Source organism: Kryptolebias marmoratus, linkage group LG10, assembly GCF_001649575.2.
Source record: "Kryptolebias marmoratus isolate JLee-2015 linkage group LG10, ASM164957v2, whole genome shotgun sequence".
NCBI lineage: Eukaryota > Metazoa > Chordata > Actinopteri > Cyprinodontiformes > Rivulidae > Kryptolebias > Kryptolebias marmoratus.
In genome coordinates this window covers 15321880-15390543 of record NC_051439.1, presented here as the reverse complement: position 1 = coordinate 15390543, position 68664 = coordinate 15321880, and the positions used below count along the sequence as shown (strand labels likewise).

Below are 68664 nucleotides of genomic sequence, written 5' to 3'. Positions count from 1 at the left end.
TTCGACGACCAAAGTACCTGTGGGAAACAGGTACATTATCTATTACTCAAGTTCTTATATTCAAAAAAGACAAGTCTAAATAGGTTCTAAATACTAAAACACAGAGCAACATTTAACCTTTTGACATACCTGGCCTCTTGGGAGGAGTCTTGTGAAAGTTTAGTGATGGCAGGTAAAATTCTTTCTGAGAGATCTTTGTTACCAGACAGCAGACGTGCAGCGCCAACCTTCTCTACCAGATTAGCCAGATGTTGAGCTGTGCATTTCCTCACCACTGGATTAAGGTGACTGTCAGCAATCCAACAATATGCATCTAAACGTTACAAACAGTTCAAAAGTGGTGAAACAATATTTTTTCCTGTTTGTATTCTAACCTCAGTCCTCCAGTGAGTAAAGCAGCGATGCTACGAGTTGGGGTGCAGTGCTGCACCATGCAGTCCAGTGCTGCATCCACATCCTGCCTGATGAAGGCGTTACTCTCCCCTGCTTTATGCAACAAAGCTTTAACTGTCCCCTCCAGTTCCTGGTCCATAGCCCTCTGCAGATGTGTGTACAGGTCACCAAGTGCACACACTGCCACCCTGGACACACCTGACCGCAGGTTCTTCACCTAAATGAAAGATCGACTTCATTGATTTATGGAAAAACAAAAGTATTTACGCACAAAACAAGAGGATTAATTAGCTTATTGGTTATTATTATTAGTTTTTCTCCAATACATTTATTGCTCAGCAGCTGCTATTATTAGTTTTGTTATTCCTAATTATACTTTTAAATGAATTGTCCGAGCAGTTGTTTTCTTTATCACCTACAGATGGCAGAAAAGCAGCAGCAAACAAGCAGTGAGGTGGTGATAGGGTTGTTTGTAATAGTTGCTAATAGATAATTCAGATTTGACAATATTGTCACTATATGACTTTGTGGTTCTCACCTGAAGGAGTGCTCTGTGTATAAATAGTTACCAACTTTGTGAGCAAGAAGAACTTGTTCAACCAGGGCAAAGCTTTGTTTTGTCAGAATTTGAATTATTCTGATTAGTGCCAACAGGTTACCTTCAGCAAATAAATGTCTGCCAGGGTGTTTGGACTGATGAACACCTCTGCTGACAATCAAACTAACTGAATAGAAAATAATAAAAAAATTAAGTTATTGCCAGCAGAGCAGGGCAGAACAACGTCACCTCTTGGATGAGAGACAGACAAACTTCATGCAGTCGGCCTTGAAGTGTGTCTGAGTGGTTGTAGGCCAGAGAGCGCAGGAACATTAGACCCTCAATCTTCTTTTCCCTGACAAGAAAACAAACATGAAATGAAGGCAAACTTAAAAAATGGCTGGAAAGTATCTGTTTTTTCAATGTGTTTGAACCTTATTCAACTACCAAAGTGGAAAACTTTCTTTCAAATGAATACTTATGTCTTGACAGTATTAAGAAGCCTTAGATGAGGGCTATTAGTGTAATGACTGTAGGGAGATGAAGCGCTTCTCACCAGTCCTCTGAGCTCAGCAGGTTGAAACTCTGAGTCAGCGCCAGGTCAGGCTTTGAAAAGGGGCAAAGGTCTGGAGGCTCTGAGAGATTTTTCTTGCTTCTTAATGTAGCATGGCACAGTTCATCTAAATGTCCGGTCAGACAGGAAATAACACAGAGTCAGAGTCATGTTACATCTCAGTCTGAAAACAAGCAGTGAGTCTAGGCGGCAGCACATTAACAGACATTAACCAGAAACAAATTTATGCTTAAACACTCATTTTCTACTTAATTATCTAACATTTTTTCCTGTTATAATCCTGCTTCATCTATTGATAACATGGCTGGATGTTCCTGAACTGTGACTGTGAACATCATGACATGTCTGACATTTTTGTTTTTTCAATCCCACTGACCTGAACTGTGAGACATTGAAGGTCGAGCTCTGGTGAGGCTAGGCGCCCTTCTAAGACGGGACACATTTTTGGGGTTGGGAGGCACTGTAGGGGGGCTTGGTTGGTGGGGCGGCGTGAAGCACTTCCTTGGACTTTGAGGTCCTGGAGGACTGGCAGGACTGATGGGACTGATGGGGGACTCATCAGAGAGAGGGTCCGCTTTGGTAGAGGTCAGCATGCTGCCATTCAGATGTAGATCTACGAGAGAAAACATCAACCATTAAAGTTTTGTTTGCAAATGCGATTTAAAAAAAATATATTAAGAATCAGAGTATATTAAAAGAGTTGTTGATTTTAAACTAGTAAATATATTGGGTTGTAGGGAATTTCTTTATAATTTTTAAAGAAATAAGAATGATATTTGATTTAAGGTGCTAAAAACATCTTGCCTTTTATGGCTGGCTCTTTGTTTTGTTCTGTCGATGAATCAGAAAGCATCTGTCTGACACGGAGGCGAATCTTCTCTCTTGTTTGGTCCTCTTGGCCCGACTGTCCCTCGGGTTGATCGAGTCGCTGTTGCCTTGATTTATCCCGACCAATCCTCACATTCTTCACCCTCCCCTGCACATTTTGGTAGGGGGGGAAGAAAAAAAAAAGCAAGACTCTGGTCATCTGAACCTTTCAATGAAGTAGTATGAATCAACATTGGTTCACAGAGTGACTAACTTTAGCCTCGTGTGGATGTGGGTTGTTGTCGCCGTCAAGCTGACTGCTGTAAATGCCTGCTGAGGGATCAGTGGAAGGTTTGGCTGCCAAATCACCCTGCTCAAGTGACAAAATGACTCCTGGACGGCTGGAGGAAACTGCAGAGCCAAACATGCCTTAAAAGTATAAGGGAACATTATGGTATCACTTAAAATCATTTTTCTGCATGAATAAAAAGATTCAGACTGCAATGTGAATGAGTAAATAAACAAATAGGACATTTTTAATATCCATAATACTGTCATATGTTGATATTGACTTGTTTATCATTAATTGTTCATGTACAAGGTCTGTAATCTAATATCACCTAATCAAAATGAAGAGACTTGAAGGGAAGATGTAAAGATATAAGAGCTTGTTTTGTTTTGTAAAATAGGACAAAGCGCTGCAGGAATCTAAAGCATAAGAAGAAGCTCTTTTCTTAACATTAAGAGTCTATTCTGGTAGACTTCCTAAAACCTAAACCTTAACTGATCAGCACAAACTAACCTCTTCCTATCACTCCTTCAGGCATGTCGGCGCCAGGTGAAGTCCTACTGCTGTTGTTACTCTGGGATCCTAGAAATCAAAGAGAGGGATGGTGACTCATAGAAAAAGTTCATACAAAGCATATACAGAAAAAAAAGATATATCTATTTTCTGTTTGTTGAGGCAAGCTGACCTTTAGCAAGCTTCAAAGCCCTGACTGACTCACGGACAGCTGGTTTGACCAGTGGAGGGGATGGACCCATTTTCTCTTCCTCAGTTTTGATTGTTCCGTTGCAACAAGTAACCCTCTGCCCAACAATACCCACCTCCGATGTCAGCTCAGTTCTCTGGGACATTACTTGAAAAGGCAGAAAATAAAGTCAGACAGAAAACAAGGCAGCATGGCAGGCAGAACCCGTTTAATTTGATTCATACCTTGAAGGCCACTGAAGTCCATAGACACCGAAGTCCTCAGTTTTGCAGAAGGCACTCTTGCAATGCGAGGTTTCATTACAGAAGAGGCAGAGTTTCTGGGACTGTTGACAGGTAAGAATATACGCAGCCTTGCTCTGTTTGAAATGTCATCAAACCTTTCAGTCTCTTTGTGGTATTTACTATTTCATATAACAAAAACAACCTGGTGTGATGCTCCAGCATAAAGTAAGCTTTATTCAAATTACACATAACCCAGGCAGAGTAACAAGTTATTAAATAATAAATGAAAGGGGCGACAAAATGGGGATCTCTGACCTGGTTTTCATGCCACTGAAGCTAGAGTTGGCAACTGAGTTCAGACTGGAAAGTCCACTCTCACTCGCTGAGCTGGTAAGCACTGGAGAGGTGTGTAATGGTGAGTCCAGACCCAAGTCCAGCCTCACAGCTGAGTCAGGGCTGTCTGGATCTGGACTGTTGTGGCTCACTTTGGCCCTCTTCTTGGCAGCGCTATTCCGCAAGGATCGTAGGGAGTTCAGCATCTGTGAGCAACATACAAATTAGTACAACAATCACTTAGGTTTAACACTCTGAACTATAAACATGCAGGCTTTCTGACCTCCTGCATGTCAAGAGGTTCATCTTCCTGAAGATCTTGCCAGCCCCGGATGCTGTCAGGGTCCATCTGTTGGTTCTGAGGGCTAGCTGAAGCACTGGATCTCTGGCCATTATAAGAATGGCCTTGTTCTGCTGGAGGGAAAACCGGTGAGATGGAGAATGTTGCTCTGGTGTTGCTCAGAGCGCGCCTGAACGATGAGGCAGAAGAGGAGCTCACGAGGGGCGCTCGAAGAGGCCTTGGGGAGCGCCTGCTCGAGAGTTCTTCTAAGAGAGGCGAGAGAGAAACACAGCTAACCCCAAACAAATACAAAATAATTATTTTAAACTCCACAGACAAAACAGCTGCATATGAACAGTTTTTCTGCTGTATTACCGTTAGCTGTGCCTGCTGTCTCGGTCCAGGAGCTAGTGTCTCCCTGATGAGGGCTGTTCTCTTTCTTGTAGGGCCAGGTGTTGGACATAGAGACGGAGGAGTCTGCGTGACGCCGGGACAATGTTGGGGTGAGCATGACCCCTGTGCGTGTAGCCAGAGGGTAGGAGGGCAGAAGGAAGGAGCCGGGCGTGGAAGGGTTTGAGGGGAGGGAAAAAGTTCGCTCAACACTGGTGTTCCTCGAGAGCATACGTCCTTTGGGGGTCACTATGAGATATTGCATTCACAAATCAAACCAAAAAACAACTTGAAATGTATAAAAGATATTAGCATGAAGTGGATTATAACATCTGACTAATCCATTTTACAGCTTTGAGTGATGTCCAGCACAAGTCTGACTGATTCATTAACTTTGCCTATTACTCAGACATTTAAATATATTCAAAACTGGTAGAATTTGGCTCTGGTGGTGGCTGCATTATGCCTGATAGGTACACAACCACATAATACACATCACAGCATTACTGGAGGCACCATACAAGAAGTCAAAGTCAGCTATTTCTGTTCAACAAAGATGCAACGTGGCTATTTATTCTGAATTTTTTCAGAATAAATTTTTTTTTTATTATATTGTATATGTGCCAAACTACTGATATATTTAAACAATTAAATAATTATAACTGGACTCAACTTCTTGGTTGTTTCTTCAAGTTTTCATTTAGACAGGGTTGAAATGATCAATTCTTTTAAATAATGACTCCTTACCAATATCTGTGTCTGTAAAGTTATTGGTTTTAAAAATATCCGTGTCCATGTTAAGGCTTCCGCTTCTTCTGAGATTTGCTGGGACCTCCCTCCTTCTGGACGGCTGGGGCTTCTCCGGCTCAGCAGAACCTAGACAGAAATCGCATTTCTTACTAAAACCAAAACACAGAATGCAAAGCGAGGTGGCAAAGTTACAGTGAGCTTGAATATAAAACGTTACACGACAAAATGAGCAAGTTGAAGTTATGCAAATTTTCTCAAATCTTACTTATCGTTAAAGTGGCATTGAAGGAATGCATATCGCCCAGGGCCTTGAATGCCAGTTTAACTCAAAGATGTCCCAAAATCCATCAGAGCTAGAAAAATGTCTTTAGCTTTAGGGTAGCAGTTTGAGGGTAATATCTGTACCTGGTTAGCGTAGCCTTATTCCTCACTATGCCTCTTCTGTCATGGTAGGAGACTGGTATGACACTAATCTGCCAAGCAGCTTTGAACTTCTCTCATCTCAGAGCTTTTAGTGACATGTGGAATGGTAACTCCTTTGACTCAGTATGCTAATCCAAGTTAAAGCTGCTCTAAATTGAGTCAAGCTAAAGTTGACCATGACGATCAGTCAGCTGCGTCAGTTTCACGCACAGGGGGTTGAAATATTAAGGGAACTCTTGGCACTTACTGAAACTTGGTATGTAGGCTTCTGGCTTCTTGGGTTGAGGTGCGTAATCCTCACTTGTCACCTACAGAGGTGCAGAAATAAAATTATTTTAATAGCAGCAATAACTGGTACAGTTCAAGTAAGTAGCTTAAACAATCCTTAAACATGACAAAGGTTTAAGTGTAATTCCATCCTCTAGACTAAACAAAAGTTTGTAGCAGATGTGTATTTGCAATCTGTGGGTGTCTTTTCCAAGTATCGCCAAGGGATTTCTCTGCTGGCCGTAAAGCCTCAAGCAAACATACATAAGATGCAAAATCACGTCTATGACAGACTCTTACAGTGTTTGAATAAATGTGTAGATTTCAGCCTTTGAAATGAAACAGTATGACTGAACTCCCACTACCTCCAATCAGATCAACACGCACCGCAGAGCACTTGGAGTGAATGCAACCAACGGCAGAACATTAAACAAGCCATATTTTACAAGCATGACCCAGTAATATAACAAATTAGGTTTCACTGCCCCTCCAATAAGTGCCCGGTTTGTTACTGGTGTTGCTGGGAAACAGATATCACTGCAAACAGAAGGTTTTTTCCAAATGAGGCGCGAGCTGGAAAACAGTTACCGAAACTATTTAGGAGAAATACCTAAGCTGAGATGGGGTAAAACTAAGCTACGTGTCACAGCAAATGGATATTTTAAAAATAAAACTGACGGTGGCAGATTCATTCTATTTGTAGGCTCTTATCACAACAGATATTATTTAAACAAATACATGTGAAAAGGCTCACTGAGACAGTCACAAGGCTCATTCTGGAAACAGCTCCTACTCATCTTTGCAGCAAGTGTCGATGTGTGAGAAAATGAGTCATCTCCTGCATTTCCACCAGGTATGGTGTCAGTGATACTGCTGTGCTCCAAAGTGTTTATATCTATCTGTTTATCCTTGATATTGGAGTCAAATATTTTAATGGCACTTTTCTATTACTTTGTGGGAATAAATGATGTGTTTATGAATGCATTACCATGACTCATAGCCACAAACAGAAAATGCACAAAATAAGACACCCTCCCTCGCTGCTGCTGCTCTCGATCCACACTGCATCATGACAAATTGACTATATTTAGATATTTTTCACCCCAAACCGTCTCTTAGGAAAGTGCTACCATTCTTGCTCTTTACACCCTCTTCTAACATTAAAAAATAGGCATTCTGAAAACGTCTAACAGCATTTTCAAGAACCTAAATTTACAACAATGAGCAGATTTGTTACTGAGGCCAACGCAATATGTTGTCTGTGAATTAGAATAGACTAAAAAGAGGCAGCCAACAAGTGATGAGGTAGTTTTTGAAGCTTCTTTAGACAAAAAATAAGCACACCCTTTTAAAATAATAATAGTCTAATTTATGTAATTCACTGATAAATAAAAAGACAGTTTCCAGTCTGCTTAAATTAACCAGCTGCAAATTTTCCACTGCCACATGGATTTTCTTTGTCTGGAAGAGCTGAATAAAATGAATGGGAACAGTTAAAATAATAATATAATTTTTTTTTTAAAGCTTCCACTAATGCACTCAAAAAACCCTCTTTAGCTCACTTGAGTTGATTCTGGTCTGTACCAAAAAATAACTTATAAACTAGCTCTATTATATGAAATTATAGCTCAAATAATCCTCAACAAAATGCTCTTTGGATTTTATTCCTGCAGATGTTTGCTGGGTTTGTTATTTTCCTACAAGAGGTTTTTCCCAGTTAGTAGAATTGTTACTTTTGCTAAATTACCACCAGAAGTAAAATAAGCTGTCACCTTTTGGCCATGCTACCAACCCTAGTTTATTTGTTTCTTTATTAATTAAAAAGTGTCAGATTTGCATTTCTTTTCTGCTGCTTACTTTAGATTTTTTTTCTCTACTATAGGGAAATTTAGCAAATAATATATCAAAACAACACTGACTCTCACAGCTACCAAAAACAAAGTTAACTGAAATGTGTTGTTGCTATGAGAGAAAAGTGAGAATGTGGCGATTAGCTGATGATGACAAAGCTCACCTGCTCAGAGCACTTTCCGTTAGGTGTACTGTACTGTTGCTGCTCGCTGTCAGTAGATGAGAAGCTCGATACCTCCCAAGGAAGTTTGTTCTTCCCTTTGCCTGCACTGACGATCCTTCTTTGAAGTGGTAGGTCATCAGTGAGCGAGCCTAAGCTGCCGTAGCCATACAGTCGGTTACTGTCGGGCTCTGTTCTGTAGCTCCTGGCGCTGCTTATCCGCCCTCCATTTATCACCCAATCCAGATCGGCTCCAGAACCGTGCTGCCCTGTGGACCACTGTCCGGGTTTGGGCACCACCAAGCCATACTCCACAGCCCCCTCGGAGGTTAGTCTTGGAAGGACGCGCCTGGCTCGTCTCGCCTGTACAGCTGCCATCAGACCCTCTGCGTCCTCATTAAGCTCGACCATGTCCACAGCTTTCATTAGCGGCTGCTTTCTCCCTGTGTCGAGGCAATGGTCAAAAACAGCAAACAGCTCCAGGGCAGCGTGGCGAACCTTCCTTTTACTGTCTGCCAAGTATGGCGCAACCTCGAAACAAAGCTTGGGGATGTTGAAGTCTTTCCTAGGGTGAGTGAGCATGGCTGCCATGATGATGTTAAGGACATCTTCCCGGACCCTGGAGTTTTTGTGTTTCAAGTTGCCAATGACGAGGTCTAACACCTGCTGCGGTGTGACAGCCTTCATCAGCTGCTGAAACACATTAAGGTATTCAATCCTGGTGACAGTGCGAGTGTCACCAAGAGCCTTGAGCGCAACTAAAACTATGTGTTTCAAAAATTTGTCCACTCCCGTCTCTAACCTCTGAATTAGTAAGTTTAAAACCTGTAAGGTGCCATACAGCACTTTAAAATTACTGTCGTCTAGAAGTCTTGGAAGAAAATTGATGAACTCCTCAATGCTAGCAGATGGGACCGACTTGATGTCCACTTCTGAGAGGACGTTTTTAAGCTTTTCCACCCCATTTGTGCGATTCTGGTAATTCTTCAGGTCCAGAAGCTGGTCGTGTAGCTCCTGGGAGATCAACCCAGGTATCATTATTGGTGGGTCTTATGGGTGTGTCAAATACAAGAATCCAAGGAGGCAAACAGAATCCACTGAGGACAGAAATGTTCCTCCCCTCTACGCTGAGCTGTCATCTTGAGCAGATGATGATGGAAAACCGTAGTCCTGTTTGTCAAGCTGTATGACTGTAACACACAGATAATAAACTACAGTAAAACCAAATCACCACACACAGCAACAAAACAAAACCAGAAGCAGGAGATAACAGAGATAATGGCAACCACTGACAAGGGTTGATATTTATAAGGTGTTCTTGACTGCGTTAATGTGACTTTGCCCTGAAATTTAAGGATTTTGTTACGTTTCCAGAAAATAATATTTGGCCACGTAAGCACTGAAAAGTGTGTAAACGCAACATTGGTAATAACTCATCTCTCTAAGAGCAAATATGCTAAACATCTTTTGAAATAATTGTTTTAAAATGCAAGAGATTTTTATGTTAAGTAGTTTTTCCTTTAAAAACAGTTGTATAAATAAATGTAAATAGCGCATTGGAGGTCTAAAAGACTCTTAAGCTGGTTGGTTACTTTTATTGTGGGTATTAATTATTTTATTAAAGTTAATTATTTATAGTTTTGACTTTGTATTTATCCCAGAATTGAACGAATGGAGCTCCTCTACCAAACACACTGCAAACTTTAAGCAAGGTACACTAACGAAAACAACAAAACAATGGTTACAGAAATAAATGTAAATGTAGAGTTTTTAAAAAATGCCATATTTACAAAAATTTAGGGCACGTTATTTTATGGAAATGTATACATATATATAGATTAATTGCAGCACTTTCTGTTATTGTTAAGGTTCCTTAGCATCTGATGCTTTAAAAAAATGAAATTATGCTTTGTTGTTGTTGTGTTTTGCTGATCTGGAGCATCAATTAAAGGTCCAATGATATATATTTTGTATTATCTGACAACACATTTTAAGTATTATTGCTCCCTAAAAGCATGTAGGCTGGATCCTGTTAATTAGAGCTGATGGATACAACCACTTGTGGCTCAGACTGGTTGTACATAATGTTACTGTGGTAGTTTAACATTACAAAATGCCTCCAGGAGAACAAAACAGCAGTTTTTGAGCTCAGTAGGATTACAGACAGTCTTTATCCACATTATGGTCCATAAACAGCCTCGTTAGTTGGGGCTGGAACAGCGTGTAGCTACTGACCGTGTTCGGTGCTGCCTATCTGGGCGAGCAAAGTTGGAAAGAAGACGAACCTTGAATTTTTCTCCCCCCTCCCCGGCCCTCCTCGATAACCATGGAAGAAACTATCTGCCGCTCCTCCGCCGTCCAGCGGTCCGCGTCAGGCTGCAGCGGCTTCGGCTCGGTCCAGGAAACGGGCACGTTTCTTCTTCTTTGGCTCTGAAGTGTTGAATGTTCGCTGGAAGCTGTATGGAGGTATTCACCTCGAAAGGAGCGCCCCCCTCCTCCTCCTCCTACACACACACACACATACACACACACACACCGAGGCAGCAAAATGGCGAATGCATGTAGCAAACTGAGCGCTTCCATGGTGACGCGAGTTCCAAGCTCCTCGAGGCGGAAACATCATCATCCTCACCACGGAGCTGCGGCAAGGATGAAGAGCAGTCAGGAAAACAGTAACTGCAAATAAAATAATAATTAAAAAATATATAATAAAAAGTACGTATAGTTGTGTTTTTCTTTGAGCGTTGCACAAAGGGTGATGATTTACAAACTGTTCTTGGTACCTTTCATGCAGTTTGTTTATAATTAGATTTTTTTCCCTCAATCAGATTTGCATGCTATAATTATTAAAGCCAAAACAGTAAGTAATTTATAACAAATTACTTGTTCTTTACATTTGTGTATTTGCTGTCTCTTTTGTCTCATTGTACCATTTGAATAAAACTGAAATGAAGAGAAAAATGTCCAACGTAGGCTTTACCTGATTCATTTTACCTGGCCATGCGCCCCAGTAAAATGTCCTGATCACATTTCAGCAATTTATATGAATATTCACAAAGCAAAATATGTCAATTCCAGCATAAAGATAGCCAAAATTCAGTGCTAGAACGTTTTAACTAAAACAACTAAACTAACTAAAACTAACAACATCATACCTTTATATTTGAAAGCTTTTGGGATGTAGATCCAACATGAGAATAAAAAATAGTGAGTACTTATTGTGGTACATACAAGGGTATATACTGCATAATGACAAAGTACTTAGAGGCTTATGTATACAACTCTTACAAGGTAATTACAGGATACTTATAGGGGTACGTACAGGATACTTATGATAGTATATCAGGGTACTTACAAGGGTACTTACAAGTACCTATGGGAATTGAGCTGTTTTATGAAAAAACTTGTTACCGTGTTCTGTGTCTCGGTATGGCAATATGTCATAATGCCTGGTGTCCAATAATTTTAAATATATCCTTAAAGCTAAAATTAATATTAAAATAATTAAAAAACACATGGTGATCTAAAGTGTGCAACTTTATTCATTTAAAAATATATGACAGCCTTTTAATATGAATAAAAGGCTGATGTACTATTAATTTTCTACAACATAGTATTTATTTCTAATATGCAATGTTGTAACTAATACTGTATGCTTCAATAATAATAATAATAGCAATGATAAATAACTATGTGAAATGGACAAAGGCAACTAAAATCTGATAGACAAAATAAAGGGCTTTATGTTTATTGTCAATAAAATGCCATTTTAGATTAAACATCTTATAATTAAATGTGAATCACAGACATAAACTTCATGTTTACTAATTAATATTGTGATTAATAGCTTTTTATGAATATGGCAATGTATTTTGTGGAATGTGTTGTGAAAAATAAGAAGAAAATTAACAAGATAAAACATAATGTCAGGTCTAAAACTATTTACAGTGGGCTATCTGAAAGTCATCATGTTTTAATAAACAGTGGCGGGGTAATCCATCAAAGGCTTGACACAAGACATGAGAAATTTATCATATTTTATTTGGCTAAGGTAAACAACACAATACAGCTGAGATCGATGTTTTGGTAATTACTAGAGTTTTATTTTGAAAACACCGGAAGTGGGTGTTTTTTTCCTGGTAGCTCGTTATTATCATAGGAGCTCGTCGTTAGCTGTGTGGCTAGGCAGATTGGCAGTCGGTTGTTTTGCTGATAGCCGCCCGGGCTTCTCAGTCGTCGCCGCTGCACAGTCGGTCAATAGTTTGGCGCATCTGACGGACCACAAATTACAGGTTTGGTTTCCTTACTTTGCCGATATGTTAGTTTGCAGAAAGCTAGCTAAAACGTCACGTTTTGTACCTGTCAGCCATGTTACTGTATATCAATCAGTGATGCAGCTTAGCGCAAGAGCCGTGTTTATTTTTAGCGGCTAACCCTGCAGTGAATGCAACGATGTAAAGATAAAACCTCGTGTGTTTTGCTGCTCTCGGAAATGAGTCGGAGCAAATTAGCATGTCCGCTAAAACTAAAGCGAGGCTGCTGCTGCTGGAGGGGGGTTTTCAGGTTTTCACTGTGTTAGCTGGGTCTGCTCAGGATTAAAGCTAGCATATTCTGATCTGACCCGGTCCTCCGGTCAAAAATCAACCCGGGCCCTTATTATTACCGCGTAAGTTTTTATTGTGACATTAGCGAAGGTTAAAATACGCATTTTAACACGTCCGGACTTAGTTGTGCAGTATTTGCCCTTTCTAGCCCATACGTTTGGCTGACTTTAAGCAGCTTTAGCATTGGATTTAAAGGATAAGGCTTCTTTACCTTTGCCTAGAAAGAGACTGCTTATAGAAATGCGTTGTAATCGCTGCTGTTTCAGCTCAAAACGACCCTGAATGCATTCTGCTGCTCGTTATGTTTTGATAATGTGTGCAGTCATATCACCTTTATTTTTAGTTCATTCTTTAATCAGTGAGTCTCTGACTGCTCTCATAACTTGAGCATGTTGATCGTGTCATTAATCAACAAATCTAAGCCCTTACTGCCACACTTCCTGGTCAACATGTGTACACATTTGCTTGAAGTCAACTAGTGTTTATTTGTGTCCCTGCTTAGGAAGATGAGAAATATTATAGATGGGTTTATGTTTTTGTTTTTTTCAAGTTTCACCTACAAATCACTCAGTGGTTGTACTCCTCATTACCTTTCTGATCTTCCTCATTTACACACCCTAGCTCGATACGTGTGTTCATCTGACACTGACCTGCTATATGTACCTCACACCAGGATGGAAACTTTCTGTGACAAAGCTGACCCACGGAAACTGTCACCCTTCCTGTTGAAATTTGCATCACTTCTTCCGTATTCACTTTTTAATGGGTTTTGCTTTTTATTCTCGTTCTCTATGCGGAACATCCTCGGGTTTAAGTTGTTACAGGGAAAACATTACAAACTCCGCATTCACGTCTGGATTTCTGTTCCTAGATGGACCAGCAGGACCAGTCCTATATGTTTGCAAGTCTCACACGACCTCACTCAGAGCAGCTGCTGCAAGGCCTCCAGCTCTTGCGGCAGGATCATGAACTGTGTGACATCGTCCTTCGCGTGGGCGACGCCAAGATCCATGCCCACAAAGTGGTGCTGGCCAGCATCAGTCCTTACTTCAAGGCCATGTTTACCGGTAACCTTTCGGAAAAGGAGACCTCTGAGGTGGAGTTCCAGTGTGTTGACGAGACTGCCTTAAAGGTAATCCTCCAAGCCAGCAGACTCTAGCTGCTCTGAATATCAGCCGTCAAAATGTTTACTGATGCCTTTTACTGTTTCTCTTCCAGGCCATCGTAGAATATGCATACACTGGCACGGTGTTTATCTCCCAGGAAACGGTTGAGTCTTTGCTACCTGCTGCTAATTTACTCCAGGTTAAGCTTGTACTTAAGGAGTGCTGTTCCTTCTTAGAGAGCCAGCTGGATGCTGGGAACTGTATAGGTATTTCCCGCTTCGCAGAGACTTACGGCTGTCATGACCTGTGCCTGGCTGCGACTAAGTTCATCTGTGAGAACTTTGAGGAGGTCTGCCAGACGGAGGAGTTTTTTGAACTGACGAGAGCGGAGCTGGATGAAATTGTGTCTAATGACTGTCTCAAGGTGGACACGGAGGAGACTGTATTTTATGCCCTGGAATCGTGGATCAAATATGACGTGACGGAGAGACAGCAGCATCTCGCCCAGTTGTTGCATTGCGTGCGCCTTCCACTTCTCAGCGTCAAATTCCTCACTCGCCTATACGAAGCCAACCACCTTATACGAGATGACCACGCGTGCAAGCACCTGCTCAATGAGGCCCTCAAATATCATTTTATGCCTGAGCACAGACTTTCCTATCAGACTGTGCTGTCAGCGCGGCCCAGGTGTGCCCCAAAGGTGCTGCTCGCAGTAGGAGGCAAGGCTGGACTGTTTGCAACGTTGGAAAGGTAATGATTATCACATGTACTTGTCTGAAGGCATTCTTTTTAAACTTTTATGTCAGTTGAAATATAATAATAATAATAATGTTTTTCTTTCATTTTCTTTTTCAGCATGGAAATGTATTTTCCTCAGACAGATTCATGGATAGGACTGGCCCCTCTTAGTGTTCCCCGTTACGAGTTTGGCGTGGCGGTGCTGGACAACAAAGTGTATGTGGTGGGAGGCATTGCCACGCACATGAGACAGGGCATTAGCTATCGGCGACACGAGAGCACGGTAGAGAGCTGGGACCCCGAAAGCAACACGTGGTCCTCCGTGGAGCGCATGGCAGAATGCCGCAGCACGCTCGGGGTGGTGGTCTTAGCGGGAGAACTGTACGCGCTGGGCGGCTACGACGGTCAGTACTACCTGCAGTCTGTGGAGAAGTATGTCCCCAAGCTAAAGGAGTGGCAACCTGTGGCTCCCATGACGAAGTCCCGCAGCTGTTTTGCAACTGCTGTGCTGGACGGCATGATCTATGCTATAGGAGGCTATGGCCCAGCACACATGAACAGGTAATACCACTGAGTGATTATAATTGGTTAAACTCTTCAGGCACATGTTGCACCCAAAAAACATTTAAAATATGTCATCATGAACTGGTAGGCAAGAGCTGAATAATTTAAAGATTTCCTCAACAGTATAATTAGCCATTATGAATATAGTTGAAGGAAAATAGACTTGTGGTTTGCTTTTGGATCTCATTGATGGGTTTTAGACCTCTTAACCTGATCTTTTTTTTGTCTCAGGGTCTTATTAAAATTTTAATAGAACTAGCAATCAGGTGAAGGATATCAGCTCTTGCTGAGAAAATGGTCACATGCATGTTAATAAGTGAATTGTAGTCATAACAGAAGTTCTTAGTGACGCTTCATTTTGAGGATGCCTGCCTGTGGGTCACCAGAGAGCTGTATCTCAGTTTCTTGTCTCCCTGACACCCGAAATCTCTCAGGAGAATGTGTTTGGACAGAGAATCTTTGGGGACCTTTTTGCTTTTCCCCTCATGGTTTTTATGTCCTTGCTTGTGCAACAAAACAGTCCCAGATTGCCGGTGTTTCATGAAACTTTGGTATAACTTGTAATTGCGTCATCATTAGCTGACTTTAGTATCTTCTGCTTGAAATTATTTCATTACCAATAATTTAGTTATATATAATTATAGTAAATTAGATCCTACGAATGTTTTATATTAATGCGTTTACATAATTGGCCACATCCTTTATATTCTCTTTAAGGATATTGCCTGTATGCAGTCCTGTTAAAGAATCTGATCATTCATTCTGTACAGTAATACATAAATTCAGAACAAAGCAATCACAAACAGTATAAGAGAGATGCCTAGCTGTGTAATTGTGGTGGCTAACAAAGCTGGAAAAACAACTTCATTGGTAAAGTTCATAAAACAGTGCAGAGGTTTCTCTGTAGACTTCTTATATATTGAGACCTGACCTTTGACCTGTCCAGGACTGGCTGCAGATTTGTTGTTAAAGTATATGTTCAGTAAAAGTAAATGGGAAGTAGAAATTAAGTGTGACCTTCATTAAAGCTTGGTTTTATTGTGGAAATGGACATTTTCTGCCAGTGTTACATATTAGGTATTGGAATAATGTAGTAGAGATCTGGTTAAGATAAAACAGCTTGTGTGTGTGTTTGCTGATTTTTGCTGTATCTGCATTACAGCGTGGAGCGGTACGACCCTAGCAAGGATGCCTGGGAAATGGTAGCCCCCATGGCAGATAAGAGGATCAACTTCGGTGTGGGCGTCATGCTCGGCTTCATATTTGTGGTGGGCGGACACAACGGCGTGTCCCACCTGTCCAGCATCGAGAGGTATGATCCACATCAGAACCAGTGGACGGCCTGCCGGCCAATGAACGAACCTCGCACTGGTAAGCTTCTTACAAACTGTGGTATTGGTGATTTTTAAAAATCACATACTGCCTGTGTTTTTAATAATTGTGTAATTTCTTTCAGGTGTGGGCTCTGCCATTGTGGACAACTACCTCTATGTAGTAGGAGGCCACTCCGGGTCATCCTATCTCAACACCGTGCAGCGCTATGACCCCATCTCAGACAGCTGGTTGGACTCGAGCGGCATGATGTACTGTCGTTGTAACTTTGGTCTGACTGCCCTTTGACCCTTGGCTCAGCCAGCTAGGACCCAGTAAAACAACCTTAGACACAAAGACTTTTCTTTTTTGTTGTCTGCTCCTCTTTCCCTGCATTCATTCTCCAGGCGTAGACGAGCTTAACTGCACGCCTGTAAGCTGGGTGGATGGATGTGCACGGCTAGCTGGCTGGCTGCTTAGAGGGGCCCGCAGTCTGGCTGCAGAGATGAGGAAGAGCATTAAGATAAGGCAGATAAATGTGGAAGACTTTTGGATGGGTGCTGGCGCAGGTTGCAGAGACGTCTGCTTCTCTGCTGCTGGACCACTATGACTTTGAGCCATGTTACAGAAGATTGTGGGAAATGTTTCAAAATTCTGTTATGTTAGTAGACGTCTTTTTGTTCTGTCATTAGGTTTAAAGCTTAAATTTTTTTTTTCTTTTACATTTTTCTGCTGCAGTCAAATTTATGTGTTCAAATGTTGTAGAACATCGCAGTTTGCTTGTGTCTTTGTAAGAGTACGTGGTGTTGGCTGTGTAGTGTGTATAACCGAGGGGTACATGCATGTCAGATAGGACTGTTTGTTTTGTTACATGTCTGCGTGCAGAACTGATGCTCGAGCTCAGTGCCGCAAAGAGTTCTGCATCCAAATCAGTGCTTCACAAAAAAGAGCAAAGTTAGAAACTTTATATTTTCTCAAAGGGCTGCCTTTCTTGTGTAAATAGTATAAATGAACTATATAGATATGACTATATCCTCTAGTGCATTTGCCTGTAAATGTTTATCTGCACTGGGTCACTAATGTGTGTGAATGTGTCTAGTGTGATTCCTAGAGGTGAATTTAACCCGTTTTTTTTTTTTTTGTTCGTTTGTTTTTCCTTCTGTATTCGTCTCCGCTTCATCTTCAAAGCCATTTAAAAAACAATTCCTGTTTTCTAACTTCACGTCCTTCTAAGGTCAGGCCATGCAATTGCTAATCTTTATAACGGTTGAACTTGACCTCGGTCCCTTTTGTCACCCTTTGGTCTGTCCACAATACTAACTGGTGCTATATTTAGGATTCAGGATTTAGCTGTTTGTCTGCGTTGCTTCGTTTAATACAGTCAGTCTAGTCTCCGCTACATTATTTCGTTGCTTTATGGGCATTTAAATGCACAAAATCGTAAATAGCCCTTACCATGCAATAATAGAATAAAAAGGTGGTCCTAAAATGACAAACTAATCTCTTACTTCTTATAAGCCCGGAGATTAGCCTAATTTTTTTTCTTGTCTTTTTCAATTATCTTTCCTCTTCCCACTTGCTCTTTTAGCTTGTGAACCCATCACAAAAACTACCACCCTCATGTGGCCATGTTTTGGTTGGTAGCTCAGGTTTAAGGTACTTTAGACTTAAGGTAGGTGCCAAAACCTTTTTCTTTTTTTTTGTTTGTTTGTTTGCCCAGCATTGGTTGTAGAATCAACTTCCCTTCCGTGCCTCGGTGGAAATGTTTTCTCATTTCTGTTGCTGGTGTCTTAGCATCGCATTCTTCCACGTCGTCACTACGGATGTCAAAAGATGAAGCACCAAGGGCCGCACGAGCCAACTCGGGCCGAGTTCCCCTGTCCTCAAAGAGAAATCAAGAGTGCATCCCCCGGGTGTGTGTGTGGGCTGGCTGAGGGTGTCACGGTGCAGCCTCGGGCTCGACAACACGTCAAGCTGCGCACAGCAATAGCAAGGGGTTCTCTGCTAGGAGTAGGCTAGGTGTGGCGTGTCCTGCTGAGTCACTGTTCATCTTCACGTCTAGTTTGAGTTGCTTAGTGTTTGCACATTTTCTGGAAACTTTAACCAAGCTCTGCATTGCACTTACCAAACCTTTTGTCCTTGATGTATATATGTTATTTAAGCATTTAGATGATGCAATAAGACTTCAGTTTTGTCTTTTTTGGATTTAATGTTTTTGTTTTGTCTCTTTAAAAAGCCAAGGCATCTCATGTTGCTGTAACCGAACCCCCACACGTGTTGACTGGTAATAGTGGCCGTCTAATGGAACCATCGACCTCGCTTCAACCTACTTTGGCATCTTCTGTGGTGTCATTTTGTCGTGCTCGCTGGTTCATTTGTACACGGAATGTGTTTATTTAGGTCACATTTAATTCATTAAAAATATTTCCACTGTTATGACAGAGGTCATTCAAACACTACATATTATAATCTGTTACTTTCTTTTGTTTCTGCTTTGCACTTTTGTGTTAGATGCAATTTGCCTTGCAAATTGATCAGATTGTGACACTTTTTTTTTCTGTTTGTTACCAAATGCCTGCATCATTTTGAGTACTTTCATTTGAATTTATTGTATAAGCAAATTAAGTTTGTAATCCTGCAAATGTCATTTTTTTTACTGACATGAAGGTTTTTGTATTTATTTGTTTTTCCATGTTCTGTAACCAAATTTCTGTTTTTGTCTTTTATGTAATCCGTTTTGTTGTTCACTTTAGCACGGCACAAAATCACACAGATGTAACTGAGAGCTGCCGCCATGACTCATCTAGCGTCGACTGACGTCTTTTGTTGTGATCATACGCTCGCCGTTACTACAGAGTGTTTCGGAGGGAAATCTGCAAATGTGAATCTGCAAAAAGAAGGGAGTTTGTATGCATTTCTTTGTTAAGGCCTAACTAACGTCGTGTTTTTTGCCACCACTCTCACCAAAGTGCTTGTACAAAATGAAGCAGGTGGACGACCCGACGGCCTGGTCTGCATTTTGGCTGCCGCTCTTCTGTTTGTGTCCGAGAGAAAACTCCTGTGAAACTGATGTCAGTGTTTAGCCAAAACGACCACTCTGCTTCTTTTACATTTCCCCCATCGTGTGTGTGTGTGGACTTAAGTCGATGAGAGTCGATATTTATATCCTGTGGATTAATGCTGGAAGTACAAGATAACATGACATAAAACCTGTAGCTTTTCACATTTTATCACGTTTGACTGAAGACATTTTACATCTTTTTTTCTTTTTGTCAGTTTGTGTGGTGCAGTTGTACCCAGTTTAAAATAAAAGGCCTGCCTTAAAAGGTAACATCTGCTCTTATGTCTCTTCTTACTCATCAGCACCCACTGCAGGAGGCGACAATGTTTTTCTCTCATCTGTTAGCAAAATATCTAAGGAACCAATGAACAGATCTCAAAGAAATATTCAGAAAAGACAACTGATGATCTTTTGGAGTCAATCCCATTAACAGATACGCCACCATAGCAAACATGAAAAGTGGCTTTAGCTAATTTTTTGAAATTTTAGCTGAAATTTGGTGTGGTAGTAGCTGAGAGTCATCCTCAAACGATTCTCTGAGCACTAGAACATGCATTCCTTCGAGAAATGCTAGTTCTTTAGTTCAAATAAAAGAATCCAGACAGATGTGTTCAAAAAATATTTATATTTTAAGACAAAGTCAGCAGAAAAAAGATTTATCTCTAAAGTTTAACAATCAACAAGACAGACTTTTAGAAGCTTTCCTTGGCAGAGGCACCGTGTGATAACAGGAATTCTTGTGAGAGTTAAAAACTTTTTTTTTTTTTACAAAAGAAGATGAAGGCTGAGCTCCGTGTTTCTCAGCATGGACAAAAGCTAAATGGTCACATTTAAGCTTTTAGAATGAGAAAATATAAATTTCACTCTGCCTAAAACATTTCAAAATAACTTAAGAACTTGGTATTTTAACATTCACACTATGTAAAAAAAAAGGCTTCAGCTTCAATAAGATGTCAGCCTTACTTGGACTCTGACCCTGTTCTAGTATTTCCCTCAGACCACAGTGTAAATAGAGCACCAGATAGATTTTTACAGTAGGGCTGATATGCATAATGTAAACATGGTTTTGCTGGAAATGATGAGTTTAGACTCCTAACAGCCATTATACATTGCTACTATAACGTATATCCACCTTTTGTTTAGCAACCACTGCCAAAACATTTAATTCTTTTTTTAAGGTTTACAAAGAGACTGTGGGATAAAACTACAGTGGCCGACAGGTGCAAACACGTGAAAGATGCAAACTCCAAAACACTCGAACACAAAAAACAAATGCAACAGAAAAACGCACCAATCAGAGAAAATGGGCAAACGCAAAAACATACAACCAGGAAAACGAATGCAAAGGGAAAAAAAAAAACAGCAGCAAGTAAGAAATGCTGCAAACTCAAACCACAAAACTGAAGTGCACCAGACCACTAGGAGGACTCCAGGTTGGATTCAGAGGCGTCTTCCTGCTGTTTGAAGCGGTCCTGGCAGTGAGGTTTCCAATGACTTATATGTCATTGGAGGTTTCAGTCAGCGCATCTCCTAAACATGAGGGTTCGCTTCAGGACCATCAACATATTACCAAACCGAAGAGACTAGTAACAAAAAATTAAATAACCTCCATGTTGTGAACTTCTGACCAAGAGTTAACGCTGAATTGCCTCATTAGACAAATAAGACACATCCACCTAACGAAATAACTCGACATAAATTTCTCATCACCTGGTCTAAAGACATGGAGGCTAATGAGAAAAAAACCCCATTACTTTTCATAAAATTATTAATAAAAAAAACATAAAAATGCTTTAAAATCCAGTACAGTTGGATGAGTCTTATTTGTCCATTCTAGTGAAACAATTCAATTTAACTTTTGGTCAGAAGTTTACGACTTGGAGGGTATTTAGTTTTTGTTTTTCCAATTGTCATTGGTTCAGTAATTTGTTGACGGTCCCTAAACGAACCATCATGTTTAGGAGGAGGGAGACACGGAGGTGGACTGACCCACATCTCACTGCCAGCACCGGGTCAAACTGCGGGAAGACGCCACTGAATCCACGGAACTCAAATATCGAATGTGGAGTTTTGTGGAGTTAGTTTGCAGCGTTTCTTACTTGCTGGTGTTCTAAAAGGTGTTTCTGAGGTTTTTGGTACCTGCCGCATTTTTTCTTTGCGTCCGTTTTGCTGGTTGTATGTTTTTGCTTCAGTCTATTTTCTGTGGTGGCAGCGTTTTTCTGTGTTTTGGAGTTGACATCATTCACGTGTTCACAGCCTGTTTAGCTGTCTCCACCTGTCGGCCACCGTACAAAATAACTACAAAACTATTTGATATTTGAGGCTGAATTATATTACTATTTGTGTATATCAACCCAGAACTATTATAGTCCATCGTATTCTTGGATTCCAAGCAAGCCCCATAATAGAAGTAATTCTCAGAGTTTACTTTCAGCAAGCATCCAGGTGAAAGGAAACGCGTGATTCAGTCTTACAGCGACTGACTAAGACAGACTCAGGGCATCGATTATTATAAATATTAACAACAAAACAAGAAAATAAACATTAAACAAATGTAATGCCAGTAATAGGAATTATGTCTGGAAAAAAAGGAAGATGGAAGCATTTAAAGCATCCCAACGGGTTTGGTGTGACTTCTGGTCCATCCGTGGCAAGTGTTCATCATTTATCAGACGCACGGACGTACACCAGAGAGGAGAGCAGCAGGAGCTCCGGTGGTTTGTTCAGCAGGATCAGATTATCACTTCTCAGACCGTCGTAGTGCATCCAGCAGCCATCTATCTGGAAGGCTGCAGAGTAGTGATGCTCCTGCTTGTTGAAGAGTGTGGCGCCCTCTAGTAAGTATCTGCAGAAAACAAAAACAAAAAAAAATCTATAACCATTTTGAAGTTACAGCTTTGTTCCTGTTAAGAAAAGGTTAGCTTTATGACATGGATTAGGCTGGAGGGGGCGTGGTCTACAGCTGGACAACAGGAAAACCCGCCCAAACACTAATGATTGACAGACTGGGCCTCCAATAACATGAAAAGAAAAACAAAGCGCCACAATAATTAAATGAAATCTTACTAACATTACTAAGTATTAATAAAAAGCATTTCTACATCATTTATGTTTAACGCTTTGTATCCTAATTATCAGGCGCTTTTGAGGTTTACAGATCTTATTGTCCTTGTGCTGCCTCTTTTTTCCTACTTCGCCCTTCGCTTTTTAAACATGAAGCACTTTTTTTATTTGCTGTTGTTTTGAATATGCTTCATGATTAAACTATTCAACGGTTGTGGAGTCAAAACTGGACAGTTCATGATTTCAAGACCCTGTTAGAACTGCTTGTTATTATTGGAAATATTAGTTACAAACAAAACTTTCTAAAAGAAGTAATAGCACACTATTAGCCAATAATCTACATTTTACAACTACATCAGGAAGTGCAGAGTGGGTAAAAGCCAGCCTTATTACGTATTACTTTTCAAATATACCGTACCACCTAACGGACCAATGGGACCACATTGTGGAAGTGTCATACCTGTGCTGACAAAGAGCCAGATGGTAAGGGACATAGGACAGGTCCTCTGACCTCCACTGCTGCATGTTGAGGATAACAAAAGGTGGGGGGCCGTGGCAGAAAAGCCTCTGAGAAAACTCCCTTAAGCCGTTGCACCTGTTAGGAAGACATTTAGCTCGTTTGGATAAACTGTTGTCGTCATTTTTTTTTTTTTTTGGCTGCTCCCTTTTGGATGCCCTTCCTGATACAACACCAGGCTCAAACCCGCAGCCTCAGGATCAGAAGACCGCGGCGCAGACCACCTAGCTACAGAGGCCCCCATCTTGTTAAGACAAAACAAAAGACACAAAGTGAACAACCTTGCAGAGACTCACCCTTGTTCTGTGCAGAGCTGGATCTTGGGGCTGAAAAACTCATCCACGGCAGACTGAATCGGGTCTTTGTGAGGAAGCTCATGAGGAGGGCTGAAGAAAAAGTACAAGATGTCAGAGAAATGTGACCAACAGTCTTCTATACTAAGGATTTGACCCACTCCACAGGGAGAAGTTTAACCTGTGAGCATCCTACCTGATGTTGATGGTGGTTTTCCTGAAGTTCTGAAAGCGGCCTGGACAGCCACCGTTGGTGCACATGCTCTCTTGAGTGGTAGACATGAGGTTCTCCAGGTTTTCCGTGAAATTCTCATGCTCATTCCCAAACAGGTCTATCTCCAGGGCCGCCCGGTGGATCTCAGAGCGGTACTGCCTCTTGGACATCCTGTTCCAGATCCACAGCATCTTCACCGTGGTGTACTCACAGGAGTCCATCAGGTAGAGGAAATGCTCCACGAACTGTTTGCCCAGGAAGACAGCCAGCTCCCTGTGGAAGCCCTGGTTGTCCCGCAGGATCACGTACAGGATCATGAGGAAGCCGTCGATGGTGCACGTGTTTTTCAGCTGGACTTCCACGTACAGGGGGATGCATGATATGGCCTTCCGCCCTGCCTTGATGGTGAAGACGCCCCCCCATGGAAGCACAGGCCTCCAGAAGGAGCGGTCCTCTTCGTCGTTGTTGTTTATGGAGGCACGGATCTCCTCAAACAGAGTCTTGGATCTGGAGATAGATGCATATAATCAACCGAGGTTTAGACATGGATAGTTTGCAGCTAAGTGTTCCTGATTCAGTGGGTTTGGACTCGATCATCTCGGCAAGATTAGCACAGACGTAAACAAACACGTCATCTAATGAACAGTACTTGGTAAAAAAATCGATTCCCTCGATAGATTAGCTCCTTAAATGAACTTACCTTTCGTTGTGGATGTTGTTCTCGGTGTTTGAAAATCGCGAGGGGTCGTTCAAAACACTACTGAATCTATTCTCCATAGCGCTCCGTATTTCTTCATGACTTACGTCGGACTTAAGGCTCGATAAATAAGACGTGATGAATCGTAGTTTCACGAACTTTCGAACTGGGTTCGAACAGTGGCGGCTCTGGAGGATCCAAAACAATCTCGCTGGCACGTCCCAACTTGGCCTACATAAACACAGAGTAGCATTTCTGACGTTTTTTGCGTGTAAACGATATGGAAATGCGCTGCTGCCTCCTGCTGGTTCTTTCCGGTCTTGTACGAAATTCTGTCCCACATGAAAATGTGTCCCCCGTGCGTCGGGAACGCGCACTGCAGTTCCGACCATTTTCACGGCGCTTCTGCCATAGACATAATATAAGTATATTATAATATACTAGTATAGTATAAGTATATAATATATACTTATATTATGTCAATACACAAAAGAGCAAAATAATTTCGTACAAGACCGGAACTGAGCTCATTAAACTACGCCCATTCTAGGGTGGGTTGGCGAAAACAACAAAGAACGCTATTGGTCAACAGTACAGATGTCATAAATCTGATTGGCTGTAAGAGTTGACACTTTGCCCATTTGCACCTTATTGTATCGTCAACGCTCATTGGCTAGCCTGCTGCGTTCTGCGATGGAAGCTATTCTCGAAAGTTTTACGCTCATTTTCCAGCGTTGGTCTCGTTTTCGTGAATGCACGCTGCGTTGCAATCGAGAAGCGCTTCCTAAGTAACTTTGGTAAAGTAGTTTCTTTGCAGACACGCTTCTCTTCTTGTGAGTGAGTGTGCAGCAGTCACCATCATATTGAGGCGCTGAATTTCAGACCGATAATGCCAGCTCAGCTCATAAGCGGGAAAGAGGTTTCAGCGTAAGTATCAGATTTGATCTAGCATGTTTAGGAATGCACAGACTTTTAGTGTTTGGTGCAAGTTCACTAAACTTTTGGCTAACTCAGCAGCTACAGTTAATACCACGAGTCTCAGTACAGTTGTTAGCATTGTCTGACCTTTTTGAGTCTTTCTAATGAACTGGGTTTGCACATCCAGGCAGTTTAAAATGATTTAAAACTTTAAATATGTTTTGCGTGTTGCAATCCTCGAGAATAAGTTCAGTTCTGTTTTTGATTCTGTACAGTTAATGCATCAAATATAGTTATACCTAATTATGACAAAGATATTTGTAATTTGGCTGTAACTGGTGAGACCTGCCCATTAAGTGAGTACATTTTTGCAGCATTATGCAAGATCTGTGGTCATGGTGTGATTTGAACTTTGTCCCATTGGTCCACAAGTGAAGGAGCTGGCGGAACAGTGTTCATCAAACTCCAAACCTTCAGTAGTGTAAATAAAAGCTCAATCTGCGAACTGTGCAATCCAAAGGTTGATTGTGACCAAAACTTCAGAGCTCTAAATTGATCTTTTTTTCCTCTGCATCAGCATGAAGGACATTTAGCTGCACGTGCCTGTCACAAGACAATCTGCATTCAGTTTCCTGCCCCTCACCTCACTCATTAGTCAAATTACAAGACTGGAGAGTCTCCACAGATCTCCTGCTGTCCTTTGAGTAGAGGCATCTACGATCTAAACCTTAGCAAAAGCCAAGACTGCTTTCATTGAGAGGTCTATAAAAATAAAGCAAGGCACAGAAATTTTGCAGGATTATGCAGTCTATTTCGTTCCTATTTTGGACTCTAAACTAAGCTCATCTTATATTCATAAATGACAATGTTGTTTCTGTTTTGGTCAAACCTTAAAATTAATTTCATGCAGGATGTCGTACTCAGAGCATGTGTTGTGGATGACTCTCAGCTACTGCCACTTTAAGTTTTACCTCAATGTCTGTTAAACTGGCTGAGCTGTAGCGATCTTTGTGTTCGCTAAGATTGATTAGCAGCGGCAGCCATCTTGAATTGGATTGGCTCTTGAAGGTAAATGGTTGTAGATGTATAGCAAATGATTACTTTCTGAAACCTTCCTTAAAATTCTGCTTGTGGTCCATAAGATGTTTTGCTAACAGACAAACAGAGTTGACTCCAACGGTTAAAGCTCAAGTTTTATTAAAAAAAATCACATGCAATCTTGAATAGAGTTGGCTCCATATATAATTCTTTTATAGATGGACATCCAGTGATTATTTCCTGAAAGTTTCATTAAAAACTGTCCAGTGGTTCTGGAGATATTTTGCTAATAGACAAACCCACAAACACAGACACGGGCACAAATATGATTAAAACAAAAAACAAACACGGTTTAGCTTGCTTGAACAAACACAAAAGATTTTACAATAGATTTGAATCAACATAAACTAAAGTCCACTTTATTTAGGCTTTGATTTGCTCAATTGACCTCAACTAACCTTTCAGCTATTATCGTCTCTTTGGAAAGTGTCCCAGGTTTCAGCCCATGAAACAAATAAAGATAAAGGGAAGACAGTGGCCAAAGATAAGACTGTTCCTCTCAAGTGTCTCTCTGCTTGTTGCATGTCGAACCCGAGGTTTAGGGGACGGCTTGTGGAGAATGATTACCAGTTTTTAAACAAGATGGCAACCATCTGGTTGGAAAATCTGTAACCATTTGTAGGACTTATAAAAGGGTTGGGTTTTTAATGTCCTACACAGCTCTATTGTAATGTTGCATAAACAACTCAAGTGTTTCTGCACAAAGATAAAAAAAAACACTTGTCTTGTTTTCTCAGGCAGGTGAGGGAGCGCCTGAAGAAGGATGTGGAGCAGATGAAACTCAAGGATCCAAACTTCAGGCCCGGCCTGGTGGTTTTACAGGTAAGTTAAAGTTTTTATTTTTTTTGTTGTCTTGGTATTCTGTTATTGTGTGCATGCATGGAGAACGTGGCAATGTTTTTAAACGGATCGGCACACTTCTGTGAGCTCTGTCTCTGTGTGACAGAGGGCCGGTTCCTTCATGTGACCAATGAGTTGCTACTTTCTGTTCTTGCAGGTCGGAGACCGTGAAGATTCAAACCTGTACATCAGCATGAAGCTGAAAGCAGCAGCAGAGGTAATCCACATTATTTCCTGTTGATGAGAATGTTACACTTCTACTCTGCAGCGTTTGAATCACTTATATCTGTTGCAGATTGGGATAAATGCAACCCACATGAGGCTCCCAAAGACGGCAACAGAAGAAGAGGTGAGATTTGATTAGAAACATTAGTTCAGCCTGGATGTACTCTCTGGTGTTTTAAGACTATTATAATACTTAATTATAATTATAAACAATAATAAGTTGTTTTCTGCCACTAACCAAAAAATAAAGTGTTGATTACTCAGTAAATGACAAAATATGATTAGAAAAATAGCATTTCTGTAAAAATACAGTGTCGTTTCGATATATGAATGCCTAAAATATCACTAAGTATCCAGAAGTAGGTCCCAAAAATATACGGGACCATAAAAAAACAGTGGCGTAAACGATGACCCAACGTTTGCACAACGAGGCGCAGATTGTGAGGGCTGTTTCTGTGTTTGTAGGTTCTTCACAGTATCAAAGAGGTGAACGAGAACTCCTCTGTCCACGGCCTCATCGTGCAGCTGCCTTTAGACTCAGTCCACAAGATCAACACAGAGAAGGTCACGAATTCTGTGGCACAGGAGAAAGACGTCGACGGGTAAGAACCCACGTAAATGTAATTACTGTGATAACTCTGAAGCTTTGTTTTTGGTATGTGATAGGGACATTTTACTTTTTAAGGGGTAGGGTCTGATCTTATTATCTTATTGCAGACTGACCAGCATCAATGCAGGGAAGCTGTCTCGTGGGGATCTGGGTGACTGCTTCATCCCCTGCACACCAAACGGCTGCATGGAGCTGATCAGACAGACAGGTGAACGCTGCGGTGGAAGCTGTGAACCCATACGGACTGCGAGGACACCTGAGGATATGGTCTGTTTGACGCACTGGCTGCCTCTCCGCAGGTGTAACTGTGGCCGGGAAGAGGGCGGTCGTGATCGGTCGCAGTAAGATTGTTGGCGCCCCGATGCATGACCTGCTGCTGTGGAGCCATGCGACAGTGACCACATGCCACTCTAAAACTGCAGATCTTGCTGGAGAGGTACATACGTCATTATAATCATTTAGCCATTTCATGTTTTACAATAATGCAGAGCTTGGAAAAAAACTATTCTTTATCTGTCATGTTTCTTTGCAGAAGAAAATCTAACTAAATTAAAGTTTTGACATTCTGATTAATGTGAGGAATGCCCTCCAGTGGTAGTTTCTACAATGCATTTTGCTTTTTTTCCAGGAAGTCTTTGAATAGTAGTGCTAAAATATAAAATGAAGAACATAAATCCATGAGCCAAACTTGATCACAGACCCAAAAAGGCAACATCCTTTTATGATTGCCATCCGCAAAACTGTGTTAATGAACTTTCTGTGAGTTTAAAGTTACAAATCTCCGTGCTTATGTGGTTCCAAAGTCTGAACTCCTGCAGGATCGCAGACAGTCTCTTAAATCAGTTGTAAAACCTAAATTTTTAACTATTTTTGTTTGTTTGGAGACTATAAACAGTTTGAGTTTTATCTTCTATTTGTGTAAAAGCGTGTTTTTTTTTTTAATCTCAAGACTTGATTTTGAAGTATACTTCTCTAAATTATGTATTCAAAGCCCAGGTCTAATGATGATACAGGAATTCCTGCATACAAAGACAGATTTTGAGTAAACAGGATCTGTGTAACATGTTAGCCTTGTTGCTTAAAGCTCCTCTTAATGAAGGCAAAGCTGGAAAATCAGCTCTTTGCTGCCATCTCGTGGCTGTTTTTTTACCTCCTGCTTGTGGATAATTTCCTTTTATCTTGTTCTGTTCTTGTCCAGGTGGGTAAAGCAGACATCCTGGTTGTCGGTATTGGAAAAGCAGAGATGGTGAAAGGAGAGTGGATCAAGAAGGGAGCGGTGGTCATCGACTGTGGCATCAATCACATTCCAGGTAATGCCCCGCCTCGGTCGGCGTGGTTGGAAGTTGTGAGCCAGTCGGTGGAAGTCAGGGGGGATTGTTGTTCTTTCAGATGAGACGAAGCCCAGCGGAAAGCGGGTGGTGGGTGACGTCCACTTTGCCTCGGCCAAGGAGCAGGCGGGCTTCATCACCCCTGTGCCGGGCGGAGTGGGACCCATGACCGTAGCCATGCTGATGGCGGTGAGGTTCATTTGTAAATCAGGTTGATTTCCTACAATGGTGAGAAAAGGAAACCCAGTGGTTAAATGTTTGTTGTTTGTTTAGAACACAGTGTTGAGTGCAAAACGTTTCCTGGAGAGCCACCAGCCTGGGAAGTGGGACATTTCTTACACCAAACTCAACCTCCAGAAGCCTGTGCCAAGGTTTGTGCCTTTGCTTTTATTTACTGTATTTTTGTTTAAATGCCAAAACTTAGCATCTTGCGCAAGGAATCCCTTACTGTTTGCTTAACATAATAAATGATCTAAATGAAACTTCATTCTCAGATGAAAAGCTTCTTTGTATTTTCTTTGTAACGCCAACAGCGACATTGTGATTTCTCGCTCCGGCGTGCCCAAGCCCATCGACCGTCTGGCCACGGAGGTGGGCTTGCTTTCGGATGAGGTGGAGCTGTACGGCAAAACAAAGGCCAAGGTGCAGCTGAGCATCGTCAAGCGGCTGCAGTCCCAGCCGGACGGCAAATACGTAGTGGTCACAGGGTACGTACCGTCTGTTTGAAAAAGCAATCAAAACTATTCCTGCAGACTCGGGCGAAGACTTATTTAATTGTATTTTTCTCCTTGAACGTCGCCTGTCTGCAGTATTACACCCACTCCTCTGGGTGAAGGTAAGAGCACCACCACGATCGGCCTGGTTCAGGCCATGGGAGCCCACATGAAGCTCAACGTGTTCGCCTGTGTTCGCCAGCCTTCCCAGGGACCCACATTTGGCATTAAAGGTGAGCTTTGGACGAATATATTCTAACTGATACTTGCTTTTGTGCTTTATATACTGCCTTCTTCTTCTTATGCCAGCTATTGGTACAAGAGGGTGCATCATATTGTAGTTATAGTGCCATCTGTAATTATCTTTCTTGTCACTAGGTGGTGCTGCAGGAGGTGGCTATTCTCAAGTCATTCCAATGGAAGAGGTACCACTCTGCCATCACAACATTTAGTGGTTTTTGTGCCTCTTGTCAATCATCTTATCGTTTCTCTGTAGTTTAACCTCCATCTCACCGGCGACATTCACGCCATCACAGCTGCCAACAACTTGGTGGCTGCTGCCATCGATGCTCGCATGTTTCACGAGGCCACGCAATCTGACAAGGTGGGTTCGCACTTCTGTGAGCGGGACGTGAAACGACCATAGTGCCAAACAGTCACGGTTGACCTTTTCTCCTCCTGCGGGCTCGCTCAGGCTCTGTTTAATCGCCTGGTCCCGCTCAGTGGGGGAAAGAGGACGCTCTCCCCGATCCAGCTCAACAGACTGAAAGTAAGCGATCAAGTGACCCTTTTTTTTTTAAAATTTTAATTCCTTGCACGGAGCTGTTTTGATCTTTAAGTGTTCCCTTATTTGTCTAGAAACTGGGGATAGAGAAGACCGATCCTTCCACTCTGACTGATGAGGATATCACCCGCTTCGTTCGCTTGGACATCAACCCAAGTTCTGTTACCTGGCAGCGAGGTACGAGCTCCTGAAATGCTGTGCTCCTCAGTCAGATCGTTTGGAGATTATTGAATTTGACTTCATGTAAAAAATTGATATATTGTGGTTTTTTTTATGGCAGTTTTGGACACAAATGATCGATTTTTGAGGAAAATCACCATTGGACAGTCGCCAACTGAAAAGGGATACACAAGAGAGGTGGGACTGTTGTGATAACGCTGAGTCAGCATTCACACTATTTTTCTGTACGTTTTTGCAGTCTGACTACTTCTGCACACTTTTTGTTGTTTTAGCCATTCATGTATCACAACTTTCTGACTTCTCTTTAAATCCGCTTTGGCGTACTTGCTCTATTTTTGTCCTCTTTTGCCTTTTTAGTTTTTAGCTTCAGTTCTGCTTCATTTAGCTTTTAGCTACTGTTCTGCTATCGCTTGCTTTTAGCTAGTATTCTTTTAGCTTTAACAGCTCAGTTTCTGCTTCTTCAGCAAATATCACTTTTTCTAGTTTAATAATGTGACTGGATAGAATCTCTGCAACATTTAAGAAGATTCAGTCCCACACAGATTGGACCTGTAATCAGCAAGTACTGGGTTTCCTTAAAAAGATACAGAACCGTTTCCTTTTTGGTCCACTTCACTGTCCAGATGTTGATCACAGTTTCCCCCCCCCGCAGGCCCAGTTTGACATCACCGTGGCGAGCGAGATCATGGCCGTCCTCGCCCTCACCAGCAGCCTGGAGGACATGCGACAGCGCCTGGCCAAGATGGTGGTAGCCACCAGCCGCAGCGGAGAACCGATCACCACCGAGGACCTGGTCAGTGCCTCCCCCCCATGATGTGACCCTGTGTCTGTAGGTCTGTTGAACTCCCTCTAAAAGGATGCTTTCCTGTGCAGGGCGTGAGCGGAGCCCTGGCGGTGCTGATGAAAGACGCCATCAAGCCAAACTTGATGCAGACGTTGGAGGTGGGTGACACTGAGAGCACTCTGATATGAAACCAGATAAGAAGCTTGTGTCTTTATTATATATGAGGCGTCTAAATTCTCAGGGAACGCCTGTGTTTGTCCATGCCGGCCCTTTTGCCAACATCGCTCATGGAAACTCATCCATTCTGGCTGATAAAATCGCCTTGAAGCTGGTTGGGCCCGAGGGCTTTGTGGGTAAGAGCAGCGCACAAATGAGCTCACTGCAATTCTGCTGCTAATCTAATCTAATCGAGTCTCACAAACGTTGTGGGTCGCGTCCCTCAGTGACTGAGGCCGGTTTCGGCGCTGACATCGGCATGGAGAAGTTCTTTAACATTAAGTGCCGCTACTCCGGCCTGAGGCCCCACGTGGTGGTCCTGGTGGCGACGGTTCGAGCCCTGAAGATGCACGGCGGAGGACCAACGGTGAGTTCGCTTCACAGTTTCCCTCCGCTCTCAGATGAGTGAAATTATTCCGCATATTAATTTTGACGGCAAGTGATTTGTTGGGTTCATTAAAAGCTGTTTGCTCTTTCATTTCTCGTGCTCAGGTCACTGCTGGGATGCCACTGCCTAAGGAATACGTGGAGGAGGTAACGCCGAAAAACAACCAACATAACCATCGTTTTTCCACTTTGAGTTTGAGCTTCTTTAGTGCCTGAGCTGCGTACGGCAGAAGAAAGGTTAACAGTGTCTTTGTGTCCGCGTGCAGAACCTTGAGCTGCTGAAGAACGGCTGCAGCAACTTGAGGAAACAGATAGAAAATGCGAAACACTTTGGTGTGCCGGTGGTGGTGGCTGTCAATGCTTTCAAGTGAGAGTTCGATTAAAAGAACATATAAAACAAAGACTGAACTATTTGACAAAAACTCTGTTGATGTGTTTTCTGTTCTGTGTGTTCTGACTGACAGGACAGACACCGAGGCCGAACTGGACCTGCTCTGCAGCCTGGCCAAAGACGCTGGAGCTTTTGATGCTGTCCGATGCTCCCATTGGGCTGAAGGGGGAGCTGGCGCCGTGGCCCTCGGTCAGGCTGTCCAGCGGGCCAGCGAGGCCCCCAGCAACTTCAAATTCCTCTACGATTTAGAGGTATCGACTGTGATCCGGATTAGAGTCACTCTGCTGTTTTTCTTTGTTGCATTTCTCAACAAATTTCTCTTTAGCTTCATATTGCCGACAAGATTCGGATAATCGCTCAGAAGATCTATGGAGCCGATGACATCGAGCTTCTTCCTGAAGCCCAACACAAGGTGGAGCTGTACACCAAACAGGTCAGCAGGCTTCACAGTGGACTGTAATGCCTGTTTGTTTGCTCCGGCTATCAGCAGAGAATGGAGCATTCTTCATGAAAAGATCTTTTTTTTCCCCGTCTTGTCCTGCAGGGCTTTGGGAACCTTCCGATCTGCATGGCCAAGACACACTTGTCTCTCTCTCACGAGGCAGACAAAAAAGGCGTGCCCACTGGTTTTGTCCTGCCGATTCGAGACATCCGAGCCAGTGTGGGCGCTGGTTTCCTCTTCCCATTAGTTGGAACGGTAAGAACTGAACAAACAGGTCTTTTTTTTATTATTATTATTATTATGTAGGGACTTTTTTAGTTTTGGGTGGGACCGTTTTAGTGCTTTGCACCAACCCATTAAGACAACACCTCAGGGTGCGCATCTTTACTTTCTTGTCTTATCCTTTTTTCAAGAACTTTACGCTCAAAATAATTCAGAAATCAGCACTGGTCTTTTTGCGGTAAATAGCAGGATTGCTAGCTCCAATGTAAACACACACTTCATGGCTATTGTGCGGAAATTTGCTGCCTTGTATGCTAAAGTAGAAAAACAAGATCTTGTGTGATCTGTTAGTGATCAACGTATGTGATGAGGAAGACTCTGGGCTAATACTATATCAAAGTTTAGCTAAATATCTGTTAAATTTACTGAGTTGTAACCATTTTTTGTTGGTTAAGGTTGATTAACTGTGGTGGCCATCTTGAATCAGGCTGGCTCCAAAAGTTATTCAGTTGTAGATGTACATCCGTTGATACATTTCAGAAGGATTTTCATTAAAATCCATTCTGTGGTTTATGAGATCTTTTGCTAACAGGCAGAAAGAGCGAACTCTAATAGGTAATGTCAAAGTTTGAAATGAAGAACTTACGTGATCTGTTAGCCCTTGAAGTATGAGTTCGGGATCAGTCTCAGCTACTCCCACACCAAATTTTAGCTCAGTTTCTGTAAAACTGACTGAGCTGTAGCCGTTTTTGTGTTTGCTAAGTTAGCTGTGGCGGCCATCTTGTATCGGGTTGGCTCCAACAGTAAATCAGTTCTAGACATAGATCCAGGCTTTACTTCCTGGGAGTTTTATTAAAACCTGCCCAGTGGTTCATGAGATATTTCGCTAACAGACGCACACGCTTCTGAAAAATGCTGATGAATCATCTGTTTCAGCTGTATTCTCTGAATGTGTTTTTTTTTTTTTTCTTCCACCCGATATTAATGTGTGTACATAAGCTTCATTATCATCACAGCTGGAATTTGTCTTGTGCAACATTTTCAGTGATGCCGCCGGTTATTTGAACCTGCTTTGTTCTCGTCGATCCCTGTGTTTAGATGCCTACAATCCCCGGTCTGCCCACCCGACCGTGTTTCTACGACATCGACCTGGACCCTGAGACTGAGCAGGTCAACGGGCTCTTCTAAAGAAAACGCCTCTGCTCTGTCTGACGGTACAGAACACAGAAACTACAGACATCTCAGTGTGTTATTAATTTTAAAAAAAAGAGAAAATGGAGTTGGTTATGGATTAATGCTGTACAAACATTCCTCTTTGCTTCCTTTTTTTGTTCCAGACTTTAAACATTCCTGTCACCCCACCTCAGGACGAGTCCTGACTGGAGGCTCCTGGAGCTGCTTCTGCTCTCTGACGTAAATCCGTGACTTTCCAAGAAATCTGCGGAATAATAAGTCCAGGAATTAAATCACACAGGGGTCTGCTGTTGTCAGTCTGTGATGGGCTGCTGTAATCACAAACTTCTTATTTCATCTCAAAGCCCTCGGAGTGAGAAACCGTTGGGTGTCTTTTATTAACGACTGTGAACTTTCTCAGCACTACACGAGTCTTCTGTCCGTTTCATAGAGTTTTGCCTCCTCTAATCTCCTTTTGCCCCTTCTTGCATCTTCGTTTCTTGTCTTTTTATTTGGTGAAATTTACAACCGCTGACAACAGGTTTCAAGTTTCTTCTTATCAGTCAGAAAAGATCAAATAAAGGCTCTAATTGTTTGTTTTTGAGGCTAATTTTCTTTGGTCTGTGTGTTCATCGAGCCGGGACTTGTCTTATCCAAACACCACCAGTCCTGTTTGTGCAGTTACTAGTTTAATTATGTCACTTCCCATTTTTATGTTAATCTCAAATATGACTTTTTGCTCGTCTCCCAACCCCCCCCCCAACAAATGTAATACGTCTTATTTAGTTAATATTTTATTATATCAGTTAAATATTTGGCCCTGTTTCTATTGCAAATGGATGGAACTGTGATTTAAGATTTCTTTGGTGTGAAAACAAAGCAGTTTGAGTTCTAAATTTGTCTTTAATTTTATTGCTGAAAACAAGAACCCAAAACCTTTCCAGGCTACAACACGTTAAAAAAACCAAAACCTTGCAGGCCTGTTAAACCGAGAGGAGTTCAAGTTGCTTCAGTCTCTTAAAAGAAGGCTGCACCAACATTTTTAAGTGACAGAAAAAGACATAAAATATGCCGCGTAAACATTCACAGGCAGAAAGTTGTTTCATGAAGTTTACGACTTGACTAATCCCACCTGAGCAGTTCTTTGTTTTGTTTCTCAGTAAATTGCTCAATTCTGGTTAAATTCGTTAAAAAGTTTTTTTTTTTCCAAAACAGCTGCCTATATATTTTTTAATATTCTGAACAAGTGCTATCACACGTTGTACATTTCAGCTAAAGCAGTTTACCAGCTTCTGCTGATGTGACTCAGCTTTACGATATAGATCAGCTAACACAACATATTCTATATTAAACCTTTAAAATGAGGGATTTGTACTTGACTTTATAGCGTGGATCCTTTCAGAATAAAAGCACCAAAGTGGTCTTGGTAAGTAAGGAAGAAGAAAGTAAGACGGGTTTCATGTTTTCTGGATTCATCTGATGTTAAATGGGACTAAAATTTGTTGATTAAAAAACAAACTTCATGTAAAAAAGACAAAAACAATAAAATTAAAGGTTTAGGAAGAAAGATTTCAAACTGCTGCAGAATAAATGGGTGCAAATATGCCACATTTTTAACAAGTGGAAACTTCACAGTTCTACAATAATTATAAAGCACGGTGGTGGGGGGTTGATGATTAGGACTCGCAGTCAGGTGAACAGTTACGATGAAGGTGTATTAGCTCGCAGGACGTGGATCGGTGAGGACAAGATCACTGCTGAATGTTTTAAAGAACATATTCTTGAAAAATGAAGGTTTTCTTTCAGGAAGTTCTTCCAAAGCACGTTCCGCTGGTGTTCCACCGACATGTTTCTGCTGAACCAAACCACCGGTCACCGTTTGTGTTCGCACCGTAACAACAAACACAGCTCTTGTTGCCGTTTGGTATAATTACAGTTCACATCTCTGGAAACACATGCCACCGTCTCCAGGCGTTCACACAAAAAGGATATCTGAAAAAAATCCCAGTCATGCGATCTGAGCACTCATCTCATGACCTTTTTGGAGTTTTTTTTTTTGACACACCCATACTGTTACAACCCAAAACAATCAAACTTCTGTTTTTAAAAATTCTTTCTTTTTTTTTTTTTTTTTTTTTACAAACGAGTTGAAATTTTAGTTTTAAAGACACCGTGGTCTTGGACTCACTGAAGACAATAACTGATATTTTGCGCTCCTGCTTGTCACAAACTTGATTTCACTGATGGTGACACATCCAGCGAACGGCCCGTCAACGTTTATTAACCAGTTTGCGTGTGTGCAGTTCATTACTCGGTGTGAGCTGCATAAAACAGAAAAAACTTGTCTGATCAGTCGAAGCATGCACTCACCACTCAGTTTTAGGCGTTTTGGGTTTCATTTACGGAAGACAACAAACCAGAGCTGAAATCTGGAAGCAGAGTGAACATTTCATCTTGTTTTCAGCTTCTATCTGCTGTCATCCTTCAAAAAAAAAAAAAAAAAATACCTCCAAAACACAAGAGGTGCAAACCAGTTTCTGGATACCAAGTTTATGATTGGATAACTGAGCGCTGTTTTGATTTATTTATCTGGTTTAATCGAGTCACCTTCTTTAAAGTGCATGTTTGAACACGGACTTACAGCCCTGCAGCGGAGGTTTATGAGTCAATCTCAGACGTACTACTTCTTACAAAACCTCACTTTTTGTTTATCACACAGAACAGGTTCCCTTTGTTTTTATTTTTCTTCAGATTTCTTTTTTAACTCTGGTGCATATTAGTCATTATGGTGCCCTTAAAGTCATTTTAATCCACAATTTTGTACTAAAATCTATTAAAACTGCAGACATTTTAGTGCAATTAACAACAACAGTGAACATTAAACTGCACAGACTGTACTATATAAATGTATGTTTTTATAGTGTAGTATTTCTTTGTGTTTCTCCAACTAAAAATATGCACTTGTCTCATTTTTGTCCAAATGTTGATCCCATGACAGACACAGGTATGTGGTTACCATGGTGACCATAATGACCCACTAGCAGAATTTTCTTTTGAACTTTTCCTAAAAATTCTTGTACATCAATTTTTCTTAATTTTTACTTAATAAATGCATTACTGAACTCACTCCTTGACTGCTTTAAAGGGAAAACTGAAGGCTGAAACCTGGAGGAGACGATGCAGAGCAGCAGAACCTGAGCAGAAAAGGAAGCCCTAAACTTTCATCACATGACTGTAAACACACGAGCGACAGCGAGACTTCAAGCATTTAAAACAAGATGCAGGAATGATGTCAAATTTTCCCCAGCGCTCAGCAGTGACTCACTCTGCAGAACTGACTGGCATTTTTTAGGAAACAAATGATTCAAGTGCCATGTGCACATTAATGGAAATGTCTGACGTTGTTACTGTGGCGCTTTTAAATCTGCAGGTAGTTTTAATTAAATCTGTACTCATAGAGGCAGCAATACGAGGAGTGAAAGATATCTGCTGTTCTGTTGTTTCCATTTGCCTGAAAATCTGTTGAATACTTAAAGATATATTTAAAAAAAAATCATAAATATACAGCTTGTTTAGGGCAGTGGTTCCCAACCCTGGTCCTGGAGGGCCACCATCTGCATGTTTTAGTATTTTCCCTGCTTTGGCACACCTGATTTGAATGAGTGAGTGATTAACAGGCTTCTGCAGACATTGAAAGAACTTTTAAGGTGAATGAATGTGATGCAAAAAAAAACAACTCCTGCAGCTTAAACAGGTGAACATGAGAGCAGTTGGTTTTATTAAGCTGCTTAACCTGCTGAACCTGTTCACTCTACACATGAAGGCAGGATCTATCTATCTATCTATCTATCTATCTATCTATCTATCTATCTATCTATCTATCTATCTATCTATCTATCTATCTATCTATCTATCTATCTATCTATCTATCTATCTATCTATCTATCTATCTATCTATCTATCTATCTATCTATCTATCTATCTATCTATCTACGTGGAAAAATGAGTTTGTACCCTTTTGTTAAAGAAAAAATAAGACACGAAGGTCTCTGAATAACCTGAAACTGACGAAAGTAATAATAATAAAAAATATGACTGAAAATCAGTTATTGCTTTTGAATTTTAGTTTAACAGAATTACAAAAAGTAAAATAAACAAATGAAATAGGGCTTGGTAAAAAGGATGGTACCCTAACTTATTATTTTGTTGCACAACCCTTTCAGGCAGTCACTGCAATCAAACGATTTTCCTCTCAAACTCAGCCCTGCACATTATTTTTCATCCAGTGTTCTCCTGGTGGTTTGACATTTCAATTACTGAACGTGACTTTTAGTTGACTGGAAAGTGTTTTGCCTTATGTTCAGACGCTGCAGACCTGCAGTTGATCCCTCCCGAGGAGAATGACAACAATGTTGAATTTCCTCCATTTGTAAAAGTTTGCACCACTAGATTTTCTAAATCACATGTGCATATCTTTAACCTTTCCCCAAAAAAACAGTTTCTGTAGTTGGGAGAAGGTGGTGTAAAACTATACCACAACAAACCAGTCAAACAGGGTCAAAGCAAATTAGGCTAATCCCTTCAACGCAGCTGTACAAGCGTCATTATACATGACAGAACAATGACACCAACTGTCTACATATGTGTGTTTGATGCAGGCTTTATTATGTCGGAGCTCTAAAAAAACACACCTAATTCTTATTTTACCTTCCAATTAACCCCAAATTATAGAGATTCATCCATTAAAAAAGTTTATTTGGATCATTTTCTTTTATATTTTTCTCACCTGTTGAACTGTTTTTCCTTTATTCATCTTAAAAGATGTATAAAATTTAAAAAAACTTTCCAGATCGCAACCTCAAATGATCATTTATGAGAAGATTTATTCCTTTAAAAAGCAAACAAAACGTTTTTAAATGACATGACATAGCTTTCATTTATTTCTGTCTTTTTAAGCTTTAATTTCTCTTTTTGTATTTTGTGTTTTTGTGTTTTAAATGTATGCTTTACTTCATGGATACTTCAGATTTTTTACCAGCCAGCAAAAGAAATCTTACAGTTTTAAAAAAGAAGCTTTTAGGCTTCTTGAAACATCCTCCAGTTTCTGTTCTGGGTAAAAGCATCGGCGTGGCTTTTATAAACTTCCCATGTAAATATAAAAAAATGACCAGAAAGACATTTGAAATTATTTTCTGGAATATTTTATTAGAGATGCAATACAATTATAGATCTATCAGTGTCACAAAATCTCTTCTTCATCATATATTTAGGACTGGCTGAGTGGTTTCTTTTAGTTGTTCTTGCCATGTCCATGACCACCTCCACCTCCGCCATGTCCATGTCCATGACCACCTCCACCTCCGCCGTGTCCATGTCCTTTATGGCCTTTGCCCTTCTTCTTCTTCCCTTTGCCCTTTAATCAGCCATAAAAAAATGACACACAAGATTTCCGTAAAGCACAGACAGATTCAGGGTTGTACGTTCATTTTAAAAAAGCTGCAGCTTTACCTTTCCCTCTCCGCCCTCTCCGCCCTCCTGTGAAAGACAAAACATAACCACATGAGTGCCACAAGATTACAACGTGAGCCGGGGGAAGAAAAACAGCGTGAAACAAATCAGGAGCATGAAATATGTACTTACTTCCTCAGACCCTGACTCCCCAGAGCACTCTTCTGCCACCTCCTGAGACAAGAGAACAGCATCATAAGTGCATGCATTTTAACTTTGTGTTGCACACCAGATGGGAAAATAAAAACAACTCACCTCCTCCTTTGGTTGTTCTTAGGAAAAAGCATAAAGGAAAAGACAGAATATGAAAAATTATTTCCAGTTTAACACAAAAAAACAGGCAAAATGCATTAAAATCATTTAAGTTACACAAATAACATTGCAGTTTCAAATAAAGGCAGTTGTCTTCAATGAACAGTTGTTCAGTAACATGTTGGAGTTACTGAAGAAGTGCGTGCATGAATCTTAACATGTTCAACCATGAAACAAACAAAATGCGTCAAGATGGAGTAACTGCAGCAAAAAGCAACAGATTTCTTAAAACAAAGCCACTTACCTTCACTCATGTTGTCTTGCTGATGAGAGCAGAACTAATGTTTTGTTTTTTTTCTTCCTAAAAAACAAAAAAAAGAACAACAAACACTTTAACACTTTAGACTCTTTGCGGTCATTTTCAGTAATAAAGCAACACATACCTGACTCAGAAGTGAAATGATTTGTGCACGATGCCCGTGTTGCCTCTGTATTTATATGGTGGGATCTGACATGCAGAATGTGGGTGTGCTTGTGCAGCTCTGCCCTCTTGTTGTTCAACGTGACTGTTGGATAGTTGCAGAGCAGGTTAGATTGGAGTCTAGCTGGGAATAAAGGCGCCTTTTCTTATGCCAGCATTAATGACAGCTCTAAGGTATAATTTAGGAGCTTCACAAAGGCTCTAGACTCTAAATAGGCAGGGTGCGTCTTTGCATTTTTCTCAAGAGTTAAGCTAAAGTTATTGGTAAAAGAGCTGCAGCTAACCAACATCTCTGGATGTAAAGTGCTGAACACAGACTTACTTCATATGTATAACGAGGCATTCACTGTCAGATAATTACACACTGTTGGCTTATTTAGTCATAAAAATGCATCAGAATTTTATAAGCTAAGATTTGGACAAGTAGAAACATCTCCACAATCACAGTCTCTGATGGGATGAGAGGTACAATGTTTGTCTCTTGCAAATGAAAAAAAACAAACATCTGTGAGCTTCAAAAAAATGAGAACTTTGCCTTAGGGCCTTTTGTTGTGTGTAATGTTTCTTTAATCGTGAAAAAGTCAAACCTCAAATGAATGTGAGACAGTTTTTATAGGAAACATAAGAACTCTAATTATCTAATTATCAGTCCAACAGCACACTTTGTGTAAAATGTTAAAAAAACAGGTTTGCAATGACCATTTATAGTCCAGAATGTATTTAAATCAGAACAAAAACAGATTACGCAATGTTCAAAATGGCAGATATTTCTGCTTTTTTGGGGGACAAGGACCACACAGTGCTTGGAAAAATAATTTAATGTGAAAAGTATGCAAAACACGAGAATCTGGGCAAACAGAAATGTCCACAGGCCAGGTAAACTCAGGTCTCTTCTTTGAAAATGCATGAAATGCAGTTAAACATATCTGGGCGTGGAAACAAATGACAGCGAGGTGGAAGGATGTAAGTAACATGGATCACATTATGAGCACAACCTTTCTAAAGGTAAAGGACATTTTAGGATTTCATCAGTTACAGCAAAATAAGATCGCGCAAAGGTTTCTCTGCTGTCCCTCCTCTCTAACCTCATCTCCCTCTTCGTCACCTTTAACCCTTACAAGGGCTTCTCTACCTCTCTCTATCTCTCTCTCTTTTGAGGGTTAATAAATCGGCTTCTGACACCTGCCTGGTTTCTGTCTCCTGGCTTTAGTCCTTGTTCTCTCCAGAGCGTCCCTCCGCCTGCTCCCTACTCTCACTACAGACCACAGTGTCATCTACATTGTGTTCTTGTGTCAACCTGTCTGTCACCACTAAAAAACAAGAAGAGACTCCATTTTGAACCCATCTGTCATCGGTCCCTGTACTCGTCCTGCACCGCCCTCTATTACTCATGCAGTTAAAGATGGACTGAAGTCCAAAAATGTGACCTTTTTGTTGGAAATTCTATGTAAATATTAGGCTTTCCCGCTAAAGAGGAGTAAAACCAGCTGTACAAAATGCATTTCTTGTCAGTCTTTGTGTGTCTTTTGTTTTTGTCTGAGTTAGTCACAAGAAAGAAAAAGTTTGGTTGAATTGTTCAGAAGCTAAATGCTGATAGTTTGCAGTAATTGAGCTTGATGTCAGGTCCTGATTGCTTACGCTGCCGTGCCTTTTGTTTTTTTTGTCTCGCTTCAGTTGTAGTTAAAGTGTATTTACGTCCTCCACACTGGCTCGTCTGCTCTTTCAGCACGCTCGGTGACTATGTGTCTGTCTGTTCAAACTAAAGAAAAACTCACATTTTCATTTATTTGCATGCAGAGTTGTTGCAAACAGACGTTGGTTTGTCATCGTTAGCTGACAGTCCAGCATGAGAAGCGCAGACCTCGTTGCTGTTTTCAGTATTTATAGATGAAAACTACACCTGTCCTCTCACTGTCGTCAGGCGTTCACACAAAACAACATCTGTCAGATGGTAAACATGTGACCAAAGCAAAGCGCCTGGAGACAAACAGATATCTGTGTACTGATGCGTGCAGAAGGGTTTTGGTTTTGAAACACCCAAACTATTATGAGCTGATAAATCCACCCTCTGTTTTCTGGAGTACAAAAGATCCTTGAATATATTCTGAAGGTTAATTGGGTGGCATCCTTCAACTGCTCGTTGTCAAGATGGCCTCCAGCAATCAGTGTGGGCTGTGTGTGCATATAATTAGGAAACCTGTGGGAATAAGCAACCTCGGTCTGATGAGACAAACTAGAAATGTGGATTTATTTGTCAATTAAACTCAAAACAATCCAGAGTGGAGATCAGGAAGCACAACTTCTTACTTGCTGCCATTTTACCAAAACTTTCTAAGCTAAATAAAGAGTGAAGTAAAACAAACTTGTGGAGTTTTTGGTGGAAATTATCCAACAGGCAGGAGGAATAAATCAACCCCTCCCTGTCACATACCTTGGATGTTTTGCTTACTACTAGAGCGAAAAAAACAAAACACTTTTCTTGACGTTGTGTACAGTCTTAGTTTTTTTAAAAATTCATCTTTATTTTATTTTATTTCTTACCCCACTAAGAGTTGAGAACAGATATTGTAAGTGTTCATTATAGTGCCAATTATGGCCATAAATGTAAGAGTTTTTCAGAGAAAGTTCTAATCTTACCGTTCTTTATTTGATATAATTGATCACAAAATCTTATTACAGAGGTTTGGATTTGTTATTGGGAATAAATACGCTGGTTATGAATCTTTCTCACAGCAAGTTAAATGGAAATTGCACAAGAAATGTTTTGTCCTTCCTTGATGTTCTTGAATGTTGAAAAATACAGCTGACTGCCATTATTAGAGTAAGCTGTAAAGTGACTATTTAAAGTAGTTTTATATTGTATTTTATTCAACAGTAGTAACTACTATGACTGTATTTCGTTTTATGGTACTGATGTGGTACTGCAATACGTTTTACAGTAAATTTACACGACAGGAAAAACAGTAGCTACAGGATAATTAACTGATTTTTAAAATCATTTACAGTCTGTACTTTTAACATTATATGTGCTTAAATTAAGAAATTTATATTGGACAGCACTGCAGAAACAATATTAGGGCAAACTTAATTATCGAATTGTTAAAATGCAAAATGTCCTAAAAACATAAACTCCCGGATGACTTTTTCAATATATATGTTTTGCTACTAAATTTAAACAAAACTAAAGTTGTGTTGGCATTAGGCCTCAAGTACTACGAGGAGTTATTTTTAATTAAGATACGCCCTTTATTTACAAACATGAACAAGTCTCTATGAGTGCATTTTCTGTCACTCCTCTCCTTAAGCTATGCAGAAAAACTAGTCCATGTGTTTGTTCTTTTTAGGCTGTATTATTGTGGTTACATGTGCATCCAAGCTATCCGAAAAGTCTCCAGACAATCCAAAAACACTGCTGCACGAACGTATGATCCAATCCTTATATTTGGGTTAGAGGGGCAGACACCTCTCTGAGTTTAGGATCACCTGGAGAAATAAACCCTCCTTTCACTAAATCTTGGAATAGTTGCAGACTCAGGTGTTTCTGAATCATCCCTCGGTTATGATGCCATGTGCTCAGGCTGCCTTGGGAACTCCCATATGTATACTCAGACCTCCTCTTTCTTTTCCTTTTTTTCCCCTCTGCACGTGTTTGCTATCGCTGCAGCTTGCAAAATTTGTTTCTCCTGCCATCATGTAATTTATTTGAAATTACATGGGAGGGTCCTTCTTTTTTATTTTTTTAATTAAGACTGCCAGATGTAACTTTCCTGCAGATGGTGCATTAGCAGACTTATGAAAAAGATTTCAACTAAAGCCAGGATCTTTGTTGCACTCTTTTATTTACTCTGACTTGCTTTTCTGAATCTATGTAATTAAAATTCTAAAAAAAATAAAAATAAAATTTTTACTGTTGTAGCTATATAGAGCCATCTAGTGGTGACTAACAGAATTGCACGTCAAAAATGTTGCCACACTTTTTAATTACATTGCAGAAGCTTTTATTAATTTACTTTTTACTTTAACGGTTTTTACAAACACCATTAGCTTTATTTAAATCAAACAAGACTATAAAATTAGCCTATTATTATAAGGTAAAAGATATTTCTTGTAAAAATCCGGTCGTGGTTCAGTTAAAGGCGGTCTGGCGCCATCTTGTGGGCGTTAGGCGACAGTTAGTTTGCAGCTCGTGCTGTTAGCTTAATGTTGCTGAAGCCTTTTTCAGGTAAGTTGTTTATTTTACGTGTTTATTTGTTGTTTTATCTGAGTTGTTCCGTTTGTTAATCTATCCTTACACTTGCTTTGCGATAGACGTTAAAACAGGCAGTCCTTAACTGTGAACAAATGTGCAAATCTTCTGTAATTAAATTTCAAAATTACTGTATTTTTTGAGAATTTGGCGAACTAGAGAACGATTAGCTAATGTCCAAAGCCATAAAAACAAGCTTTCCAAGATAAATTCAAAACAAAGGGGCTACAAGAGGATGGAAAATGACCTAAACAGAAACACAAACCGTCTACTATGTATTAAAATGCAAAATCACTAGAAAAGTGACCCTTTTTATTAAATCTACAACGCAAAACAGTCAAAAAAAGGTGTAGAGAGACCAAACCAAAACATATAATGATGTGAAATTTGAAATTTAGACTGAAAAAAAAGACAGTAAACACCTCAAAACAACACCAAGTGGTATAAGAAATAAACTAACCAAAGTGAAACACATTATAACAAAAAAATGAGACCTAACACGTGAGTCTAAACTACCAAAATAAAATGCAATCTACCACAAAAAGATGCTTAAATGAGTCATGGGAGAAACAAAGCTGAAGCAAAGACATCACAATGACTCAAAGTGAATAAATTTGGCTGTTAAATGATCTCAAATTAACAGTTTGAGAAATAAATATGACAAACGTGACACAAAAAGTCACGCAAGAACATTAAATGACCTTAATAGGAGGGGTCGTGACTGCAAAAAGAGGGAAAATAACCAAACTGAGGCAAGATATAAGCACACAAACCAGAGTGTTACCACTAAATGAACCCAAAGTACTTTCAATTGTTCCAAAAAGGATGGAAAAAATTATGAAAATTGCACGACAGCAGCTGTAAAAGGAAAGAAAATGACCCTAAATTGATGTGGAATTATGCAAAATCACAGCTGGAGACATAAAGGTTTCAGTGTGGCACTAATTAGTCTGCTACATGTCCTACATGTAGTTCAGATAAACGTCTCTCCAGTTATAACACACACAGAACCATCCACTTTTTATTTGGAATAATGAGCGTTATGAGTTTAAAACTCAGTCTTGCTTTACCTCAGATTAAAATTAATTTAGGCATTAAATAACTTAATCCTCAAAGCAAAACATGTGTAAAGAGCTTTTGCTGGAGCTGTTTTTGGTGATTTGTGGACACTGAAAAGGCCCGTTTCATTTATCTGCCCGGCTCCTTGTCATTAAGCTCTCCAGGCTCGGCAGCAGGCAGCACTCCACGTATGAAGGATTGTGGGAAATCCTTTGTCCCCTGACCCCCCCCTCCTGCTGTCTTTGGGAAGACCTCTTTAGTATTTTAAACATGTCGTCTGGAGCTGGACGGAGCAGCTGTTGAAACCGCAGCGGGAACGAGCAGCGCACGCATCTCATTTGAGATGTCTGAGGACGGCGTACGGGAAACTATCAACGTGAGAAGGATTCGCACTCACCCTCTCCATGCACACTCCAAAATCAGCTGTCCACTAATATCATTGTTAAAGATGAAGTTAGACACATCTCTCTCCTCATATAAAAATCAGATGTTTTTCTCCCGAGGTGTGTTTTAAAGGGATGTTTTTATTGATGTTGATGTCATCTAGGTCATCAGAAAAATAGCTATAACTGACTCAGTTTTACAAATACCAAGCTACAATTTGGTGTGGGAGTAGCTGAGAGTCATCCCCAACACATGCTCCAAGGGCTAACAGATCGGACAAGATCTTTGTTTAAAACTCTGCCAACTAACTAACTATTGGCGTCAACTCTGTCTGTTAGCAAAATATCTGAAAAACCGAAAATAGACCGGCATTTACAAAACACTTCAGTTCAAACAGAAGCTTAAAACAACTCCAACAAATTGATAAAATTCTGATTTTTTTCACAAAACTACAAATCAAAAACAGAAAGGACAGTCTGATAAATGAATAAAAAAACAAAATGCTTCTTTTGTGCATCGCTAAGTGTAAAGGAGGAAGAGTTGGAGTAGATTTGCTGCTGCCAGATGAGCCTGAAACGTGTTTTTTTCGCTGTGCTGTTGTGTGTCAGGTGTGTGGGCAGAGCAGCAGGATTTCAGCAGCGTGCTCTCAGAAGAGTGAGGAGGGGAAAGAGCAAGTGCTTTATAGGGGGAGAGTGGGAGCGACGGTGCACACAAGTAGGAGGGTGGGAGGTTTGGAGAGTCAGAGAGAGGGAGGACGAGCGGGTGGGCACTGCAAAATCCGTTAACAGGGGAGCTCTGTGCGTTTGTTAGACGTCTTGGCCGCTTGCCCAGCTTGGCTCGTTGTAACCGAGGCATGATCGTGGACTGGAGGCAGCCCTCTCTGCCGCCTCGGCTGCCCTGCTCCTGGACCCGGCCCAGCTCTCCCCGCTGACATGGAAAGACCCGTGAGTACCTCCTCTCTGCTTCCCTTCTCCCATCTCCCCGGTGTTAGGTTCCCTCCTCTGCTCTGTCGCAGATTCAGCTGTGGCTGCGTTTCACTTCTCTCCACTGCTGTGGGAAGCAGGAACGCTGGGTAGGAGGGAAACCTTGGCAGCTTCTTCCTGCGGGCCCTTTCCCTCTCCCTTTTGCCCTCTTGTCAGGGCACGGGCGCCATCCGTTTGCTGGCAGACTCTCTCCGTGCTGTTTGACTGCGTTTTAGCCGTGCTGCTGCGCCGTGGCAGAACCAGCTACCTGAACCCGGCGGCTTGCCGTCCACAAGCAGGGGTCCCTTCAGCCTTCCGCCATTGGGCTCGCTGAGATTCACAGTCAGCTCTCTGTGGTGCCTATTCTTGGTGGTATGTCCTCATGGTGTGTTGTGTTTGGATACCCTGACAACTAGGAGCAGTGAGGTAACCATTTCCAGCCCGCCGACTCTCATGAGCGAGTCCAAACTTTTTCCCGTGCTCGGGTTTGAGATGCTGCGTTTCAGACCGCAGCTGGACTCAGAACATCTCCTCTGAAGCCGTCCTTCACAGGTAGAGCAGCTGCGAGGATGAGGGTGTTTGTTCGCTCGTTGCCAGTGAGTCATCGCATCACATAGAGACAACCTCGGCTCCGGTGTTGCCATCGGTGCAGCAGAGGAAGATGACTGACTCGCTTTGGCACGGCTGCTTCCTCAGGTCCCTCTGGATGACTGAAAGAGTGTGGAGAATGGGATTGTTCAACACAAATGATGTTTTTGTTCACAGCTAAGACTAGCAGAATTGGCAACTTTTCGTTTTGGCGGCAGCATTATCACTTCTCCGTAGCTGTGAATAACAGCAGACGCTGCTAGCGCCAAGTTTGGAGCTCTTTTTGTTCATTATTACATTCTTTAGGTAGGACTGATTTGGTCTGGATTAAAGAGAAATGGTGCTTCTTGCAGTTAGGAAACTCATACGCATACTCTCATCCATAGAACACATTTCTTGAAATTACGCTTCAAGTTCTTAAAAGCTTTAAACTCAAATCCATAAGAGCACTTTCAAACCTAAATCCTTGAATCAGAACCATGTAGTCTTGCAGTAAAATGGAAGCTTTGCCTGTAAACAATACAGAAACCCCATAAAAAGGTTACCTAACAATGGACTTAAAGACTGTAAAATTAATTTAACACAGCCATAAAAACCAGCAGTGATTAATGTAGCTTTTTATTCTGCCTCGTTAAACTTCCCTGGATGAGAAACCCAGTATTGGATGAATTTGCACTAGTTTGTTAATTGCATTTAAACACACAATACAATCATTGCTCTCTTTTTATCTTCCTGGGTTGATTGTTTCAGACTGAAGGTTTTTTTTTTAAACAATCTGTATAAGGTTCTGATTTGTTTGGGAGTGTTTCGACTCAGTTTTACAGATACTGAGCTAAAATTTAGTGCAGTAGTAGCTGAGAGTCCTCCCCTTTGTGTCCTCTGAGCACTAACAGATCGCACAGGATCTTTAAAATTTTGGCAACGAGCGATTCCTTCAATTACCGCTAGTTTTATTTGTAAATAGGATGAATTTTTTAGCGTTTAGGTTGGGAAAAACGGCAACATATGGTACTTAAAATACAAACTATATTTATCTCATCCATTTGTTGTGATTTTCACTGTCACGTAAGTGTATTCAGATTATTTTTCGTACCCATCTGCACACAGTTTGCCTCGTAAACCAGCTGACGTTCAGGTGAAAACCAAACAGTGCAGAATTTTCTGTGGACGGGACGGTCAGAAAAGCACGGCTCGTTGGGAGATGCCACGAGGAAGAAAGCCCTCCTTAAGCAGCTTAAGTACAAAACACAGAGACGTCTCCCTCATTCAATAATGTAAGACATTTGGAACCACCTGGAGACTCTCCAGCTCTGGCAGCTCAGCTAAACTGAATAATCAGGATGGATGAGCTCAGCCAGAGAGGAAACCAACCCATTGTCATTAGAAATGGGAGCCAGAGTTTCAAAAACTTACAATCGTGAGAAGCAGAAAGCATCCGTAGTAAACTAGTATGTTAGTGTCTTTAACCCCTTTTTTATGAGACTGAAACTGATGGTTTTTAAACAATGTTTTGCTAAGTTTATTTAACTTAAGCCAACTTATGTGAGAATGGCAGCCTCTCTTCAGTCAGCGAGGGGGGAAGTTTGCACATTTCTAACTATGTTTGCTATTATTTAGAAAAGAAACAAAAGTATGGCAGTAACATTACAGTTTTGTTGGATGTGTGTGTGCCTTAAAGTCGGGAACGAACCCTCGCCTCCCCCCGTCACAAAGACGTGCTGTTAAAGTTTGTTTTACTGCCGCTCAGGTGAGCCACGTTTTCCGAACTCTGCACAAACCAGATTGGAGAGGGAATATTAAATTACAGCAGGCCAGGGGAAGTGAGCTCATTGTTTTGCAGATATTTGATGCTTGGGCACATTCGGTGTTCCTCCGCTCAGCACCAACTTTCAAATCCGGGTTTTTATTTATTTAATTTTTTTCGTCAAGGAACATTATAACAGGGCTAACGCTGCTGCACCGGGAGTGCACATGGAGGTTTTTTTAGCCCCCGAGCCCCGCGTGGTGTGAGGAGGCGAGCCCTGCCGACTGCGCTGGGATGTTTAGGATGCTCCCCATATTTGTAACCGAGCCTCGTGATGAATGCTCCATCTGTGGTGGCTGCGGCGATGTGTCAGTGTTGTGCTTTGCTGAAGCACATGGAGTCGGTGATTAGCATTTCGCTCTCCTCTCTGTCTTCTGATCAACATAAGATTTGCTGTAATTGTCTGACGTGTGGGCCTTTTTTGTTCTCTGTAAAGCTGGAACAAATTATCAACTTCTCGTTGCTCTTGTTTTTGAGCAGCTAATGATTAAAACCCAAACTGTTTTCTATCTGCAACCGATTGATTCATTAAATGTAAATCTGGGCGACTAACGGCTGAATGTGTCGACTCAGACCACCAGCGCCGTGATGCCTAAGAGGGATCATGAGAGGGACCTGGAGCTGGATAAGAAGATCGAGGCTCTCCGCAGGAAGAACGAGGCGCTGATGAAGAGGCACAAGGTGAGGACGAGTGGCTGCAGGTGGAGGTGCTTGAGTGTGGGGCTCTCGGAAGCTTCCTGACAAATCGTTTCTTACGCTTTCAGGAGGTGGAAGAGGACAGGAAAAAGGCAGAGGAGGAAGGAATGGCGCTGCAGAGCCGAAAAGGCAAAGCTGACGATCTTACCATCACGATCAGCAAGTTTACAGATGTGAGGCTCCACAGCAGCGTCAGAGAGATCACGGCCCTGAAGAACCGGTTCTGTTTTACTCCAGAATCTGTTTTTCTCTTTGTTCGGGAGCAGGAGAGTCGTGTGGTGGTGACAAAGCCGAGCAGCGGCGGGTCTCCAGCTGGAAAAGGACAGCAGGAGCCTGGAGCTGACAGGGAGGGAGATGGTCTGGCACAGAGCTCTGGGCGAGGCCACAGGAAGCAGCTGACCGTCACCATGGGCGGCAAAAAGGTAAATTCACTTCTGAGAGCATTTCAGCCTAAAGCGACAAATAAAGGAAAGATTTCTGTAGTTTTACAGTAATTAGGGAAAGACTAACAAAGCAAAAACACACTTTATTCCATGTTCTCTGAGTTATCGATGTTGTCCTCTGTTGTTTTCTGTCTATTGAAGGACAGAATAGATATTAAATGCAGACACAACACTTCAAGCAATCAACCCACAAGCACCAATTAAGCTGATGAATCAATATCTTATCACTTTTCTTCTAACATCAACAGAACTGAATCGAGACATTTTCAGTATATTTCTATTTTTTTTGTAAATATGCAAGTTTCAGGTAGCTTCTTTCTCTGGTGTCGGGGCTTTAGTTTTACCTTAGCTGATAAATATTTTTAATGTTTTAGCTCACTTTAGTGCATCGTTTGTATCAACGTGGAAAATTTTATACAACATTAATTAAACTGTAGTTATATTCGTTGTTGTTACTTTGATCATATTTTCCAATACTACGTTCTTTACACATAGGTTACTTTACTGGATTAGTGTAAAATGTAAACACACTTATTGGGAAAAATTAAAGAAAATATGTTTTTATTAGCTTAAAACCAAAAATTCATCTTTATGAACGGATTTGTCCCTCCTTCCGTCTGCTGTTTAGTTGTACCAGCATGTTATCAGCTGTAGAATATTGCTTATAATAATAGTTTTTTTTTCTTCTGCATAACCCTTTAAAGATAAAGAAGTAATAGGTTTTTGCAGTTTTACCACTAGATGTCACTGATTCTGAAACGCTGGACCTTTAAGATTAAAATAGATGTAACCTACTTTCTGTGAGATGTAGATAAGGCTGTCATGATCATGAAACTTTAGCTAAATATTATTTGTTGCTTTTGTCCCCCCCTTGAACAGAAAACAAAAATGTGCATTTTTTTCGTTTGGCTTTCCAACTAAAACTAGATTGTTGTCAATATAGGATCATAAAAACATGTTAGATAAAAAGATGATGATAATCGTCCTTAAATATTGCAGAGAAAACAAATTTTACAGCAAAACTGTAATTTTCTCAGATACTAGAGGATTAGTATTTGGACTGAGATGTGAGGTTAGTTAAATTAAGCAATTATCCTCATCATATTTACCTGTTCACCACATATTTATCATGTATATTAGTTTAGTGCTCTAGTATGGTTTCCTAAGAGAAGTTTTACATGATAATGAGACTACAGCACAGGATCGCACAGATTAATAAAATTCAAAGAGTTTTAAGATTAAAATCCTCAAAAATACTAATATTAACCTTGACTGGCACTTTTTCAAGTACATATATGAAATTTGTAAGAAGTTTTGCGAATTGGACGCTGTCGCGAATGTGTGATTACGCTGCAGATTAGCACAGTCTGACATAAGGAAGTTGTCTCTGCAGGGTAAGAGGGTGGTGAGTGAGAGACCAGAGAAGAAACCGGGCCCTTCAGACGTCAAGAGCCCCGAGGACAACGAAGAGGCACGGCACGAGGAGTCGGCTGGAAAAGAGAAGCAGCAGTCCCAGCCGGCCAAGAGAGAAGCAGCAGCAGCACAGGTCTGTGATAACAAGCACACCATCCCCTCTTTGTTTATTCTCTCCTGCTGCACCCGTGTGTTTTACATAGATGTCAGACATGCCGGCTAGCCCTTCCCCTCCAGTGACGGAGCACAATGAGAAAGTAGATGGGAGGCGGACTGAGGCCGTGACTTACTGCTGTGGGATGAGGGAAAGGGGGGGGCTGCTAATAGAGCTGTCAGTTGGGTCCATGTCCTACAAAATCAGGATTTACATTTATATTTATTTCCTTTATGGAGCCAAACAAGTGATCGCTCTCTTATTGTAGAGGCTTTTGGCTGTAGGGAACTTTAAATATGAATCTGTTTTTACATTTCAGACAAAAACAAAACATAAAACTCTAACTAACACAATAGACATTTAATAAATATAAGCTTAAAAACTCAGTTATTAAATTTATTTAAAATTACAGATAAACTCTGCAGTTTTCTTTGAACGCCATACTTAACCCAGACATTTGGAGATCAGGTACCCCCAGCTGGGCTGTAAAATGCCACCCTGTCACTGAACTCAGCCCCCCCCCCTCGGGGCAGGGTATGTAAAAGCTCCTGAACAGCTGCTCTGCCTCAGTCTGGAAGCCTGGCGCAAACGCTCACGCTTTAAGTGGCACTGACACAAGCTGCTCAATCAATAAACATCAGAAACGACAGACGATCCTCTGAACTATAAAACGAACACACGCTCAGGTTTAGAGCCGATAGACGTTTTTCTAAAAGTGTATCTAAACTTCTGATTGGCTGAAACAGAGCGCTGGGCCTTCTGAGTTAATGTGCACTAAATCTAGTTGAACACAGTGTTCTGGGGCTTTATTTCTGGCCTGCTAGGTCTGTCCCCTTTTGTTTATCACGTGCACTGAATCAGCACTTGAACAGTAGCCAGGTCTCCAGTCATTTGGCAGCTCCAGAGACCTTGTTTCCACATGGTCAGTGTTTACATTTATCTGTTTTTTTTTTTTCCTTACTTGAGAGGAGCAGGGAGAACGCTGCACTAGCATGACCCAGCAGGAGAGTGTAACTGTGTTTCTCCACCTTTAAATGTTATTTTTTTTCTAATGAATGACACCCTGGAAAGAACTCATGAGTCGGCAGGGTGTGTCACAATCAGATTTAAAACCTGAAAGTCTCATGACAGGAGAGAAAGAAGATGTGTGAGGAGAGGGAGGAACAAAAGGGGCGCCGGAGGAAGGGGTGGGGGGGACTTCTACCAACCGTCTGTCTATTTCCAGTCTCTGTTTCTCCTCTCTGAAACTTCAAGTGGTCTGCACTCCTCTGACACGACTGTTTCCCATTTCCCAGCACCATGAAAGGGCCGATTTGATCTAATTAACATTCAACTGCCTTCTCGCTCTGAAAAGGCTCATTATGCTGCCAGAGAGATGAAGCTGGCAAGGTGCCAGGAAAGAGGTAGGGAGGAACGGGAGGAGGGAGGGGTTGAGGCGAGAGGAACAGGGAAATAGAGGTAACTGGAGGTCTTTGGAGTGTATCTGGTTGTGTGAGTGGCTACGTGGTTGTAGGTGCAGAGTCCGATTAACGTGTCCAGAGTATGTTGACATGACTCATTAATTTGATGAGTCACTCCTGCAATAATCGAGGATTGTGGTGTGGGGAAGAAAGAGTTGAGTCTAAAGGCAAAAATCTCGATTTACTGGTCCATCTACGTTCCAAGCCTCACCTGTGGTCATGAGGTGTGGATCGTGACCGAAAGAACGAGACCCAGGATACGAGCGGCTGAAATGAGCAGCTAGGGTGGCCGGGCTCGACCTTAGAGAAAAGGCGAGGAGCTCCGTCATCCGGGGGGAGCTTGCTGCTCATTTGCATCGAAAGAGGTCAGTTGAGGTGGTTTGAGCATCTGATTAAGATTCCGCCTGGACACCTCCCTTTGGAGGTTTTTGGGCGTGTCTTATTGGGAAGGGCCCTGGTAACCCAGACCCCACTGGAGGGATCATGTATCATCTCTGACATGGGAACGCCTTGAAATCCCCCAGGAGGAGCTGAAAAGTGTCGCTGGGGAAAGGGAGGTCTGGGTTTCTCTCCTGGACCTGTTGCCTCTGCGACCCGACCACAGATAAGCGGTAGAAGATGGATGGATGAACCCCTGCAATAAGATGTTTCATTTTAAAAACCAGAAGATAAATTTCAGCATTACGTTTCTGCAACATTAACTTGCTCTGATTTTGCTTTTGCAGATCTGACAGTTATTATTGAGCTGAAAGTCATGCTGTTACACCTTCAAACCACTTGAGGGCAGTGCAGGGTTCCTTTTCTCCCTCAGTGTATAAGTCTTTTTTTTTTTCACTGTGGCAGCAGTGATGTGATTCTTTACGCTTAACTGACAACAAACTGCTGTGTCACCTTTTTTTGTTTTGTTTTTATGCTCCTATTCAGGAACAAGGAGACAAGCACACCGAGGAGCATCCCAAATGCCAGGTAACATAATGACAGGACAGACTCAAACTCTCACATCAGCATCTAAATATTCATATTGTTACTTTTTTTCTAAACAACACCGTCTCAGATTTGAGGAAACCCACGTGACAGTGCAAGCACGTTGAAATGCAGATGCACATTTGCACACTGTCCTCATCAGAGGCACAACACGTTGTCATGCACGCTCCTCTTTTCTGGTTTGCCCCCCCCCCCCCNCCCCCCCCCGTCTGTGTCCTGCCGGCTGTCGGTGGAGCAGATCAGACATGTCTCGCAGATCAGGCGTGCGATAAACACGGGGGAGGCAGGGAGCACGGGCTTCAAAGGGCCTAAATAAATATATCACATGACAGGTTATTCTGTTCACGGTTCCCCAGGCTTCTACAGTCCAGACCCCGTGAGTTTTATTTATTTATTTTATTTGAGCTAATCTGCGAGAGATAAAAGCCAGAAGATATCTGGCTTTATTTTTAGTTTTAGTTTACATAGTTTATCATGTTTGATAAACGGATTTGGATCACCCACCATCCATCCGTCTGCACCTACCTGCCTCAGTCCCCGACACTTTCCAAGTGATCGAGGAATTGAGAAGTTTTAATTAGCGGCTGGGGGTGGCAGTCGGAGTCGGCCTGTTGGAACATGTGGCACTGGCTTCCCGTGTGGCCCTGGAGGTCCCCTGAAGGCCACCGATAAGGGAGGTGGAGAGAAAAAAAAAGATAAACAGAAGGATGAGCTCAGACGCTCTGTTCTCAAATAACTGTATGCAGAAAGGCCGACATGTTTACTTCACTGTGATTGGTCCAAACCTGAATGGAAAATGTCACCCATTCTTACCAGCACTCTGTTATTTTCTGTAATTCACTGCTTTCATTGTTGAAGTTAAAGTAAAATGCAGGACATTATGTAGATTTTAATGTGTTTTCTTGTTCCGGAAAACACATTTCTTGTGGCCTGCTGCCATCAATCTGCTGGTGTTTCACTGATTTTCTGTCAGAGCGGTTCTGTTTGTCATCCTAGTTTGCTCTGAGGCTTTGTAACATCACCACACAGCCCGTGTCCCTATTTTTATATATTAAAGAGCCTGGATCTGATTTACTTTTAGAATTAGAAAGCAATCATCCCTGCAGAAGGAGGACCCAGTTCTATTAAATCAACATTAGTTTTACCTGAATTAGTGACCCAAAGTATTCATGGTGAGGCTGACATATAAATTAAAATGAATACATGCTTTTTTCTTAATGGTTTGATTAACTGTTTACTTAGGGAGCAGGGTTTTACAACCTCCCAGGCTTAATGTGGATGCATTTTCTAACCCGACAGGAGTGTGTCTGTAGTGAATAATTGTTGACTAACAAATAAAATACAACAAAGTGTTTCGTGTCCAAGTAGGAGGCTGAGATCCTGCAGGCCAGCACGGACCTGAACATCCCAACATCCCGGGAGGAGCAGGAGGAGTATCTGCGGTGGAAGAAGGAGCGCGAACAGATCGACAGGGAGAGGGTGGCGCGCCATAAAAACGCAAAGGGTCAGTGGAGGCGGGCGTGGGACGTGGACAAAACTGAGAACATGTAAGACCTTTGTGCACTCAGCCCTCCCAAGACACTTTATGTCCAATTATGTAAGGATTCTCAAGTCTGAATTTTTAATTGGGTGTTTGATTGGCTCCCTCTTTTCTCTTATTCAAAACTCTTTTATTCAGAAAAGGTTGAACATATTTAAACTGATCACACAATGCAGAGTTTGGCTTCACCAGTCCTCTTAATTCTTTAAAAGAACTTGACTGTTCTTGACTGTTTTACGTACAAAAGTCATCATCATTTTGTAGTTGCTTGGCATCAGACTTCCTGCATATTAATACATTTTCCATTAGTAGTTAACAAATCACAGTTAAAAAAAGAACCACTTAGTCACCCTATTAATGAATAATTCAGTTCTGCATTTAGTACAGCTAATATATTTTTTTAACTCTGGAAAACTGATTGGTATTTAAATGACAAAGTCTGTTTTGTATCAGTTTTACTTTAAGATTTACTTTTAGGATAAAAAAAGCAATCATCCTTTGGAGGAAGAGGAGCCGATTCTAATAAATTAATGTTACATTTTTCCTGAATTACTACCCTGAGTATGTATGGTATTTATGGTGAAGCTTTCCCATACGTGTCTTTAATGTCGAGGGAGAGCAGTAAACAGAAAGTTACGACCTGCCTCAGTTTGTTATGATAAAAAACACTAAGCCAGTATGAAACCTGGGTGTCGAACGGACTCAGGGCTTAATATCAACAGCCAAATAAAGTCGGTTCTGAACACAGTTTACTGTCACCTGAGAAATATTTCAAGAATTTAAAAAGGCTCAAGTCCCACGGTGGTTTCCAAAAAAGCCTTTTCTGTGCCTCCTGCAGCCTAAAATGTCTGATTTTGTGGCACCTTTATCAAAAAGTTGCGATCGAAATGTTTTCTGTCTTTATTTTCCTTTTGTCATGTCATAATCAAACATATTTAACAGATGAATGAAACAAAACAAAGCTGTTTTGATGCTCCAAATGTAATGAATAAAGTCAAAATATCTGCTGAATGGGATGCTCTGTCTAAACCAGCAGATGATTTCAGATATTTTTTATGTCTCTGTTGCACATTTATGTTGTCAGCTGTTAATGATATAATAACCATATTGCTCTGACAGATTGTCTCTGGTTTAAGGTGACACTTCCTCACAATGTTGCGTGTGGTGCAAGACAGTTTTCCACCTCTCTCGCAGATTTCAGCGGTAATATTGGATTTTCTGGCATAGGACTTGTTGTCTTGGATATTAAGACGTGATACCCAGCAGGAGGCAAAGACGATGGGTCAAAATTGCAGAAAAGTGGCAAGGATCAATTGGAATTGCAAGTCTAAACAAAATTTGCGTGCGTTGGTTAAATTTGAACAGTCGCAGCTGTTCGTTAATCGTCACGGGAAGAATTGTGCTTTGTAAATGAGACTGCTTTGCTTCACCCATCATATGTGATGGTGAAAGCAGAACAAAACAGTCAGACAGATTCAGACCTGGTTTACTGGCAGAGCAGAGGTCACAAACTCAATTATCAGACCACAGGAGGAAACTCACAGAGAAGAGCTTGTAAAAAGGCCAAATCCACAAAAGGAGTCAACGGGTCAAACGAGGAAAGGGGAAAAGCAAAAGATGGAAACAAATTTAATAAAACTAATACAAGAGTATAAGTCTGGATTACATAGGCAGTCAGCCAGAAAATACTGTAACTATTACCCTAAAAGCATAACAAAACAAAACCAGATTAGATACGATTTGAGTCTGAACAGACGTTCTTTTAAGGTATGACTTGCATGTTTGGGAAGATCACAGTGCCACACAGTGGGATTTTTGGGTTAGTTTTCAGACAGAGTCACGTCAACAAATGAATTAAGGTTCCCATCTTTCTACTCAGCTGATCTGATTGTGTCCTGGTTTTATATTTAGCAGACAGCTGCGGAAGTGGCTCTGCTCACTCTCAAAGAGAGTTTTCCTCTCTGAACACGTTTGTTGGGGGAAATTTGTTAGTTTGCGTTCACCTCACCGGCGAGCACTCGCTCCAAAATCAGGGATTCTAGTTTAATATGTTTTCCTTTCCATCTTTTAGACCACATTTTGATTTCTGATTTGCTTTCAGTGCAACTGAGGAGGGGGCAAAACAAAGAACAGCCTTCATCCTTTTGATTACATTATTCAGCGGAATAATCTATTGGATGAGCTATCTAAGCTGCGTGTTCTGCCACATAATCACAAGATCAAAACGGCACCGAATGTAGCACAATGAAAAAATCAGTCAAGTATTTCCTTCTATTCATTTCTGTATAAATATTTGGCTGCTAGCATTCTCATATTTTGATATGAGCTGTAATGTCCCGTCCCTTGGTGAAAACACACAACAGCACCCCAAACTGACTGGAATTAAAAATACAACCCATTAGTTTGAAATGTTTTGTTAGATTTCAAACTAACTGAGGTGGCAGAGCACGAGGAGCCACATATTGTGCTGTTTTAGGAAGCATCAAAATGTAAAGAGACAAGGGAGGACCTGCTATTTTTAGCCAAAGGGATAAGGGATGGAATAGTTTGCCTTATTTGGCGAAGCTTAAACAACGGCCCAGAGCGAGAACACAGGCGGAAATGTGCTTTTTGTTCAGCCGTTTAGACGGTCTCAGTGGATGTGAAATATATGGGTGTGACTAATTGGTTCTGTAAATTCTCACTGTGTAAGCTTTTAATAAATGTCCTGCGATTGACTGAAATATGAGGGAAGCCTGTTTATGGGCTGGACGGGATGAATGGGTTTGGAAACTTGCCCACTTGCTTTTTGCTTCTGTCTAAACAGAGTTGTTTTTTTTTTCTTTCAGGTTTTCAGACAAGCGGCTTCCTGACAGAGACTGGGGCCCTTCGAGCAGAGGTAAAACACTGATTCTGACCAAACATGATGAGGAAGATCTTCTACTTGAAAACATGATGGTAAAAAGATGCTTTTGTGTTGATTCAGGAGGTCGAAATGCAAGAAGAGGGCAACAAAAGGCGGGCGGTGACTCCAGAGGTACCCTACATGTTATTTATCTAATGGCGTGATGTTTTAGAAAAGGCCTATAATTAGAAAATGAGGAAAAACTTTCTGTTTCAGGTCACGGCAAGAGAGGCAAAGACAAGGCAGCTAAAAATGTGCTCGTGATGAGCAGTAAAGCAAAAGGCAAGGATCGTTTGACTGGGAGGGCCAGGAGGTCAGTAACTCCCAAACAGAATCAACATTATATGCTTTTTGTACCCGTTGGGATGTCTCTCGCTACAACATCAATTAATCGTCATGAGAGAAATAACCATGACTAATGAAATAGGATGTGGGAAGCCCATTCTGTTTTCCTGAACTGTGCCCTTGTGTACAAATTTGCCTGCGTGTCATGAGACTTGATTTAGGAGTTGCAGCAGCTGATTAAATAACCCCCGAAAGGCCTGATCTGCGTCGCACTGCAGTCAGCTTCTCTCCTCCACCGTTTCCAGCGACGGGAAACGAGCGTTGTGCGCAAGTTCTCGTGAAAAAGAAGTCTAAACAATCCACCAAACTGCAGAGGTGGAAGTGAAGCTGGATGCTGCTCGTGTTCAGTTTGTGTTCAGTGGAAATGCTCCTAATGGATGTCTGCCTCCAGAAGCACTGCGGGGGTCAGAGAGCTGAGGTGTGTCTGTAGAGGATCCAGTTGCTCCGCTGCAGATTTAGCTGTGGTGAGAGAGCTCAGATCTGTGGCAACTGTGGCTGAGAAGGTTGGAGTCGATACCTCTAATCACAGCTCCTCCTTCCTCTTTATCCGAGTCGGAAACGGATGTCCAAAGTGGTCCCAGCGGTCGCTTCTCGTGGTTACAGGCGTTTATGCGTCTGAGGAGCAAATTAAGAAATACTTTTAAAAAAAGCCATCAAGACAATATTAGACTCAGTTTCCTCAAAATCTACAACTTTGTTTTCGCTAAGTCCAAAAAAAGTTGTTTTAAAGTAAATAAAAATAGATCTATTGTCTAATCAGCTGTGAGTAGCATGACAGAGTCAGAATTTTCTCTCTTAATTTCACATATTTTTATTGTCCTTATTGCCTATTTTTTAATATAATTAAAAAATAAACTCGAAATTTCTTTACTACAAACATGCAAACTTGAATTTGTTTGGATAATGAAGCAAAACGTACAGATCTGGAGTCATCTGTGAACATTTATGTACAAGCTGAAACTATTAATAACACTAATGAATCCAAGTAATTAAAAGCTAATTAAAGAATGAGAACTTTGATTTAACTAATTTGCGTAAGATGGCAACTTGTAGCATTTTTTTTTTACATTTCTACATTTCTACAGTTCTGTTTTGTTGTTTTAATCCTCTTCTAAATTCATGAGCTCAACTCTTGTTTTCTTGTCATTTTATTCACGTAAAAACAAACAAAAGAGAAAAAGAGTAAAAAATTGCTGTGTCTGGGTGACATAGTCCTTCATTTTTGAAGGTGTTGTCCCTCTAATCGTATGGTACAGTAATTAAATCGGGTTGTTTCAGTCAGGATTGTGCTAAATGATATTTTCCAATTTAGATTTAAAATCTCTGCTAAGGTCTAACCTTCCATAAATTCCTATTAAGTTTCCAACTTTGAAAATTACTGAGTCGGTTTTGATGTTTGTATTTTTCAGATGGCAGGCAGATGACGATGAAGATGGAGAGAACCGGCAGGTGAGAGGTCAAACACGAAGAACAAGTATCCGCTGCACAGATTAAAGAAAAAGAGTAACAGCGACTGGTTTTTCTGATCTCATCTCTCAGGCTTCTGATACAACACTGGAGGAGTTCCTTGAGGAGCTCGATGCCCTGACAGACGCTAACAGAGAAAATCTGAAAGATCAGGACTCAAAAGCACTGAGTGCACCTGAGGAGGCGGGGGACCTCCAAGAGGACCCCGTCCCTCAGAAGAAAGCACAGGCCTCGCCGCCTCGGGGTCCGGAGAAGAAAGTACGTTTCTCAGAGGAACTTATCCAGGCGGCTCCAGCTAAGCAAACCTCTCTAGATTTCACCAGTTCAGAACCCAAAGGCTCCTCGAAAGCTCCGTCGCCAAAAAAGAACAAGCATGAAGCGGAGAGGCCCCAGCTTCCTGCTGAAAAGCAGGGCGATTCTCAGGACAAAGGAGGAAGTCTTTGTGCCCCTCCTGTTGCCCAGCAGCAGGTGTCTGAAGCCGAACACCCAAAAAAAGAAAGAAGCCCCCCCGCAGCTCCCAGCTCCCCTCCTGCTGACAAAGCCAGTGCCTCTTTGCAGCCTGTAGAGGTGTCCAAATGCAGCAGCAACAGTACAAACTCAGGTACGACACGGCTTTAGTAACAGCACGCGTTAATTATCACCCGCCGCTGAACTGTTAGCAAAAAAAAAACACTGGGTGATTTCTAATGAACTTTTCAAAAAGTAATCAGTATCACATCTACAACTAATTAACCTTTGGAGCCAGCCTGATTCCAGACGGCCACCACAGCCAAAAACTGCCGTAGCTCAGTCGGTTTTACGAATATTGAGCTAAAATTTGGAGTGGAAGTAGCTGAGAGTGATTCAAAACATGTACTCCAAGTGTGAACAGATCACGGGAGATTGTGGTTATGATATTTTCAAGGTTTGACCGAAACAAATGTACCTTTCATTTGTCAACATAAGATGATCTTAGTCTAAAACACTGAAAGGTAAATTAGTTCGTTTTTTCCTTCCACAGAAGAACTGATTGACTCCAGCCTGTCTGTTCTAAGACTGGAGTCCAGAGAAACCCACCCAGCACACTCCACCAGCAGCGACAAGGTCAGTGTCAGGGACAGGGACACGGGTTGTGTGTGTGTGTGTGTGTGTGTGTGGGGCAATTAATAGATGGAGGTACAAATGGACTGGGAGTTAGACGGATGAAGAGAGATTTGAAAAATATCTGCACTGCAGCTTTGATCCCAGTGTAGTCAGCACCTCTGAGGCCCGATGGAGTGCAGATAATACCTCTTCATCTCATCATCCACCAGGACACACAATAACCGCCCACTACAATCATTCATATAGAGAAGTAGTGGGCCTGAGTTACATAAATTGTGATAAAAAATACAAATTTAGCCATTAATTTTTGTGTGTTCTTTCTTTCTTTCTTTGCAGGCAAGAGAGCACGGGAAGATCGTCTGACACTTTTGGATTGTGAAAACAATTGGACGCTTTTAACCATGATTTCATTTCGCAGCAGTGTGTCCCTCCTTGTTGAATCTGAAATTTGACACAGAAACAGGGACGTGTTATTGAATATATCCCCCCCCCACCACCACTCAAACATTTTCACATCTAAGCACTTTATGAGTAAACAGGACTGTGTGCTGACACATTCTGTAGTCTGTCGGTACGCCGCTTGAGTGCAATACGACTGAATGTTTACATTTGTATGAAGATTTTAAGGTACATATCAGGAGGCTAGCTCGCCAGTTTCACTTCGTTAGCCCTAGAGAATAAGCAAAAGTCAAATTATCTAGTGACTGATTCTGCCTTGGATGTATTTTGAATAAATTCTGGGACACTTAGTTGCAGACACGCAGCAGAGCCTGAATTTCTGCACAGTGTCACTCAGAGGCTTTCCTCAAACAGGAAATCACTGCAGCGTTTGTCACGGCTGTTTCTACACATCCCAAAAACATTACTACTGACATAAATGTTTCTATTACCCAGAAGAATCAAAGCTTAAAAAGCTAAATTTACTCTAAATTGTGACCCCGATAGCAGGATGCTGAATTAGATTGAACTTTTATTTAATACAAAACTAAAAAGAAAAAGTTTCTCAGCCCCATCTTTCCAAATATGGCAGCTTAAAGTCTTTCTTTTTTTATTCTTGATCTAAAACTTAGAAATGTTACCTTAAGTGCATTTTAGCTCATTTGATTTTCGAGTGAAGTGAGCTGACAGAAAACTGTTTTTATTGCAGCAATGCGAACCTGGAGGTAGCCTCGTTTTTTGATTTCCTTACTTTGCGTCAGATGAGTGACGTCGGAAATGACGCGGAGTCAAATCCCTCGTGAGATTCACTGAATGAGGCATAAATAATTTTGATAACGTCGTTCTTTCTTAAAGCGTGTCTGAATTCACACCAGAGAGCCTGTGTTACAAACTGGGGGTGTTTGACCAGGTCGAGGTTATTTATTGAACAAGTTGATCCACAGTGTGTTGTTTTATTTTAAGTTAAACAATCAGTTTAAAGACATGAAACTGCTGATGTAAAGTCAGTATTATCTGTGACACTGGAGAACAGTTTCTTTTCATACTTTCACACCGATGTGCTCGTGAAAGCACAGCTTCACAACTCTGTCTCGATTGCAATATACGTCTTTTATTGTGAGCTTCATTCACAAGTTACAGGTTTCAGTCACCAACTTTTTTTATGAATAGAACGTACTAATATTTTTTGATAGTTTGCTGGAGCTGTTTTTTTTAAACAAGCAGTGAAAGGAGTCCTGAAACAAAAGGACGAAACACCTCCAGTCTTTTTCTCTCATGAGGATTTTGGCTCCTGTGGAAATAATTTAGCCGAAACTCTGGGAATCAGCTGGAATTCCCTTTTCTTTGTTCTGTATTATAACCACAAAATACACCTCATATTCTTTTTTATTTTATTTTAAATGAAGAAACCCCCCAGCTTGTGTGCCTTGCTTATCAGCCTCTTCAGATATTGAAGGTGAACTTTAATTTCATGGTTTGTATCAGAACTATTACATGTACTGCACTGACGGTGCAGCACCACTTGTTGTATTTATTTGCCTTATATGCGAACATCAGAATGTTATGCGTCTATTTTTATTTATTGCCAATCTGCTGTTTTAGTTTTGCTATCGTAAGATAAGAAGCCTTACAAGAGCTCTGTCTAAAAAAAAAAAACTAAAAAAAAACCATTAAAAAAAAAAGCAAAACGTTTTTGGCTTTCGTCAGAGCGTAGTAAATGGTTATGTAACCCTGAGTGGAGAGCTTTGTGTCAGCTTCGGCTGAGGTTACATAAAATACAAACCATCAGGAAGCAAATCGAAGCAAACACAAGATGTTGAAGAACACGAGTAGGGGCCTTATTTCCTGTAAGTCGAAGGTGAATTTCTGGTAACCATCTGTTTGGAGGAACAGGTGACCACTGACGCCTTTAAAACTCCCTGTGGGATTCAGTGTTGTGAAATAAAATGTAGAGCATGCAGTCATAGAGTAGTTAGGTGTTACACGTAGGAGGTGGTTGTCTGATTTCATCCAGTGTTTGCACCTCTGTCCTTTAAACAAGGAACAATTGTACGAGCGTGTGAGCTGTTATCACAGCGTTTTGCTGTCCAGACCTGACGAGGTATGCAACGTCAATAAAGTTTTTTTCTGTATTTCAAATTCTGACGTCTGATTTTGTTTTGTTGCTCCTTCTCGTCCTCACCCCACCTGCCACGGCACACCTTTATGCTGAGAGAAAAGAAGGAAAGGGTTTGACCTCGGTCTGCAGAGTTTTTCATCATGTTGATTAATTTGAGCTGTTGCAATCGGAGCAGGTGGGATGTCCCACAGGTGCCACCGTTTTAATTATCTTCTCCCAAGGTGATCTCCAGCTCAGCAGCCCTCTGGGCCTGGGAGCTGGGAGCTGCACGTTATGTACAGAGGTCCTGCTTTTCTTCAAAAGGCTCTGCACGATTTAGAGTTTTCCGCAAACCGGATGTTTCTTTTATTCTTGCAGCCCAAGCAATGCTACGTTTTTGCACGTTTGATACTCTTTTTTTTTTTTTTTTCACTTTGGTGCAAAGCAAGCTAATGATTTTTCGACTTTAACACAGCACAGCGCTGCAGTGGGGGTGTTGCTGGAGGTTGTTTTAAGAGGATTGAAGTGCAGTGTGGGATTATATCAGCTGCAGTCAAGAGAAGCTTGATTTTATGATGAAACAGGTGCTCTGTGTTCAGTAAAAGCAGCTCAAAAGCAAGCCGGCGCTGAGATCTCTCATTTTATATCACACTGTCATGTACTTTTCATGCTGGAAATGTGTGGCTTCCAGAGAAGTCTCTGCTCAGTCAGACAATAAGCCCTCCATAAAAAATAAACCTTTTGTAGAAGTTGAGCAAACAGAGCCGTCAGCCTGCTCGCTCCAGCTTTATATTTGCTTTGCAGGTATGATGTAATTCTGTTTATCTAAGCTTCATCTGGCGACAAAGAAATGTTTGCTTCTAAAATATTAAAGTTTTGCTTTAAGCTAAAACCAAACTACAATTTTTTTTCCCCCTCCTGATTGAGTTTGTGACACTTTTTTTCTCTTTCTTATTTTTTACCCGTCACGGTTTGAGCACGGTGAGGTAATGTAGGCTGTCTAAGTGTGTCATTACAGCTGATGGATGGAAGTTAAATGGAGGCGAGTTCTGGGCTGGTTTGGGCCCCGTGACCCTGACAGAGCCTGACAGGTCGTCCGTCCTCACCGTGCGTCATTCCTCCCAAACGTTGTCATGGTTCAAGATAAGTAACGACCACGCCTCTGCAGATGCCCTACGGAAGAGGAGTGTGCTCGCTTTACCTCCTTGTCTTCCTCCGTGTCTTTGTCTCAACCTGGAAATGGGAGGCTTAGACTCACAAGGTGTCCCTGTGCTGCCAGCTGGCTTCATATCTGAGATGGCGTCTTGCACAAACAGTGCTGGATTAAAAGCCGATTAACTCCAGCAGCTTTGCTGAAAAAGGTTTCATGATTATTTGTCCCCCTTAAGATTTCCACCTAATGAAAGAATGAGGTTTGTCAAGATTAAAAAAAAATCTTGTAAATTCTGTATTACAGGGTCACATATGTTTCTGATGATCTTAAATCTGGAAGGTAAGAAGGAGGACTGGTGATAAATTTGACTCCTTCAGCACAAATACACTGACAAGATGTCTTAAACTCAGTGGTAAAATAAAACTTATTATTACTTATTATTATTGCAGTACTTGACTTTATTAAGATTATAATGAAACAGATTACCTTCTAGAATTGGAACTACTTTAAGATTTGCAGAACCATAAAGCAGCCTGGTTTCATCAAAATGAATAAAAAATGATCTTAAATGTACAAAGGCTCTTTACTCAACATCACTTTGTGGCCCAAGATTTCCACTCTTGACCCCAGTTCTGCTGAAGATGAAAGATTGTGTAAAATATAAATAAAAACAAAATGATTAGCAAATCTCATAAACTCATATTTTATTCACAATGGAGTGTAGTAAACATATCATTTGTATCATTTCATTAAGGAAAAAAGATTTAATTTAGATTTTTATGGCAGCAACACGTCTACAAAAACTTGGAAAGGGAAAACAAAAGGCTGTAAAAGTAAGTGGTAAAAATCAGAAACAGCTGGAGGAGCATTTGGCAACTAATTAGGTCAATTGGCAACAGGTCAGTAAGAGGACTGGGTACAAAAGCTGCGTGTTAGAGAGACTGAATCTCTCAGAAGTAAAGATGGGCAGAGGTTCACCAGCCTGTAAAACACTGCATCTGAAAATAGTGAAATAATTTCAGAGTAATGTTCCTCAATGGGAGACTGGGAAGACTTTGAATATCCCATCATCTACTGTTCATAATACCATCAACATCTGCTCCCATCCAGATAACGTCTTTTTCAGGGAAGGCCTTGCATATTTCAGCAGGACGCTGCTAAACTGCTACTGCATCCTTTACAACAGTGTGGTTTCATAGTAGAAGAGTCTGTCTGCAGTTCAGAACTCTTACCAACAGAAACGTTTGGTGCATCATGAAACAAACAAGTCAGCAAAGAAGACCCAGGGCTGTGAGCAGAAAGAGTCCTTCATTAGATCAAAAAGGGACAACATTCTCCTCCAAAACCTCCAGCAGCTGCTCCTCTCAGGTCCTGAACATTTACAGACTGGTGTTAAAGAAGAGGAGATGCTTCACAGTGGGAAATGTCCCAACCTTTTTGAGATGTGTTGCTATAAAATCCAAAATGATCGTTTCCCCAAAATGGTACAGCTTTTTTAGTTTAAACATTTGATATGTTCACTGTGTTCCATTTGCAGATAAAATATGGGATTATATGCAAATCTTTGGATTCTGTTTTGGGGTTGTACAACCAGCTTGAAGAGGGTCATTTTGCCTATTTCTAATTTTTTATGTTGGGTCTGCTGTGTCTTGGGTCACAAAACAAACAAACCTCATACTGCTGTGCTTTGGAAGCGATTCCACGTCAGATAATGTAATCATCTGCCTGGGTGAGCAGGTTCAAGAGCCGTGAGGTCATGAGCTGTGTTCTGACTCAGATGTGGCTTCCAGCAAAAAACCATCAGCACAGATGAACTCCTCCATCAACAGGTCCGTATATATGTGCTTTAAAAAAGCGCTGGTAATGTAGCTGCTGCATCTGCTGTGCTACGTGCTCTGAGCTGTCTGCTCTCTCTGATGAATGAGCGTCCGGTTTGGGCGCTGACACAACGAGGCATGTCATCACTGTTTACATCAGAGTCAGGTGGCGGCGGCTCAGCCGGAAATCAAGTGATTTAATTTTTTGTTATGAGGTAAATAATGGCTTTCGCTGGCAGCACAGAACCAAACCTTTTCAGCCAAGCAGCTTTGTGTTTTTTTTTTTTTTAAAGAGAGACAGCTGAATGAAAATAGCAGCAAGCAGCATTGTGTAATGGGCTCCTCTGTTTTGTACAGTACAACACAGAGAGAGCTCAAATCAATACGCCTCCCTCACATGATGCTGAGAGGGAGAACACACGGGGCGGCTGGTCTGATTTCCACTTCGTGGTTCGCCACAAGCTTGGATGAAGTGTAAGAGATGCAGTCACCTCAAACTCTAATAGACTCAATTAGTTCAACAATTTCAAAGCTTCTCCTGAAATCTGATTAAGCCAACAGAAGGTAAACAGAGATCTCTGTGTGCCGCCCTTCTTTCTACGCCTTCACAACAATCAATGCTCATTGTAACACCCTGAACTGAGTCACCGTTAAATCAGTCTCGCGTTCAAAACAAAGGGAAAAATTATTTAGATCTATGGTCTGGCTTTAAATCCAACAACATATCTGCAAGGATGATAGTGAGGTTGATATATAAAACCATGGAAATAAGTTATTTTCTAAAGGATGTTTATTTGTACGTTGTGATATAGGTATATCTTTTATACATTAATAAAAATCACCTAATTCCACTAAAAGTTAATCAAGGCGAAAATATGTATGCCTGTCTTATATGTACATAACCAAATACAGATAACATTTACATGGTTATATGCACATACTGT

General features: G+C 41.2%; 5 protein-coding genes and 1 long non-coding RNA gene across 12 annotated transcripts in view; 3 read left to right on the top strand and 3 right to left on the bottom strand.

The window, feature by feature from the left end:
- Positions 1 to 10528, bottom strand: part of togaram1 (TOG array regulator of axonemal microtubules 1) — a 12884-nt gene extending 2356 nt beyond the window's left edge. The window contains exons 1-18 of one of the 3 annotated variants that reach the window (XM_017418581.3): positions 10218 to 10528; positions 7986 to 9172; positions 5952 to 6012; positions 5279 to 5407; positions 4517 to 4780; positions 4145 to 4407; positions 3844 to 4067; positions 3529 to 3662; positions 3287 to 3451; positions 3115 to 3183; positions 2587 to 2741; positions 2310 to 2481; positions 1882 to 2118; positions 1488 to 1611; positions 1181 to 1286; positions 375 to 610; positions 130 to 288; positions 1 to 17 (exon numbers count right to left, since the gene is read on the bottom strand). The exon at positions 1 to 17 is cut by the window's left edge and continues 110 nt beyond it. In XM_017418581.3, coding sequence (XP_017274070.1) covers positions 1 to 17; positions 130 to 288; positions 375 to 610; positions 1181 to 1286; positions 1488 to 1611; positions 1882 to 2118; positions 2310 to 2481; positions 2587 to 2741; positions 3115 to 3183; positions 3287 to 3451; positions 3529 to 3662; positions 3844 to 4067; positions 4145 to 4407; positions 4517 to 4780; positions 5279 to 5407; positions 5952 to 6012; positions 7986 to 9020 — 3550 coding nt within the window. In that variant the 5' untranslated portion in view covers positions 9021 to 9172; positions 10218 to 10528. The remainder of the gene's footprint in view (positions 18 to 129; positions 289 to 374; positions 611 to 1180; positions 1287 to 1487; positions 1612 to 1881; positions 2119 to 2309; positions 2482 to 2586; positions 2742 to 3114; positions 3184 to 3286; positions 3452 to 3528; positions 3663 to 3843; positions 4068 to 4144; positions 4408 to 4516; positions 4781 to 5278; positions 5408 to 5951; positions 6013 to 7985; positions 9173 to 10217) is intronic. The other 2 variants (XM_017418591.3, XM_037977852.1) reach the window with 2 other exon arrangements.
- Positions 10529 to 12131: 1603 nt separating this feature from the next.
- Positions 12132 to 19643, top strand: LOC108232281 (kelch-like protein 28). The gene is made up of 6 exons (XM_017409950.3): positions 12132 to 12274; positions 13458 to 13718; positions 13805 to 14442; positions 14548 to 14991; positions 16157 to 16365; positions 16451 to 19643. The coding sequence occupies exons 2-6, from the start codon at positions 13458 to 13460 to the stop codon at positions 16612 to 16614; spliced, it is 1716 nt and encodes a 571-aa protein (XP_017265439.1). The 5' UTR covers positions 12132 to 12274; the 3' UTR covers positions 16615 to 19643.
- A 1491-nt stretch (positions 19644 to 21134) lies between these two features.
- On the bottom strand, positions 21135 to 24525 carry lg10h14orf28 (linkage group 10 C14orf28 homolog). Of its 2 annotated transcripts, XM_017410980.3 has the most exons (5): positions 24154 to 24513; positions 23436 to 23960; positions 23243 to 23332; positions 22890 to 23024; positions 21135 to 22211 (listed from the first exon to the last, which is right to left on the bottom strand). In XM_017410980.3, exons 1-5 carry the CDS (start codon positions 24228 to 24230, stop codon positions 22028 to 22030), a joined length of 1011 nt encoding a protein of 336 aa, XP_017266469.1. In that variant the 5' UTR covers positions 24231 to 24513; the 3' UTR covers positions 21135 to 22027. The 2 variants fall into 2 exon arrangements, with proteins under 2 accessions (XP_017266469.1, XP_017266477.1); XM_017410988.3 differs by lacking the exon at positions 22890 to 23024 and having other exon boundaries at positions 24154 to 24525.
- Positions 24526 to 24892: 367 nt separating this feature from the next.
- mthfd1b (methylenetetrahydrofolate dehydrogenase (NADP+ dependent) 1b) lies at positions 24893 to 35071 on the top strand. The gene is made up of 28 exons (XM_017409637.3): positions 24893 to 25077; positions 26904 to 26988; positions 27164 to 27223; positions 27302 to 27355; positions 27697 to 27833; positions 27949 to 28049; positions 28141 to 28277; positions 29040 to 29151; positions 29231 to 29358; positions 29443 to 29540; positions 29703 to 29876; positions 29979 to 30115; positions 30261 to 30307; positions 30379 to 30486; positions 30577 to 30651; positions 30741 to 30843; positions 30947 to 31023; positions 31499 to 31639; positions 31720 to 31788; positions 31872 to 31983; positions 32074 to 32213; positions 32339 to 32380; positions 32500 to 32600; positions 32698 to 32875; positions 32950 to 33057; positions 33169 to 33321; positions 34387 to 34502; positions 34626 to 35071. The coding sequence occupies exons 1-27, from the start codon at positions 25040 to 25042 to the stop codon at positions 34474 to 34476; spliced, it is 2805 nt and encodes a 934-aa protein (XP_017265126.1). The 5' UTR covers positions 24893 to 25039; the 3' UTR covers positions 34477 to 34502; positions 34626 to 35071.
- Positions 35072 to 39646: 4575 nt separating this feature from the next.
- On the bottom strand, positions 39647 to 40761 carry LOC108234308. The gene is made up of 6 exons (XR_001808517.3): positions 40665 to 40761; positions 40526 to 40582; positions 40225 to 40241; positions 40102 to 40143; positions 39970 to 39996; positions 39647 to 39874 (listed from the first exon to the last, which is right to left on the bottom strand). It is a non-coding gene; the product is annotated as an uncharacterized LOC108234308 (long non-coding RNA).
- A 5432-nt stretch (positions 40762 to 46193) lies between these two features.
- ccdc9b (coiled-coil domain containing 9B) lies at positions 46194 to 64784 on the top strand. Of its 4 annotated transcripts, none has more exons than XM_017410504.3 (14): positions 46194 to 46383; positions 50319 to 50426; positions 50510 to 50614; positions 50708 to 50863; positions 52278 to 52430; positions 54836 to 54877; positions 56264 to 56442; positions 59264 to 59313; positions 59401 to 59451; positions 59536 to 59632; positions 61074 to 61113; positions 61204 to 61732; positions 62132 to 62214; positions 62551 to 64784. In XM_017410504.3, exons 1-14 carry the CDS (start codon positions 46351 to 46353, stop codon positions 62575 to 62577), a joined length of 1653 nt encoding a protein of 550 aa, XP_017265993.1. In that variant the 5' UTR covers positions 46194 to 46350; the 3' UTR covers positions 62578 to 64784. The 4 variants fall into 4 exon arrangements, with proteins under 4 accessions (XP_017265993.1, XP_017266001.1, XP_017266009.1 ...); XM_017410512.3 differs by lacking the exon at positions 46194 to 46383 and adding an exon at positions 46810 to 47335; XM_017410520.3 differs by lacking the exon at positions 46194 to 46383 and adding an exon at positions 46810 to 47725.
- The last annotated feature ends 3880 nt before the right edge of the window (positions 64785 to 68664 follow it).

Coding starts and splice junctions, on each gene's coding strand:
- LOC108232281 (XM_017409950.3), top strand. CDS start 13,458: ATGGACCAGCAGGACCAGTCCTATATGTTTGCAAGTCTCACACGACCT. Junction 14,443..14,547: donor CTGTTTGCAACGTTGGAAAG/GTAATGATTATC, acceptor TTTCTTTTTCAG/CATGGAAATGTATTTTCCTC. Junction 16,366..16,450: donor AATGAACGAACCTCGCACTG/GTAAGCTTCTTA, acceptor AATTTCTTTCAG/GTGTGGGCTCTGCCATTGTG.
- lg10h14orf28 (XM_017410980.3), bottom strand. CDS start 24,230: ATGGAGAATAGATTCAGTAGTGTTTTGAACGACCCCTCGCGATTTTCA. Junction 23,961..24,153: donor AACAACATCCACAACGAAAG/GTAAGTTCATTT, acceptor ATCTATCTCCAG/ATCCAAGACTCTGTTTGAGG. Junction 23,025..23,242: donor CAGCTCTGCACAGAACAAGG/GTGAGTCTCTGC, acceptor TCTTCCTAACAG/GTGCAACGGCTTAAGGGAGT.
- mthfd1b (XM_017409637.3), top strand. CDS start 25,040: ATGCCAGCTCAGCTCATAAGCGGGAAAGAGGTTTCAGC. Junction 31,024..31,498: donor AAAAGGGATACACAAGAGAG/GTGGGACTGTTG, acceptor CCCCCCCCGCAG/GCCCAGTTTGACATCACCGT. Junction 31,640..31,719: donor CGATCACCACCGAGGACCTG/GTCAGTGCCTCC, acceptor TTTCCTGTGCAG/GGCGTGAGCGGAGCCCTGGC.
- ccdc9b (XM_017410504.3), top strand. CDS start 46,351: ATGTCTGAGGACGGCGTACGGGAAACTATCAAC. Junction 50,615..50,707: donor CGATCAGCAAGTTTACAGAT/GTGAGGCTCCAC, acceptor GTTCGGGAGCAG/GAGAGTCGTGTGGTGGTGAC. Junction 56,443..59,263: donor GTGGACAAAACTGAGAACAT/GTAAGACCTTTG, acceptor TTTTTCTTTCAG/GTTTTCAGACAAGCGGCTTC.